The sequence below is a fragment of the Bufo bufo genome, chromosome 2 (assembly GCF_905171765.1).
Source record: "Bufo bufo chromosome 2, aBufBuf1.1, whole genome shotgun sequence".
Taxonomy (NCBI): domain Eukaryota; kingdom Metazoa; phylum Chordata; class Amphibia; order Anura; family Bufonidae; genus Bufo; species Bufo bufo.
In genome coordinates this window covers 346,277,915-346,350,003 of record NC_053390.1, presented here as the reverse complement: position 1 = coordinate 346,350,003, position 72,089 = coordinate 346,277,915, and the positions used below count along the sequence as shown (strand labels likewise).

General features: G+C 42.1%; 1 protein-coding gene across 1 annotated transcript; it reads left to right on the top strand.

Moving 5' to 3' along the window:
- The first annotated feature begins 25,293 nt into the window (after window positions 1-25,293).
- LOC120989152 (annexin A1-like) lies at window positions 25,294-55,305 on the top strand. Its single transcript, XM_040417073.1, has 9 exons — window positions 25,294-25,395; window positions 27,136-27,211; window positions 28,282-28,381; window positions 46,649-46,743; window positions 47,211-47,324; window positions 48,658-48,748; window positions 49,405-49,484; window positions 55,107-55,164; window positions 55,279-55,305. Exons 2-8 carry the CDS (start codon window positions 27,140-27,142, stop codon window positions 55,134-55,136), a joined length of 582 nt encoding a protein of 193 aa, XP_040273007.1. The 5' UTR covers window positions 25,294-25,395; window positions 27,136-27,139; the 3' UTR covers window positions 55,137-55,164; window positions 55,279-55,305.
- The last annotated feature ends 16,784 nt before the right edge of the window (window positions 55,306-72,089 follow it).

Here is a 72,089-nt window from a genome sequence, read left to right as displayed (position 1 = left end):
CCCCCCCCTCCCCTGTAGTTAACTCATTGGTGGCCAGTGGGCCCCCCCTCCCCTGTAGTTAACTCGTTGGTGGCCAGTGGGCCCCCCCTCCCTCCCCTGTAGTTAACTCGTTGGTGGCCAGTGGGCCCCCCCCTCCCTCCCCTGTAGTTAACTCGTTGGTGGCCAGTGGGCCTTCTCCCCTCCCTCCCCCTCCTAATTAAAATCTCCCCCCTATCATTGGTGGCAGCGGAGTGTACCGATCGGAGTCCCAGTTTAATCGCTGGGGCTCCGATCGGTAACCATGGCAACCAGGACGCTACTGCAGTCCCGGTTGCCATGGTTACTTAGCAATTTGTAGAACTATTATACTTACCTGCGAGCTGCGATGGTCTGCGTCCGGTCGGGAGCTCCTCCTACTGGTAAGTGACAGGTCCGGCCGAGAGCTCCTCCTACTGTTAAGTGACATGACCTGTCAGGCAGCAGGGGGCAGTCATGTACACAGTTCTTTTAGTATATTCTAACCCGAAGCGTCCCCATCACCATGGGAACGCCTCTGTGTTAGAATATACTGTCGGATTTGAGTTTCACGATGTAACTCAAATCCGACTGTATATTCTAACATAGAGGCGTTCCCATGGTGATGGGGACGCGTCAAGTTAAAATATACCATCGGATTGAAGAAAACTCCGATCCGATGGTATATTAACTCCTGACTTTACATTGAAAGTCAATGGGGGACGGATCCATTTGAAATTGCACCATATTGTGTCAACGTCAAACGGATCCGTCCCCATTGACTTGCATTGTAATTCAGGACGGATCCGTTTGGCTCCGCACGGCCAGGCGGACACCAAAACGACTTTTTTTTCATGTCCGTGGTTCCTCCAAAAATCAAGGAAGACCCACGGATGAAAAAACGTTCACGGATCACGGAAAAACGGGACCGCAAAAAAATACGTTCGTGTGCAGGAGGCCTTACAGTTAGATGTTAGCGTCAAGAAGAAGCGCACTCCTTTTACACCGTCGTCAGCTGATTCCACATAGATGTCTACAGAATTTATTAAGCGCTTATACAAGTAGAGCCGCCCGACAGAGTGGAGAGGGTGTCAGCAGTAAGTTTGTGTTGACGTCACTGATTCATTTTCCCCATTCTCTGATCTGTCAGAACAATTACCCAGAAAAAACTGATCCTGTCGTGGAGCATATGCCTTCGTCAGCATTTGCTCAATAATCCATCAGTATTGCTAAAGGCAAAATAAAACGGAGTGGATCTAAAACAGAGATGACACGTGAATGGAATATTTGCATGTATTCTGTGTTTTCTACCCAATCCTGCTTTTGGCTACAAAATCATAAGCCAATTCTGATGGGACCATACAGGATCCGTTGTGCATCTCATTTTTCCTTCCTTCTGACAGATCAGAAGAAGGGTCAAATAAATGATGTCAGCCAGGCTGAAAGCCAAAAGAGTGGCCCAGTCATGAAGTGGGGAGGGTGGAAACAGCATGAGAAGTCCACAGAGTGGACCTATGACATAGTGTTGAGGTGAAATCAGCATGAGGAGAACACAGAGTGGCCCAATGAGAGAGTCTGGAGATGGTGGCAGCATTAGTAGGCCACAGAGTGACACAATGACAGAGACTGGAGGTGGCAGCAGCATGAGGAGACCACAGAGCTGCACAATGACAGAGTCTGGAGGTGACGGCATCAGGAGTAGGCCACAGAGTGGCACAATGACAGAGTCTGGAGGTGCCGGCAGCATGAGTAGTCCGCAGAGTGGCACAATGACAGAGTCTGGAGTGGCATCAGCGTGAGGAGACCACAGAGTGGCACAATGACAGAGTCTGGAGGTGGCAGCAGCATGAGTAGACCACAGAGTGGCACAAACACAGAGTGTGGAGGTGGCGGCAGCATGAGTAGGTCACAGAGTGGCACAATGAACAAGTCTGGAGTTGGAAGCAGCATGAGGAGACCACAAAGCGGCACAATGACATAGTCTGGAGGTGGCAGCAGCATGAGTAGGCCACAGAGTGGCACAATGACAGAGTCTGGAGGTGGTGGCAGCAGCAGCATCAGGAGGAGGCCGCAGAGTGGCAAAATGAAAGAGTCTGGAGGTGGTGACAGCATGAGAAGGCCACAGAGTGGCACAATGACAGAGTCTGGAGGCGTTGGCAGCATGAGTAGGCCAAAGAGTGGCACAATGACAGAGTCTGGAGGTGGAAGCAGCATGAGGAGACCACAGAGCAGCACAATGACAGAGTCTGGAGGTGGCGGCAGCATCAGGAGGCCACAGAGTGACAAGGTGACATACTGTGGAGGTTGGTGGCAATACTAGTACCTGCTGAAGATGGTGGGTGAAAGAAGGAGCACTTGGCATCAGATGTGTGGCATCAGGCGGGTAACAGCATCAGAATAGTAGCTGAGGCAGATAGCCAGAAGAAACCGGTCTCTTTTGTCAAATTGTTGGTGTGGCACCATGGATGATCTAGTCTGATGCATCAGGCATTGGTGTATGGAAATCCTGGCTGATCCACGCCTGATTCATCTTGATGCAGTGTCCCACTATGTGTTATATGTGGGCACTTTAAACTGTTGCACAGCGAAGGGGCAAGGAAGAGGGCGTGGTTACCTTGACTTGAAGCAAGGAGGTCGCTGCCCCTGACTTCAAGCATGACTAGAAAATAGCACAGGCAGGGAATTAAAGAACATTTTCAGAGCTTTTACCACATCTGACTGCTGAACGAAAATGATCATTATAAACACACTGCGGGCTACTCTCAGGTACTGCTGGCGGCTTGGGATGGTTTTTGGAGGTGACAGGTTTCCTTTAAAGGTCCATTCACACGTCCGTGGTGTATTGCGGATTCGCAAATTGCGGATCCGCAATACATCCGGCTGGCACCCCCATAGAACTGCCTATTCTTGTCCGCAATTGCAGACAAGAATAGGACATGTTCTATTTTTTTCCGGAGCCGCAGTCCGGAAGTTCAAAGCCCGCGTTCTGGAAATGCGGATGCGGAGAGCACATAGTGTGCTCTCTGCATCCCATTCTGCCCCATTAAGAATGAATGGGTCCGCACCCGTTCCCGATATTGCGGAACAGATGCGGACCCATTTGCAGACGTCTGAATGGAGCCTAACAGGCTGGAAGTGTAATTTAACTTTATTCACCCCTAGGTGGTGCTGGCACCACTTACAGTGCTGCCCATAATTATTCATACCCCTGGCAAATTTTGACTTAAAGTTTTATTTAACCAACAAGTAATTTTTTGACGGGAAATGACATATGTGTCTCCTAAAAGATAATAAGACGATGTACAAGAGGCATTATTGTGGAAAAAAAACACATTTCTCAGCCTTTATTTACATTTGAGCAAAAAGTGTCCAGTTCAAAATTATTCATACCCTTCACAAACTCTCACAGTCTGTGGGAAAATCAAAAGTTCTATACCATTCCAAATCGTCCAAGCTGTTCTAAAGCATCCTAATTGCCCTGATTAATTGGGAACAACTGTTTTAATCAACTCAACAGGTGAAAAACAGCAGCTCTCTGCAGTTGGTTTGTGGACAGTCATGGCTAAGACAAAGGAGCTTAGTGAGGACCTGTGGCTACGCATTGTGGCTGCTCACAAGTCAGGAAAGGGCTACAAGGCCATTTATAAATGCTTTCAAGTTCCAGTGGTTACAGTGCAAAGTATTATTAAAAAATACAAGATGTTCCGCAATGTGGAAAATCTCAGAGGACATGGTAGGAAGCCAAAAGTGACGCCTGTGCTGGCCAGGAGGATAGTTAGAGAGGTGAAAAAGAATCCAAGGATCACCACCAAGGCCATCCTGGTGAATCTGGGCTCTGCTGGTGGCAATGTCTCAAGGCAGACAATCCAACGGACACTGCACACTGCTGGGTTCCACGGATGCAGACCAAGGAGGACGCCACTTCTCCAGATAAGGCACACAAAAGCTTGCTTGGCCTTTGCAAAAGCTCATCTGGACAAAGAAGAAGACTTCTGGTCTTCTGTGTTATGGTCAGATGAAACAAAAATTGAATGGTTTGGTCACAATGATGTTTCCTTCATTTGGCGTAAAAAAGGAGAATCCTTCAACCCAAAGAACATCATCCCCACTGTCAAACTTGGTGGTGGGAACCTAATGCTTTGGGGGTGTTTTTCAGCCAATGGACCAGGGAACCTAATCACAGTAAACGGCACCATGAAAAAAGAGCAAAACATTAGGATTCTCAACGACAACATCAGGCAGTCTGCAGAGAAACTTGGCCTTGGGCACCAGTGGACATTTCAGCATGACAATGGCCCAAAAGACACAGCAAAAGTGGTGAAGAAATGGTTAGCAGACAACAACATTAACGTTTTGGAGTGACCTAGCCAGAGTCCAGACTTGAATCCAATTGAGAATCTGTGGAGGGAGCTAAAGATCAGGGTGATGGCAAGAAGACCCTCCAACCTGAAAGATTTGGAGCTCATTGCTAAAGATGAATGGGCAAAAATACCTGTGGAGACATGCAAAAAGCTGGTCTACAATTATAGGAAGCGTTTGATTGCTGTAATAGCCAATAAAGGCTTTTCTATTGATTATTGAGAAGGGTATGAATAATTTTGGACTGGACACTTTTTGCTCAAATGTAAATAAAAGCTGAGAAATGTTTTTTTCCACAATAATTGCTCTTGTACATCGTCTTATTATCTTTTGGGAGACACATATGTCATTTCCCGTCAAAAAATTACTTGCTGGTTAAATAAAAGTAACTTTAAGTCAAAATTTGTCAGGGGTATGAATAATTATGGGCAGCACTATATATATAGCTGGGTGTGGTGTCAAGAAAGGGTGTGTGTTTTGGATGAGAATTAAGAGAGGAGGAAGTTAATGGAGGAGGTGGAAATTTGTTTTTCCACCAAAATAATTAGCAAACGATTTTACCACATATAACTGCAGTGCTGAACGCTGCCTAAAATTAGTTTTTTCAGCGAAATAAGTCACAAAAGATTTTACCACATATAAGTACAGCGCTTAAAGGAAGTCATTCACCAAATATGACCATTACAGACCACACAGATCAGGTTCTCCATTACTTTCCCCAGACTACTATGGTACCTTTAATATTGCAGTCCATCGCCGATTTGCTCCAAAATACAGTAAGTGCAGCGCTTAACGCTGAATAAAAAAAAATTTCCACCAAAATAAGTCACAAAAGATTTTACCGTATATAAGTGCAGCGCATAACGCTGAATAAATTTTTTTTTTCCACCGGAACAAGTCACAAAAGATTTTACCGCATATAAGTGCAGCAATTAAAGGAAGTCATTCACCAAATATGACCATTACAGACCACACAGATCAGGTTCTCCATTACTTTCCCCAGATTACTATGGTACCTTTAATATTGCAGTCCATCGCCGATTTGCTCCAAAAAACACTTTTATACCATATGGTAATTAGGTTCTGAAGGTGCCCAGGGGCGGCGTTCATGTGGCCGGTGCCCAGGTCCCTCTGCGCTTTGCTTACCAAACCCCTCCTCATTCACCCCTCTGGTCTGTCTTTGTTTAATCTGATTACCTCCTCCTCTCTGCCTGAAATCCCGTGCCTCCACTGGCTGGATCGGGTTGCACAGGCTGGCACATTAAAAGTCCCTGTTCCTTTGCCCATAATGGGGAATGCAGTGCGCACACACCGGGAATATGTGGAGAGGTGAGGGCACGGGATTTCAGACGGAGAGGAGGAGGTAATCAGATTAAATAAGGGCAGGCCAGAGGGGTGAAAGAGGAGGGATTTGGTAAGCAAGGCGCAGAGGGACCTGGGCACCGGCCACATGAATGCCTCCCTTGGGCACCTTCAGAACCTAATTACCATATGTTATAAAAGTGTTTTTTGGAGCGAATCGGCGATGGACTGCAATATGAAAGGTACTATAGTAATCTGGGGAAAGTAATGGAGAACCTGATCTGAGTGGTCTATAATGGTCATATTTGGTGAAAGACTTCCTTTAAGCGCTGCACTTATATGCAGTCAAATTTGGTGAAAGACTCCCTTTAACACTGAATACAATTTTTTTTTCACCGAAACAATTCACAAAAATTTTAACACATATAAGTGCAGCGCTGAACGCTAAATAAAATTAATTTTCCACCAAAATACTTCAATAAAGATTTTACAAAATATAACGGAGCACGGAGATGGAAAGGGTCTTCGGATTCCCCCGCACTATACGGACGTCTCAGAAATGAACCGCTGCTACCGACAGCAGCTCCTGGGAAGGTCATGGAGCGTCCCGGTCATCCGGCATCTATTCACTCTGCTTAAGGATTATTTTGAAAGTGTGTAGAAGCCACACGGGGCCCCCACGCTGCAGATTTATCATGGAGACATCATGGAGATTTAACCACATATAACCGCAGTGCTGACCGCTGAATAAATTTAGTTTTTCGACCAAAATACTTCAATAAAGATTTAACCACATATAACAGCCACACTGACTGACTGCTACCGCCGCTACTTTTGTGAGCCCCTGCACCACTACTTCCTGGGTAGGTAGGCTGCTGCAAAGTAGGTGCTCTACCCCGGGCACGTTTGGTTCCCGACCTCCCACTACTGCCACCCTGCTGAATCCCAGCCATGCTTTCACTTTCAACACATATAACTGCCGCCGACGTGAACTAAGAATGCACTTTTCTGTTTGTACTAAAATAGGCCACTAAATGCTTTCAACACATATAACCGGCGCCGACGTGAACTGAGAACGCACTTTTCTGTTTGTACTGAAATAGGCCACTAAACGCTTTCAACACATATAACCGCCGCCTACGTGAACTGAGAATGTATTTTTGTGTTTGTACTGAAATAGGCCACTAAACGCTTTTAACACATATAACTGCCGCCGATGTGAACTGAGAATGTATTTTTCTGATTGTACTGAAATAGGCCACTAAAAGCTTTCAACACATGTAACCGCCGTCAACGTGAACTGAAAATGTATTTTTCTGTTTGCACTGAAATATACCCCTATGCGCTTTCACCAGAAATACCTGCAACAGTGCAGTGCATATATATTTTTATTATTTTACTGAAATACGCCCCAAAACGCTTTCAACAGAAATAACTGCAGAAATGCACTGAGAATATATGTATATTTTCTTTTACTGCAATACGCCCCTATACGATTTTACCAGACATAACTGCAGCAGTGCAGTACATATATATATATTTCTTGTTGTACTGAAATATTATGCCCCTATACGCTTTCACCAGAAAATAGTGCAGTGCGCATATATTTTTATTTGTTACTGAAATACACCCCTATAGACTTTCAACAGAAATGACTGCAGAAGTGAAATGCATATATATTTTTCTTGTAGTACTGATATAAGATACTAAAGATACTAAGATATAAGCGACTAAGGCCCCTTTCACACGGGCGAGTTTTCAGCGCGGGTGCAATGCGTGAGGTTAACGCATTGCACCCGCACTGAATCCGGACCCATTCATTTCTATGGGGCTGTGCACATGAGCGGTGATTTTCACTTATCACTTGTGCGTTGTGTGAAAATTGCAGCATGCTCTATATTGTGCGTTTTTCACGCAACGCATACCCCATTGAAGTGAATGGGGCTGCGTGAAAATCGCAAGCATCTGCAAGCAAGTGCGGATGCGGTGCGATTTTCACGCATGTTTTCTGGGTGACGATCGGGATGGGGACCCGATCATTATTATTTTCCCTTATAACATGGTTATACAGGGAGTGCAGAATTATTAGGCAAGTTGTATTTTTGAGGATTAATTTTATTATTGAACAACAACCATGTTCTCAATGAACCCAAAAAACTCATTAATATCAAAGCTGAATATTTTTGGAAGTAGTTTTTAGTTTGTTTTTAGTTTTAGCTATTTTAGGGGGATATCTGTGTGTGCAGGTGACTATTACTGTGCATAATTATTAGGCAACTTAACAAAAAAACAAATATATACCCATTTCAATTATTTATTTTTACCAGTGAAACCAATATAACATCTCAACATTCACAAATATACGCTGTGGAGTACTTGGACGCGTGTGATGGAGCATTGTCCTGCATGAAAATCATGTTTTTCTTGAAGGATGCAGACTTCTTCCTGTACCACTGCTTGAAGAAGGTGTCTTCCAGAAACTGGCAGTAGGACTGGGAGTTGAGCTTGACTCCATCCTCAACCCGAAAAGGCCCCACAAGCTCATCTTTGATGATACCAGCCCAAACCAGTACTCCACCTCCACCTTGCTGGCGTCTGAGTCGGACTGGAGCTCTCTGCCCTTTACCAATCCAGCCACGGGCCCATCCATCTGGCCCATCAAGACTCACTCTCATTTCATCAGTCCATAAAACCTTAGAAAAATCAGTCTTGAGATATTTCTTGGCCCAGTCTTGACGTTTCAGCTTGTGTGTCTTGTTCAGTGGTGGTCATCTTTCAGCCTTTCTTACCTTGGCCATGTCTCTGAGTATTGCACACCTTGTGCTTTTGGGCACTCCAGTGATGTTGCAGCTCTGAAATATGGCCAAACTGGTGGCAAGTGGCATCTTGGCAGCTGCACGCTTGACTTTTCTCAGTTCATGGGCAGTTATTTTGCACCTTGGTTTTTCCACACGCTTCTTGCGACCCCGTTGACTATTTTGAATGAAACGCTTGATTGTTCGATGATCACGCTTTAGAAGCTTTGCAATTTTAAGAGTGCTGCATCCCTCTGCAAGATATCTCACTATTTTTGACTTTTCTGAGCCTGTCAAGTCCTTCTTTTGACCCATTTTTCCAAAGGAAAGGAAGTTGCCTAATAATTATGCACACCTAATATAGGGTGTTGATGTCATTAGACCACACCCCTTCTCATTACAGAGATGCACATCACCTAATATGCTTAATTGGTAGTAGGCTTTCGAGCCTATACAGCTTGGAGTAAGACAACATGCATAAAGAGGATGATATGGTCAAAATACTCATTTGCCTAATAATTCTGCACTCCCTGTAAGGGAAAATAATCGCATTCTTAATACAGAATGATAAGTAAATTAGGGATGGAGGGGTTCGAAAAACTAAAAATAATTAAATTCACCTCATCCACTTGTTCGCGCTGCCTGGCTTGTCTTCTTCTTTGATGACCTGGGAGGAAAAGGACCTTTGGTGACGTACGTCACTGCGCTCATCACATGGTCCATCACCATGGTGATGGACCATATGATGAGCGCAGTGACGTCACCAAAGGTCCTTTTCCTCCCAGGTCCTCAAAGAAGAAGAAACAAGACAAGCCGGGCTGCGCGAACAAGTGGATGAGGGAAGTTTAAATTATTTTATTTTTTTTAACCCCTCCATACCTTATGCTATTATTTACCATTTACATGGTTATAAGGGAAAATAATAAAATCTACACAACACTGTGAAGAAGTCCGGGTTCGGGTCTGGGTGCCAAACATGCCAATTTTTCTCATGTGCGTGCAAAACGCATTAAAACGCTTTGTACTCGCGCAGAAAAATCGCGCATTTTCCCACGACGCACCCGCACATCCTATCCGGCCCTCACACGCGACGTCCGTGTGAAAGAGGCCTAAAGGGTTTTCAATATAAGGCTTGACGCCCAATAACAAAAAGCTTGAATGACAGAGCTTTCTCATAACTATTTGGATCCCCAAATAATCATTCCATGCAGTTGTAAATCACTTTCCTATCAATGTCTGTACCGCTTTCTTGATGTCTCTCCCTGCACTAAGATGCTGTGAAATCATTCCTCCCTATCCTTTACCTGCACTTATAGTTTTTTCTGTCTTTTTTTTTTCCACAATCGTTTTTTTTTCCAATAGCTGTCCTTAGTTCCTTCACACATCTGTCCCTGCACTCAGAACGCTGGAAAATGTCTGACTGTAAGATGTCCGACGTATTTATAGGCTGTGACATTACAGGGCTGACTTGCTGCTGATTGGCTGCATGCAGGCATGTTAATCTGGGTGATCCCACCTTCCTTGCCCCATGTCCTCAGTCCTCAAACGTGTAGCTGCCATTTTAGGAAAAATGTGGTTAGTTACCACGAAGCGCGAGGAAATTCGCATTCGTTGTGAGTCAAATTTTTCCTGAACTTCTAAACGAATTCCACTTTGTCAGCTTCAATTCGCTCATCTCTAGTGCACATATTGGCCACTTAAGAGCTGAGGTGCATGCCTGTGCCCTATGGCCAGAGAGAGGCCTAGCTGGCAAGAAGCAGACCACAGCTTGCATGGAGAAACTGCTACTCTGTAGACAAGGACCCCTGGGAAGGGGAGGCCAGCAGAGTTTGTGTGAAAAATAGATAAAGATAGCACATGTTATATATTTCAAATACACACATATTATTCTGTACACCCTTCTGAAATGCTCCATAGATTAACCTTGGCTCTGCAATATGGACTATAAAAAAAAGACATAGGGCCACTTTAATATGATGCTCATTTGGTTAGTATTTTGGCTCTGCATTGTAAAGCTAAAACCAGTGGTGGTTACTAGACAGAAAAAAAACTAACCATAATCATTTTTTTACTTTTTAGTTTTAGAATCATGAAGGATCATGGCCCACATGTATACCAGTCATACTTTATTTTCTGGTACTTACTTGGAGTTTAATTTGAGCATCAAATGTGTGTTGCAATTGTGGTGCTGTTAGTTTTGTTTTCCTTCTTAGGGTACGGCTTAGGCTCTGATGCAGTTTTGGAATCCTTTTATGATCCACTCTTGATTTTGGCTTCCAAAACTGCATCCAGAAACCTGAGTGTGTGACCGTACACCTATATTTTATGACTGACTGCTAGTGGTATCCACATACAACTTTTATAAACACACTTAAATAAGTTGCACTTCATAAATATGTCAAACAAGCCCAAGAGTACCGGTAATTCATTTTGGTGCAATTATTAAATAAAGTGGACATCATACATAACATTAGGGTATGATCACATGGTCAGGTCTCTGCATGCAATAATGGAAGTCAAAGCAAGGAGTGAATTCTAAAAAGAGAAGTCATATCTGTCCTTTATACTCGCTCTCTTTTTATGATCAACTTCAGATTTTGGCTTCCAAAACTACATGAAGAAACCTGCCCATCCACCGTACCCTTATTTCTATGTAAAATGTGCAACCGAAAAATAATGTTCATGATTAGGTTATTGGGTCATTTACTGAGGGCCTTACCTTTAACACTCCAGATTTTCCTCCAACCCCAGCCTTCCAAATAAACACACACAGCCACTGTTCGGATTAAATCGGCCACAGCAGCCATTTTATTAATAAAATAAATACATAACATAAATAAAATAACATTAACCCTGACCAGGGAGATCGTAGAAGCCCCAAAATTTACCATCCATAAAAACCCAACATGGTACTTTCATCTTGCCTCCAGCCGTAAAACACCAGCTCGGAGACACCAACTGATGGACGCCTCTCCGAATCTACCAAGTGCCTCAACTATGAGAGTCCAGTCCCACCATTGAGGCCCTCCCATTTTCAATACCGTCCTATACCACCAGCTTCTAGGATCTCCCACCGCCTCGACTGCCGCGACAGCTGCTCAACCTTACAAACTCACGAACGTACCCAAAACCACACCACCATCACTCGATCCAACCCCTGTTGATGATTCAGTATCCTACAAACATTCTAACCCCTCAACATAAAAATATTTTTTATTTTTTTTTATATAACCCAACCTTAAGGGAGGGAGTGCCTGAGAATCCACACCAAAACCGCAGCACCTGCAACACAAAAAAAATCAGCGAATTAGTAATACCTCAACCAGTCAACGCCCCTCCAACCGAACATAAGACTTAAAACGAGAAAATTCCCACCTCCCAATCCTCTTAATCACTTCCTCGCTCACTCCGAGTCCCAACCTGGCCGCCTCCGTTGCCGCGCCAATCCGGAAGGAATGACCCGTAAAATCCCTATGGTCCATTCCCACAGCTAAACATTTCTTAAAAATTGCCACAAATTGAAAGCGGAACAGAAACGACCCGTCCTCATGCCTCAAAAGGGGGCCACCCCCCCCCCCCCCAAAGCTCACATACGACTTGTATTCTTGCAAACAACGAACCGGACATAACAAACACCCACGTCACACTACAACCCCTACCCTCCCTATCCATCTTAGACACCCGAAGGTGCACCACTACCCTGTCACCATACAAGTCCACATCGTCTCCAAACAATCCACCCTTACTACTCACACTACTACACACCAATTCCCCTAACCAAAACACTCCAAAAAAGTCTAGAGAAAACGCCAACCTAAACAACCTAACTTCACTCTCTGATCTGCAAACCGAGCCCACCTGAACCCCTATCTGTAACTACAACGCAAACGAAACCAGCCTCCTACTATCCTCCACGCGCCTCCCCCTTCTACACCCTTTCAATACCTGCCGAACCAAAAAATTTTTAGTAACATCCGTGAGGCCCCGCAATTTAAAACCGAAAGCCAAACCTGCCTTAAAAAGATTCACTTGCGCTACTGACCACCCTTTCTCCGCCGTATGCCCCAAAAATAATAACACAGGAATCTCACCCTCATCCACCCCCACTCCCAAATTCTCACACCATTGTTCCCAACTACGCCATGCCTTACCATAGGCCAACCATGTACCAGAGCTCAACGATTCCCTCAACAACCCCTCTACCGTACCTACAAAAGCTCCCAAAGAGACTCCGGACACACAAACCCTTCCACCTCCACTTCTTTTTTAAATATCGCTCCTACGCCTCGCTGTGCCCTCCTGTATTTTTCCCACTCAGTATGTTAATACAGAGTATCAGTACAGGGAGGAGGAGACGCCAGGGTTTCTCAATGGGCGTCTCCTTCTCCCTGGCTGTGCCTCAATCCAATCACAGCGGATAGCATCACAGCCAGGGAGAAAAAAAAGCTTGCAGCACAGCCAGGGAGATGGAGACACCCATTGAGAAAACCTGGCGTCTCCTCCTCCCTGTACTGATGCTCAGTATTAACATACTGAGCGGGAAAACTACAGGGGGGCACAGCGGGGCATAGGAGCAATATTTAAAAAAAAACAGGCAGGGTGGCAGCATCATCGGGGGGTACCCCGCAAGTAAAGGTATTTATCTAGAATTAGAATTAAAAAAAACATGATTGGTCCTCTTTAAGGCACATTCTTATCAGTAAGATGAGAGCTGAGCTATAATAAGCGTTTATAATGTCAGAGAGCAGAGATAAGGAGCTTGTCAGATTAGCTGGCTGATTTTGATCCCTCTATTAGAGCATCTCAGCTCTGTACAGAAACAAGGGTTCAATATTTGCAATAAAGACTAGTTAAAAAAATTATTTTTATTAAAATGAGTACAAGGCAATAATAATAAAAAAGCCCCCAAAGGTGTACTTTGCCTTTAAGGCTTGTTAGCAACAATCTGCCTGTGTAAAGGTGCCGCTAATTACCCAATGAAGGAGGGAAATGCTTGTTTATCTGGTAATAGGATTGTTGGTGTGGACAACTAAGTCATTGTTTGCCAGCAGCAGCTTGTGATGTGTAAAGAACGCTCTGCTGCTAGCAAACATTGATTCTGTATGGGGACAAGTGATAGTATTAGCGACTGGTCCTCCCCATACTGTGGAGGAGATGGCAGCATGTAATAGCAGCGATGACCTCCACTAACAAGCAGGGAATCCCTTCCATTCCTCCTCAACAATCGTCTGCTCCATCGGACCATGTAAAGGGACCTTTAGAAGCTAGAATGCCAATTACAGTTTTCATGTCCTCCAGGACTATGCAGTCTGTGAGAATCCTGATAACAATGCAGAAGCATTTACAGAACAATTCTAGAAATGCAGTAGCTGGAGTTACGAGCTGCTCTAGGTGTTTTCTTTATTGTTTCTTAGTTTCACCCATAATCCCACAACACTGAATAAATGCCATTGTTTCAGGGTTAGAATAGCATTTTCAAACTGCTTTTAAGCTGAATCAGCAATTAGAAAATTACAGGGTTAGTATGTACGCATCCTTATATTCTTTATTCATTGACATTTCTGGGAACTAGGGTTGTGTAAGGCTACTTTCACACTAGCGTTCAGAGCGGGTCCGTCTGATGTCTGCTCAGACGGATCCGCTCCTATAATGCAGACGTTTGTATCCGTTCAGAACGGATCCGTCTGCATTATAGTTTAAAAAAAATTCTAAGTCTGAAAGTAGCCTGAACGGATCCGTCCAGACTTTACATTGAAAGTCAATGGGGGACGGATCCATTTGAAGATTGAGCCATATGGTGTCATCTTCAAACGGATCCGCCCCCATTGACTTACATTGTAAGTCTGGATGGATCCGCTTGCCTCCGCACGGCCAGGCGGACACCCGAACGCTGCAAGCAGCGTTTAGGTGTCCGCTCGCTGAGCGGAGCGGAGGCTGAACGCTGCCAGACTGATGCATTCTCAGCGGATCCGCGTCCACTGAGAATGCATTAGGGCAGTATGGATGCGTTCGGGGCCGCTTGTGAGCCCCTTCAAACGGAGCTCACGAGAGGACACCCGAACGCAGGTGTGAAAGTAGCCTAAAGCGAGCTTCAGATTATCGATCTGAAGTCACTTCGGTCAAAACTTTGTTTAAGTGCTGTACGGAGAGCCGTCTCCATACAGCATTCAAATGTATGGCCTCCAGTGAGTCGAAATTTGTTATCAATGGAGTCTAGTGAGACCTCGGTGAACTTCCCCAATCGATTTTTAAACTTTTAAAACTTGATACAAAAGTCGGCTTTGGTACCTGCTGGTACCTCAGTACCGAAGCTGACTCTAGATTCAAGTTTTAAAATGTTTTTCAAGTTTAAAAATCGAAGTCTGAAGTTATTCACCAAAGTCTTGCCAGAGCACATACATTTGAATGCTGTACGGAGACGGATCCCCATGCAGCATTAAAAAGAAGTTTTAACCTAAGCGACTTTGGATCTATGTTCGAATCTTGCTTCACTCAACACTAGTGGGAACCATTACAAGAGTAATATGAGATTAGATTAAAAAAAAGTCTATATCACTCTTGTCCATGGGCTGGGTCTAGTATTGCCATTCAGCTTAAATCACTTAAATTCCAGACACTGTTTGCCTCATTCAACCTCCTTAGACACAAACCAGTTATATAGAATAAAAAAAAAATGCCTGCTTTCTTCCAAAGATTGCTGTCAGAATGTGTGTAGTATTGGAGGTCACAGGTCAGCCTTATTCACTTTAATGGTGCTAAGTTACAATACACAATTTATGGACTTTTGCATCACTTTTTATTTTGCTTTTTGGGAAGCAGAATAAAGAAGTGCAGCAATTATATCTTTGCCTTTTGGGTATGGTTGTTGCGGCATACACTGTGTAGGAACAATTACATGTTCTTTTTTATTTTGCTGGTCAGTACAATTACAGAGATACCAATTTAATTACATTTTTTAAATTTACCACTTTTTCACAAAGCAGTTTTATAAAAAAATAATCATGTTTTTGCATCAAATTTTCTGAAAGCTATAATTTTTTTATTTTTTGGGTGATTGTCCTATGTGGAGGGCTCATTTTTTGCGGGTACATATGACTTTTTGATCACTCAATATGAAGCATTTTGTAAGTTGAGGTGAAAAAAAATTACTGTTTTGGCACTGTATTTCTTAGGTGATTGTCTTAGGTAGGGGCTCATTTTTTGCAGGATTGTACCATTTTGCGGTACACATGACTTTTTGATCGTTTGGTGTTACACTTTTTGTGAGGCAAGATGACCAAAATATGGCTGTTTTGGCCCAGTTTTTATTTATTATTTCTTTTTACAGCGTTGACCTGACAAGGTGGATTATGTAATATTTTTATAGAGCCAGTCGATATGGATGTGGCGATGCCTAATATGTCCTTGGCATAAATTAGACAGCGCTAGGGGGAAACTAAGACCGGCATGAAAAGCTGGTCTTAGTAAATGTGCCCCAGTGTGTCTAACAACTGCCACTTTCTTCATGGCATTCTTCCCTTCTAGAAAAGGTGATGCTAAAACACCTAAACCCCTTCAGGACATGGCCATTTTTCACCTTAAAGACCAGGCTACGTTTTGGACACATTGTACTTCATGAGAGTGGTAAATTTGAGTCCATATATTTCACCCTTATTTATTTTAAAAAAATCTAAAATTTCCCCCAAATTTGGAAAAATTCGCAATTTTCAAAATTTCTATTTCTCTGCATTTAAAGCTACATTCACCGACCATAGTGTTTTGCAGTTCTGAAAAACACAGACACCGGCCCGTGTGCGTTTAGCAATTTGCTGTCTGCATCATTTGCAGCCCCATTGAAATGAATAGGTTGCACCCATTCTGCAAAATCAGATGCGTTTGCATTCATATGGTCGTGTGAAATGTAGCCTAAGGCCGACTCCACACGAACGTGTGTGATCCGTGGCCGTAATACACGGCCACAGTTCTGTGTGCATTCCGCATCACGGATGCGGACCCATTCACTTCAATGGGTCCGAAAATCCGGAATTGCCGCACGGAACGGGACCCCTCGGAAGCACTACGGAGTGCTTCCACGGGGTTGCGTCCTGTACTTCCGTTCCGCAAAAAGATAGAACATGTCCTATGTTTTGGCAGAACGGGCGGATCGCAGACCCATTAAAGTGAATGGGTCCGCGATCCGATGCGGCTGACCTACGGCCGGCAATCGTGCATTGGGGCCCGCAATTTGCGGTCCACTGCACGGGCACGGGTCACACACGTTCGTGTGAACTCGGCCTAAGACAGATAGTGACATCTCATAAAATAGTTATTACATAGGCCTCCTGCACACGACCGTTGTGTGCACCCGTGGCCGTTGTGCCGTTTTCAGTTTTTTTTCGCGGACCCATTGACTTTCAATGGGTCCGTGGAAAAAACGGGAAATGCACCGTTTTGCAGCCGCATCCGTGATCCGTGTTTCCTGGCCGTGAAAAAAATATGACCTGTCCTATTTTTTTCACGGCCAACGGTTCACGGACCCATTCAAGTCAATGGGTCCGTGAAAGAACACGGATGCACACAAGATTGGCATCCGTGTCCGTGATCCGTGGCCGCAGGTTAGTTTTTATACAGACGGATCCGAAGATCCGTCTGCATAAAAGCTTTTTCAAAGCTGAGTTTTCACTTCGTGAAAACTCAGAACCGACAGCATATTCTAACACAGAAGCGTTCCCATGGTGATGGGACGCTTCTAGTTAGAATACACTACAAACTGTGTACAAGACTGCCCCCTGCTGCCTGGCAGCACCCGATCTCTTACAGGGGTCCGTGATCAGCACAATTAACCCCTTTAGGTGCGGCACCTGAAGGGGTTAATTGTGCTGATCACGGCCCCCTGTAAGAGATCAGGGCTGCCAGGCAGCAGGGGGCAGACCCTCCCCCCCTCCCCAGTTTGAATATCATTGGTGGCCAGTGCGGCCCCCCCCCCTCTATTGTAATAATAGGTTGGTGGCCAGTGCGGCCCCCCCCCCTCCCTCTATTGTAAAAATTCGTTGGTGGCACAGTGTGCGCCCCCCATCGGCCCCCCCTCCCTCTATAGCATTAACAACATTGGTGGCCAGTGTGCGGCCTCCCATCTCCCCCCCCCCCATCATTGGAGGCAGCGGAGTTCCGATCGGAGTCCCAGTTTAATCGCTGGGGCTCTGATCGGTAACCATGGCAACCAGGACGCTATTACAGTCCTGGTTGCCATGGTTACTTAGCAATAGTACAATAGTAGAAGATTCATACTTACCGGCTGCTGCGATGTTCGTGTCCGGCCGGGAGCTCCACCTACTGGTAAGTGACAGGTCTATGCGGCGCATTGCTAAATGAACTGTCACTTCCCAGTAGGAGGAGCTCCCGGCCGGACACGAACATCGCAGCTCCCAGGTAAGTATGAATCTTTTACTATTGTACTATTGCTAGTAACCCGCTGCCACCAATGATCGGGGGGGGGGGGGGGGGGAGATGGGAGGCCGCACACTGGCCACCAATGTTGTTAATGCTATAGAGGGAGGGGGGGGGGGAATGGGGGGCGCACACTGTGCCACCAACGATTTATTACAATAGAGGGAGGAAGGGGGGGGGGGCGCACTGGCCACCAATGATATTCAAACTGGGGAGGGGGGGGGGGTCTGCCCCCTGCTGCCTGGCAGCCCTGATCTCTTACAGGGGGATATGATAGTACAATTAACCCCTTCAGGTGCGGCACCTGAGGGGTTAATTGTGCTGATCACGGCCCCCTGTAAGAGATCGGATGCTGCTAGGCAGCAGGGGGCAGTCATGTACACAGTTTGTAGTATATTCTAACTAGAAGCGTCCCCATCACCATGGGAACGCCTCTGTGTTAGAATATACTGTCGGAAATGAGGTTTCACGATTACTCATATCCGACAGTATATTCTAACATAGAGGCGTTCCCATGGTGATGGGGACGCTTCAAGTTAAAATATACCATCGGATTGGAGAAAACTCCGATCCGATGGTATAAAAGGGACTCCAGACTTTACATTGAAAGTCAATGGGGACGGATCCGTTTGAAATGGCACCATATTGTGTCAACGTCAAACGGATCCGTCCCCATTGACTTGCATTGTAATTCAGGACGGATCCGTTTGGCTCCGCACGGCCAGGCGGACACCAAAACGACTTTTTTTTCATGTCCGTGGATCCTCCAAAAATCAAGGAAGACCCACGGACGAAAAAACGGTCACGGATCACGGAAAAACGGGACCCGTTTTTGCGGACCGCAAAAAAATACGTTCGTGTGCAGGAGGCCTTACTTTTTCTCATTTCTCTACTTTATCTTGGCATCATTTTGTAACTGTTATTTTTTTGGGGGGAAGTTAGAGTAGAATTTTAGATGCAATTTTTAAAATTTGTTCGAAAATTTCCAAAACCCACTTTCTAAAGGACTAATTCAGTTATGAAGTCACTTTTTGGGGCTTTCATAATAGAAACCACCTATAAATGACACCATTTTAGAAACTGCAACCCTCAAGTTATTCAAATGTGATTTTACAAACTTTGTTAACCCTTTAGGTGTTCCACAAGAATTAGAAGGAAAATAGAGGAGAAACTTCAAAATGTCACTTCTTTTTGCAGATATTCTATTTTAATTCATTTTTTCCTGTAAGATAGCAAGAGTTAAAGGGCTTCTGTCTCCCCACTAAAGTGATTTTTTTTTTTGGGGCTAGTTAAATTAGTTATATAGCGATATATGAAAATATAATTGTGTTACTTACATTGATCCAGCAGTTTATTCAAAAAACGAAGTTTTATCATATGCAAATTCGGTCTCTACCAGCAAGTAGGGCGGCTACTTGCTGGTAGCTGCTGCAGAAATCCGCCCCCTCCTCTTGTTGATTGACAGGGCCAGCCGGGATCTCCTCCTCCGGCCAGCCCTGTCGGCATTTCAAAAATCGCACGCCTGTGTTGATTCGGCGCAGGCGCTCTGAGATGAGGAGGCTCGTCTCCTCAGAACTCCCTCAGTGCGCCTGCACCGATGACGTCTTCTATTTCGGTGATGTCATCGGCGCAGGCGCACTGAGGGAGTTCTGAGGAGACGAGCCTCCTCATCTCAGAGCGCCTGCGCCGAATCAACACAGGCGCGCGATTTTTGAAATGCCGACAGGGCTGGCCGGAGGAGGAGATCCCGGCTGGCCCTGTCAATCAACAAGAGGAGGGGGCGGATTTCTGCAGCAGCTACCAGCAAGTAGCCGCCCTACTTGCTGGTAGAGACCGAATTTGCATATGATAAAACTTCGTTTTTTGAATAAACTACTGGATCAATGTAAGTAACACAATTATATTTTCATATATCGCTATATAACTAATTTAACTAGCCCCAAAAAAAAAAAATCACTTTAGTGGGGTGACAGAAGCCCTTTAACAGCAAAACAAAACTCAATATTTATTACCCTGATTCTGCAGTTTGCAGAAACACCCCATATGAAGTCATAAACTGCTATATGGCAGGGCCGTTTTTTTTATGGCATTCATCTGACAAAAAAGATCATGTGTTATTTTTAAAGAGCAGGTTGTTATGGACGCAAATATACCAAATATGTCTATTTTTATTTTTTTGTTTCAGTTTTGTATAAAAGCATTTTTGAAAAAAAAAGTCATGTTTTTGAGTCTCCATTTTCTAAAATCCATATTTTTTATTTTTATGTCGATCATCTTGTATAAGGGCTATTTGATGTTTTATTTGTACCATTTATGGGTACATAACATTTTTTGATAGCTCCACATTAGACATTTTTGGTGCAATGTGACCAAAAATGGCTGTTTTGGCACAGTTTTTTTTTTTTTTACAACTTTCATCTGAGGGTGAAGGTCATGTGCTATTTTTATAGAGCCACTTGTAACAGATGCGGCAATATCTAATATGTCTATTTTTATTTTACTTATTTCATTTTTTTCAAAATAAAAAGCAATTTTGAGCCGAAAAAATATTTTCGTCTCAATTTTCTGAAAGCCATATTTTTTAAAATTTTCTGCTGATCGTATTGTTTAGGGACTTGTTTTTTGTGGGAAGAATGGACGTTTTTATTGGTACCATTTTTGGGTACATATAAGATACAGTCCTGATCAAAAGGCAAAAAATCATATTTTACATTGTTGGATCTTAACAAGGTTCCAAGTAGAGCTTCAACATGCACCAAGAAGAAATGAGAGTGAGACAAAACATTTTTTGAGCATTCAATTAATTGAAAATAACGATTAAACTGAAACAGGCTGTTTTTCAGCTCATCCAAATTTTAGGACCCCATGCCTTTAAAAGGCCAAATCTGTGCAAAGATGTGGATTCATTGTCATTTTCTGTCAGGTAGTCACATGTTGGGATGGCAAAGGCAAAAAAACTCTCCCTTTTTGAACGTGGTCAGGTTGTTGAACTGCATAAGCAGGGTCTCTCACAGCGCGCCATCGCTGCTGAGGTGGGACGCAGTAAGACAGTCATTTGGAATTTGTTAAATGATCCTGAGGGTTATGGAACAAAAAAGTAAAGTGGAAGACCCAAACAAATTTCATCAGCACTGAGCCGGAGGATCCAATTGGCTGTCCGTCAAGACACTGGACGATCCTCGACCCAGATTAAGGCCCTTACTTGTGCTGACTGCAGCCCCATAACCATCAGACGGCATCTGAGACTGAAGGGCTTCAAAAACAAAAAACTTCTTCAAAGACCTCGTCTCCTTGAACGCCACAGAACTGCTCGTTTGGACTTTGCAAGAGAGCACCAAACATGGGACATTCAAAGGTGGAAGAAAGTTTTATACTCTGATGAGAACAAATTTAACCTTGATGGTCCTTATGGTTTCCGTTACTGGCATGACAAGCAGATCCCACCTGAGATGTTTTCTATGCGCCACAGTGGAGGGGGCACCATAATGGTCTGGGGTGCTTTTTCCTTCAGTTGAACAATGGAGCTTCAGGAAGTGCAGGGGCATCAAACGGCCGCTGGCTATGTCCAGATGTTGCAGAGAGCATTCCTCATGACTGAGGGCCCTCGTCTGTGTGGTAATGACTGGGTTTTTCAACAGGACAACGCTACAGTACCCAATGCCCGCAGGACAAGGGACTTCTTCCAGGAGAATAATATTACTCTTTTGGCCCATCCTGCGTGTTCCCCTGATCTAAATCCAATTGAGAACCTTTGGGGATGGATGGCAAGGGAAGTTTACAAAAATGGACAACAGTTCCAGACAGTAGATGGCCTTCGTGTGGCCGTCTTCACCACTTGGAGAAATGTTCCCACTCACCTCATGGAAACGCTTGCATCAAGCATGCCGAAACAAATTTTTGAAGTGATAAACAATAACCGCGGAGCTACTCATTACTGAGTTCATGTTTGGAAGTTGGATTTCTGTTTTGGGAGGGCTTCGTTTTTTTGGGGAGGTGTGGTCCTAAACTTTTAATCAGCTGAAAAACAGCCTGTTTTCAGTTTATTCGTTGTTTTCATTAAATTGAATGCTCAAAAAATGTTTTGTCTCACTCCCATTTCTTCTTGTTGCATGTTGAATCTCTACTTGGAACCTTGTTAAGATCCAGCCATGCTAAATATGATTTTTTGCCATTTTTCAAGTGGTCTTAAAGTTTTGATCAGGACTGTAGTTTGGTGGTTCAGTATTACACTTTTTTGGGGCAAGGTGACAAAAAAAATGGCTGTTTTGGCACAGTTTTTAGATTTCTTCCAGTTTCGCAGCTTCTTCACCTACAGTGCTGCCCATAATTATTCATACCCCTGGCAAATTTTGACTGAAAGTTACCGTACTTTTATTCAACCAGCAAGTAATTTTTTGACGGAAAATGACATAGGTGTCTCCCAAAGGATAATAAGACGATGTACAAGAGGCATTATTGTGGAAAAAAAAACATTTCTCAGCTTTTATTTACATTTGAGCGAAAAGTGTCCAGTCCAAAATTATGCATACCCGTCTCAATAATCAATAGAAAAGCATTTATTTGCTATTACAGCAATCAAAGGCTTCCTATAATTGCAGGCCAGCTTTTTGCATGTCTCCACAGGTATTTTTGCCCATTCATCTTTAGCAATGAGCTCCAAATCTTTCAGGTTGGAGGGTCTTCTTGCCATCACCCTGATCTTTAGCTCCCTCCACAGATTCTCAATTGGATTCAAGTCTGGACTCTGGCTGGGTCACTCCAAAACATTAATGTTGTTGTCTGCTAACCATTTCTTCACCACTTTTGCTGTGTGTTTTGGGTCATTGTCTTGCTGAAATGTCCACTGGTGCTCAAGGCCAAGTTTCTCTGCAGACTGCCTGATGTTGTCGTTGAAAATCCTCATGTATTGCTCTTTTTTCATGGTGCCGTTTACTGTTATTAGGTTCCCTGGTCCATTGGCTGAAAACCCCCCCCAAAGCATTAGGTTCCCACCACCATGCTTGACAGTAGGGATGGTGTTCTTTGGGTTGAAGGCTTCTCCTTTTTTACGCCAAATGAAGGAAACATCATTGTGACCAAACAATTCCATTTTTGTTTCATCTGACCATAACACAGAAGACCAGAAGTCTTCTTCTTTGCCCAGATGAGCTTTTGCAAAGGGAAAGCAAGCTTTTGTGTGCCTTATCTGGAGAAGTCGAACCCAGCAGTATTCAGTGTCCGTTGGATTGTCTGCCTTGAGACATTGCCACCAGCAGAGCCCAGATTCACCAGGATGGCCTTGGTGGTGATCCTTGGATTCTTTTTCACCTCTCTAACTATCCTCCTGGCCAGCACAGGTGTCACTTTTGGCTTCCGACCACGTCCTCTGAGATTTTCCACAATGCGGAACATCTTGTATTTTTTTGCTCAAATGTAAATAAAAGCTGAAAATGGTTTTTTTTTCCACAATAATGCCTCTTGTACATCGTCTTATTATCTTTTGGGAGACACCTATGTCATTTCCCGTCAAAAAATTACTTGCTGGTTGAATAAAAGTAACTTTAAGTCAAAATTTGCCTGGGGTATGAATAATTATGGGCAGCACTGTACTTAGATTCAAAGCAAGACATTACATGATGCTGATTCATTTTGGACCACACCTGTTTCCCAGCGAGTTCAAATTGAATCACTCCAACTTAAACAATGTTATCTATTATCTGTTTCCATTTCCTGTATTTGCAAAGATAGTCTTTATCACTTCTGATATAGCAAACAAAATATTTTTATAAGAAAATGTAATTTAAAACACAGCCTTTAAAACACTGATGTACTATAGTTTTAATAAAGGTCCTCTGTATTAGATACTGTACCTTGTTTCAGAAGCACCTGGTTTCCCAAAATTAATTCCTATACAGTATAATGAATTACATAAACTTAGGGGCACATATATTAAGGCTGGCGTTTAAGACCCCGGTCTTCATAAAGACCCTGCACTGGTAGAGGATCCACCGGAATTATGTAAGACAGCTTCCTTGCTGTCTTACATTTAGACTATTTTCTACGCCTAAAGCAGGCATAGAAAATGGTAAATAAGAGGGGCCTGCCGGCCCGTCCCTTTCCCCGTCTATGCCCACCCATGCCCGCAATTTTAGAACTGGCGTCAGAGGTGAAAAGTTGCAGGTTGCAGCACAGCTAACCTTTGTGTTTCCATCTGCACCTGAAATACGCCTAATTTAGGTGTATTTCAGATTAATAAAATGACCCCCCTAAACTTGCAATAGAACACAAGTATTAATATTTATAGGGAACCTATCAGTAAATATTTGGAGTGTAAACCACTGCCATGATGCTATATTTGCTGCTGATGTCTGTTGCACTATACTAGATAATTTTTTTTTATATAAAACAGAGCATTCTATGTGTTCATTGCTCACCAAGAGTTCTCTGTTGGTGTGGTGATATCGTTGGGTCCTGGGTATTAACATGCCAATACTGCCTTCCTTGCCATTCTGCTTGGTACATGAAGTCATCTCTAGCTCGGCTTAAAACATTGTCAATCAATTTAGGCAAAATGGGTGTGTTAATAGCCAGAAGACAAGGATACTTTACCACACCAGCACTGCCCAGGCGACTATTTTTGGGTGATTTGCATATAGCCCATGATGTTTTATAGCTTCTTTGTATCTAACATGGCTTTGAGACTTTTCAATCTTTGTATCTGTGGGAAGACTCATTTTCTATCTGCTGTCATGAGCATGCATGAGGCACACTCTCCACCTGCTAACAGCCTCTACGGCTTCACTAGGTCAACCTAGCATTTCACAGGGGCACTGATTAACCATTAAATATGCTCCCTACTTCCATTGACAGGAAGGGTAGCCCATCTTATAAATGAGCACTGCAGCATCCCGTTGCCTATGCATTCTCAAACTCGACTAGGCCTAACTACAGCGCCCTCTCAACTAAATATAGCACCCAAGGCCATTCTTTCTTTCCACCATCCCAGACAGGGCATGAGGAAAACTACATGACCTCCAAGCGAGCCAACAGAATCAGCACAATAAAATATGTGAACATTACATTACTATATAACACTAGACTCAGCCCTGTATTATGCTGGGAAAACATGTTAAATATAGTTCTACCTGAAATGCACCATATAAACAAAAATTTTATCTCTGCAGAAAGAGTTAAATAATTGACTATAGTCTTGACTATGTCTGCAGCAGGATCTAATGGGAAAATCTGGTCTACATTTAAGGTGCCATTTATAAAGAAATGGTCTTTTGGTTAGGACTCACTGCATATACTATGCACAGCAGATGATATGAAACCATTTCAATGGATCTATTCTTTCAGTCAGTGTTACAACAAACAAGAATAGGAATGTTTGTGTTTGAACATGTTTTCTGTCAAAGGTAATTACTTTTCATCTTAGGTGTGGCTCATAAATGGTATAAAACAGAGTCATCTTCACATTATGCCAAAACATTTTTCCAGCTGCACCTAAAACAGAAGGCAGAAGTCTAGTTTTATAAAGGTATGTTTAATTAATGTATTTCCATTAGATTAGTTTGACATTTATTATGTTATACATAGCATTTTTGAGAAAAACACAGTTTTTGCATTTGTTTGTGTTTTTCAGCCCGATGTTTGCTGTAACTTAATTAGAAATTATAAAACATACTACAAACAGTTTTTTGAGTGTATTTTTGTTCAAAGAGCAGCTTGCTCTAGGTACGGCATTTGTACAGGTCGAGCATATACAGTATGCTTCTCCTGTATTCATTCTCCATGAGATTGCCAGAGATAGCAGAATTCACTCTCAGCTATCTCCAGCAGTCCCATTGAGAATGAATGGAGCAGTAGGATGCTTGAGCTACAATTCACATGGACCATTGTTCTTCTGATCGGTCAAGGTCAGACCCCAACTGATATCCACAGGATAGGTGATAAGTTGATCTTGTATTAACATTGTATATACTGTAGGTTACATTGCTGTATAGGACTGTGCTTCCCATACAACATGAATTTTCATGGAACCTTTTATAGGGGTTAGATGTTAGCAGCAAGAGTTGACACTTTTTGTATAGGGATGAGGCGGTTGCATGGATTCCCTTGGATCAGAGTCATTCTCAAAGGATCAAAAGGTTGAGGATTACTGGTGTATGGACTCATATCACTTTGTCAATTTTATTTCTATTCCTCCCTAACTAAATTTAGTATGCATGTTTTAATATAGATGTAATTGTAAATTATTGGTTATGTTAATGTAATTAATAAAGGATGTGGCAAAAAAAGTGAGAAATTAGTCTGGATTGGATTAATCAGGATTGATGTGACTAATGTTGGAAAGTAGAAGCGATTACATGTCATCTTTTACATCACAATACTTTTAATGGGCAGTGCATCAAAGAAAGCTTTCCTTATATAGGGAACAGTTTAGAGCTATATTTTCTTTAGCTGACAAGATTAGCTCATTAGGATGGCAATAAAAGCTGTAGAAGGCGCCATAGCAATCTGATGCATGTTGTTATTTCAAAGCAAGTTAAGATCTAACTAATGGGTGTTCCCTGGTTTCAGTTAAAGATCAAACAGATTAAGTACTGTTAAACCCTAGCATGGGGGTCAGGAACTAAAAAGACCTCACAGGCTACTTTGCGCTCCGAATCACCTCCAAGTCCGGCATTGACTGTAGCTGGGCTCCCGCTGTAACAGGCGGCATTCAAATTAGATCTGATGCCAGCTTCATCCGAAGTCAATTCGCTCATCCCTAATAATGAGACGTGCTATTACTGTGCAAAAGTAGAAAAATCAACGTAAAACAAATAAAAATACATATTCAGTATCACCATAATTGCACTGGCCCATAGAATAACAGCAACACTAGTATACCGCATGGTGAACATCGTAAATTTAAAGTGAAAAAAAAAGGCAATTGCGGAAATGCTTTTCCCCCCATTACCACACAAAAAAAGGTAATCACTAAAAATACAAAATGCCCTGAAAAAACAAGCCTCATATGGCAACATTGATAGAGAAATAAAAAAGGTATGACTAGAAAATAAACAGCCGCCGAATGTCTTATTTCGTACTCCGTGGTTGAAAATACTTTCTGTTATAGAAAAAATGTAGTCCAACCTCTGGTTCCTGTAAAAATGTAGATGAGGGTAATAAAACCGTCTGCTCTGCTTTTTGTCCTGTATCCACAACTGTATTGCATTCTTTCTTATTGTATTGTTTTATTATGTGACTATAACAATATTGATTGTTATTTTAGGAAAATGGAGGAACAACAGTGTTCTGTAGTTCAACAGATGCTACAAGCGGCCCAGCATACACAAGAGAGTTGTGCTGTAAGTATAATTTGCAGCAGAGTGCAATGTTACTACAATGATTAGAATAGTAACATAATAGCTAGAACATTAAAGGGGTTTTCATAGATGTTAATCAGCAGTATCTGATCGGTGGGGGCCCTGCTGATCAGCTATTCGAGAAGGCAACAGCACTCGCAGTAATGCTGCAGCCTTCTCTCAGCTTTTCCTAGGCCGGTGACGACACATTCATCGGTCACGTGGCCTAGAAGCAGCTCAGCTATGATACCAAGAACAGCCGCTATACCTAGTGCTTGGTAATCTGCGAGAAGGCTGCAGAGCTCACAGGAGAATCGGTGTCTTCTCAAACAGCTGATCGTCTGATGCTGGACCCCCACCAATCAGACATTGATGACATATACAAATCTTGGTCATACACTACGAATCCTCAGCAAATTCTGTAGGTTTGGATAATCATCTAAAATTAAAATAACAAAAAAAAACAAAAAACAGTATACGGTACTTACAATACTCTATCAATCCCCTGCCATTCCCATGCAGATGCTTCCCTGTGCCCCTGCCAATCCTTGTTTACTGGCTTCCAGAGATCACACAGCAAGTCAGCATGTGACTACTGCTGCTGCGTTGGTCATCCCTGGAATCCGGATACAGAGACTGGCAGAGGGCCAATCATCTGAATATGTAGAGGCTAATCCGCATGAAAATCTGCACAATTTGGTATGGATTGGTCTTGCAGCTTTTTAGCTGGAATTGCTGTGGAAATTTGCTGGGGGTCTGTGTTAAACTGCCCTAATAATAATGATTCGAAAATAAATAATGAAATAATAAAGGGAGAGTTATGCTTTATCTTTAAAGGCGATTTCCAGTAATACAGATTTTTAGCAAGTGCCCGCAGCCTGCCCCCTGAAACCTGCCTATGATGGCTGTTTTCACCTATGTGCATTTCAGCTTCCTTTGTAATCACATGGTGGCATGTAAATTTCATTATTAAAATATACGTTCATTTCCATGTACTTTTTACAAGAATGTACTTGTATTTTATTTAGCAAAAATGATATGTACATGTATGACTTGTATAAATGTATTTTTAGGAAGTCAAAGGAGTGCAGGGAGGATCAGATTTCAAACCTCGTCCCAGGTTTAACCCTACAGAAGATGTAAACGCTTTGGAAAAGGCTATCACTGGAAAGGGTAGGAGTATAATAATCATGATATTGTAACTATTGATTGATCACAGTCCATAAAAAGATGTTAGTATTGAATTTATGGTTGAATAAACAGTAAATACGTTTGCCACATAACGCAACAGCACTCTGCAATGCTATATTCACTTTATAAATAGCAAATATTTTGATCAAAATACCTGGGCCCATTGGCCCAAGCAAGGTGATCTCTTTTGAGAACCTACTTTAAAATTATATCTCCTGGACTTATGCCTCAAACTAATTCAGGGAAAGTAGGATTTAGCTATATGCTCTAAATGAGCCTTGGAAATAAGGGTGGTGGCATAGAAGCATTATGTACAATGCTAAAAGAGAAACAAAGTTAGTCAGAATGTTGTCATAAACGTACCTGTCTTCTGCTGAGCCACGTCACCCGGTGACACAACAGCATTCTTGGCAACATGATGCAATACTCTGTTTTTCCCTGCAGTGGGCATGTGCTGGAGGAGATTAGCAATAGGCTGATTGCTCAGCTGCTCTATTCCTGTGTACTAGTGCTTCTAACTAATGGAGCGCTTATCAGGTACTGATCCAGGGACTCGATGTTCTATTTAAGCCCTTTTCTGGCCATACACCAGTGCCAGTAATAGTCTTGTTTGGACTCACTAGCTAGTTTCCCGGTTCTTGTTTCTGTGCTGATTTGGATTGCCCGTGTGTTTGACCTCTGCTCGTCCTTTGACAACTCTCTCGTTTTTGTACTGCTTTGTCCTCCTGGTTCTGACCCATTTATGTATGACTCTGTCTTTGTATTATTTGTCTCTAGGTGGTTGTCTGTCTCTGCACCTTAGTAGCATAGGGACTGTCGACAAGTTGCGTTCTTGCTACCTAGGGTTTGCACTGCAAGTAGAAAGCGGGCTGGGTTCTAGGTTAGGGCTCACTGCCCAGGTCTGTCCCTACCAACGGGTGTTGCACACATACAGTAATAAAATAAATAAAGGTGGCACTGTTGTGGCTGAAATACAAAGGCAAGCTCACAATGCAACAGCACTCTGCAAAACTGAATACATGGATTATACATTTTGCTAATGTTATATTCATTATATAAAATTAACAAGGTACTTAGCAACTGTGGCTTGATGAAAATAAATGAGTCCATCCACTAAGACAAGGTGAACTTTTCATTTGTGTCAATAAAAGGGGTGTGAACTTCATATTATCCAAAATTTTATTAATTTACTGTTATATTTTAACCCCTTTTGGACTGGGAAAATTTTCATTTTTGCATCCAAGACCCATAACTTTATGTTCACAGACCCATAGGAGGGCTTATTTTTTGCGGGCAAAGTTGTGTTTTTTAATGGCACCATTTTATTTAACATAGCTTGCATTGGAAAATAATTTAGAAAAATCCTTTGTGAAATGAAAAAACACAATTCCTTAAATTCTATTTAGGGGCGGTAGGGGGGTTATGTTTACTGTGTGCTACAAATGACATGATAGGCACATTCTGAGGGTTTTCTATTATGTTTTACTACTTAAAAAATAAAAACCTAATATGTTTTAATTAGTTTCTATTGGTACCATTTTAACCACTTCACTACCGAGCCACTTTTCACCTTAAATCCCAGGCCGATTTTTGCAAATCTGACATGTGTCACTGTATGTGGTAATAACTTTAAAACACTTTTACTTATCCAGGCCATTCTGAGATTGTTTTCTCATCACATATTGTACTTCATGACAGTGGTAAAATTGAGTAAAAAAAATTTACTTTTATTTATTAAAAAAAATACCACTTTTACCAAATATTTGGAAAAACTAGCAAATTTCCAAATTTCCATTTCTCTACTTTTATAATAGATAGCAATAACTCCAAAAATAGTTATTACTTTACATTCCCCATATGTCTACTTCATGTTTGGATCATTTTGTGAATGCCATTTTATTTTTTGCAGACGTTAGAAGGCTAAGGCCTTTTTCAGACGGGCGTTGCGGGAAAAGATGCGGGTATGTTGCGGGAACATGCATGATTTTTCCGCTTAAGTGCAAAACATTGTAGAGTTGAGCGAACACCTGGATGTTCGGGTTCGAGAAGTCGGCCGAACTTCCGGGAAATGTTCGGGTTTGGGATCCGAACTCGACCCGAACTTCGCCCCGAACCCCATTGAAGTCAATGGGGACCCGAACTTTTCGGCACTAAAAAGGCTGTAAAACAGCCCAGAAAAGGGCTAGAGGGCTGCAAAAGGCATCAAAATGTAGGTAAATTCCCTGCAAACAAATGTGGATAGGGAAATGAATACAAATAAAAATAAAATAAATAAAAATGAACCAATATCAATTGGAGAGAGGTCCCATAGCAGAGAATCAGGCTTCACGTCACCCACCACTGGAACAGTTCACTGTCAGATATTTAGGCCCCGGCACCCAGACAGAGGAGAGAGGTCCCATAGCAGAGAATCAGGTTTCATGTCATAGCAGAGAATCAGGCTTCACGTCACCCACCACTGGAACAGGCCATTGTCAGATATTTAGGCCCTGGCACCCAGACAGAGGAGAGAGGTCCCATTGCAGATAATCAGGCTTCATGTCATAGCAGAGAATCAGGCTTCACGTCACCCACCACTGGAACAGGCCATTGTCAGATATTTAGACCCCGGCACCCAGACAGAGGAGAGAGGTCCCATTGCAGAGAATCAGGCATCATGTCACCCACCACTGGAACAGGCCACTGTCAGATATTTAGGCCCCGGCACCCAGACAGAGGAGAGAGGTCCCATTGCAGAGAATCAGGCTTCATGTCACCCACCACTGGAACAGGCCACTGTCAGATATTTAGGCCCCGGCACCCAGAGAGAGGAGAGAGGTCACATTGCAGAGAATCAGGCTTCATGTCACCCACCACTGGAACAGGCCACTGTCAGATATTTAGGCCCCGGCACCCAGACAGAGGAGAGAGGTCCCATTGCATAGAATCAGGCTGCATGTCACCCACCACTGGAACAGGCCACTGGCAGATATTTAGGCCCCGGCACCCAGACAGAGGAGAGAGGTCCCATAGCAGAGAATCAGGCTTCATGTCATAGCAGAGAATCAGGCTTCATGTCACCCACCACTGGAACAGGTCATTGTCAGATATTTAGGCCCCGGCACCCAGACAGAGGAGAGAGGTCCCATTGCAGAGAATCAGGCTTCATGTCACCCACCACTGGAACAGACCACTGTCAGATATTTAGGCCCCGGCACCCAGACAGAGGAGAGAGGTCCCATTGCAGAGAATCAGGCTGCATATCACCCACCACTGGAACAGGCCACTGGCAGATATTTAGGCCCCGACACCCAGACAGAGGAGAGAGGTCGCATAGCAGAGAATCAGGCTTCATGTCATAGCAGAGAATCAGGCTTCATGTCACCCACCACTGGAACAGGCCATTGTCAGATATTTAGGCCCCGGCACCCAGACAGAGGAGAGAGGTCCCATTGCAGAGAATCAGGCTTCATGTCACCCACCACTGGAACAGACCACTGTCAGATATTTAGGCCCCGGCACCCAGACAGAGGAGAGAGGTCCCATTGCAGAGAATCAGGCTGCATGTCACCCACCACTGGAACAGGCCACTGTCAGATATTTAGGCCCCGGCACCCAGACAGAGGAGAGAGGTGCCATTGCAGAGAATCAGGCTTCATGTCTCCCACCACTGGAACAGGCCACTGTCAGATATTTAGGCCCCGGCACCCAAACAGAGGAGAGAGGTCCCATTGCAGAGAATCAGGCTTCATGTCACCCACCACTGGAACAGGCCACTGTCAGATATTTTGGCCCCGGCACCCAGACAGAGGAGAGGTTCATTCAACTTTGGGTTGCCCCGCAATATAATGGTAAAATTTTAAAAAAAGGATTGAATGAAGTGCCCTGGAGTACAAGAATATATTGTTAAGGGGAGGTAGTTATAAATGTTTAATCTGCACAAGGGATGGACAGGTCCTGTGGGATCCATGCCTGGTTCATTTTTATGAACGTCAGCTTGTCCACATTGGCTGTGGATAGTCGGCTGCGTTTGTCTGTAATGACGCCCCCTTCCGTGCTGAATACACGTTCAGACAAAACGATGGCTGCCGGGCAGGCCAGCACCTCCAAGGCATAAAAGGCTAGCTCTGGCCACGTGGACAATTTGGAGACCCAGAAGTTGAATGGGCCCGAACCATCAGTCAGTACATTCCACCATGTTAGTGAAATGCTGCCTCCTGCTAACACGTTCCGTATCAGGTGGTGGTGCAGTTAGCTGTGGCGTGGTGACAAAACTTTTCTTCATCTCTGCCATGCTAACCCTGCCCTCAGAGGAGCTGGCCGTGACACAGCTGCGTTGGCGACCTCTGAATATAAATTGTAGGCCTAGTATTTAGGCCCTGGATGGATGACAGGTATCCCTTTACGGACAGAATTACACTTGGAGATGCACGGTAGCGTGTGAAGTTATTGAGAATGACCCTATCAGCACTTTCAATGTAATATACCCTTTTATGGATAGATTTAAACTTGGCCTGATACAGCAGAAACCACTGATTTAGGGAATTGCTAATTTGGGAATTGTATTTCAACCCAGAAAAAAATATATCCTTTGCCAGACAGCAGACAGTATTACAATTGGCTAGCCACAGCTGAAACACCAGATTTAGGGTACTGCTATTTTGCCAATTGTATTTCACCCCTCAATAAAATAGCAAGCACAGCCAAGCCCCTGATGTAGGATATAGCAAAAAAAAAAACACACTATTGATGGTTAAATGGACTTGGTGGCAGCTTGTGCTGGCGCACCACAAGACACAAAATGGCCGCCGATCACCCCAGAAAAAAGTGACAGAAAAACGCTCTGGGCAGCCTAAAAACAGTGAGCAATTAACTAGCAGAAGTTGAATGATACACAGCTGTAGATCGATAACTTCAGTAAGTCTTTTTGATGAGTAAATCCTTGCCTAATCTGGCCCTAACAGCAGCAGCTGCATCCTATCCCTACACTGATCAGAGCAGAGTGACATGCGGCGCTACGTGACTCCAGTTTAAATAGAGGCTGGGTCACATGCTGCACTGGCCAATCACAGCCATGCCAATAGTAGGCATGGCTGTGATGGCCTCTTGGGGCAAGTAGTATGACGCTTGTTTTGCCAGCCTTTCAAAAAGCGCCAAGAAAGCGCCGACACCGAACCCGAACTTTTACGTAAATGTTCGGGTCCGTGTCATGAACACCCCAAAATTCGGTACGAACCCAAACTATACAGTTTGGTTTCGCTCATCCCTAATTGTAATGCGTTGTGCACGCGCGTGAGAAAAATCGCGCATGTTTGGTACCCAAACCCGAACTTCTTCACAGAAGTTCGGGCTTGGGATCGGTGTTCTGTAGATTGTATTATTTTCCCTTATAACATGGTTATAAGGGAAAATAATAGCATTCTGAATACAGAATGCATAGTAAAATAGCGCTGGAGGGGTTAAAAATTATTTAACTCACCTTAGTCCACTTGCTCGCGCAGCCGGCATCGCTTCTGTCTTCTTTCTTTGCTGTGTGGAGGAACAGGACCTGTGATGACGTCACTCCGGTCATCACATGGTCCATCACATGATCCATCACCATGGTAAAAGATCATGTGATGGATCATGTGATGACCGGAGTGACGTCACCACAGGTCCTTTTCCTCCACACAGCAAAGAAGGAGACAGAAGAGATGCCGGGCTGCGCGAGCCAGTGGACTAAGGTGAGTTAAATAAATTTTTTATTTTTTTTTAACCCCTCCAGCACTATTTTACTATGCATTCTGTATTCAGAATGTTATTATTTTCCCTTATAGCCATGTTATAAGGGAAAATAATAATGATCGGGTCTCCATCCCGATCGTCTCCTAGCAACCGTGCGTGAAAATCGCACCGCATCCGCACTTTCATGCAACCCCATTCATTTCTATGGGGCCTGCGTTACGTGAAAAACGCACAAAATAGAGCTTGCTGCGATTTTCACGCAACGCACAAGTGATGCGTGAAAATCACCGCTCATGTGAACAGCCCCATAGAAATGAATGGGTCGGGATTCAGTGCGGGTGCAATGCGTTCAACTCACGCATCGCATCCGCGCAGAATACTCGCCCATGTGAAAGGGGCCTTAGAAGTTTAGAAGCAAATCTTGAAATTTTTCAGAAAATTTTAAAAACCCACTTATTAAGGACCAGTTCAGGTCTGAAGTCACTTTGTAAAACTTACATAATAGAAACCACCCAAAAATGACCCCATTTTATAAACTACACCCCTCAAGGTATTCAAAACTGATTTTACAAACTTCGTTAATCCTTTAGGTGTTCCACAAGAATTAATGGTAAATGGAGAGGAAATTTCAGAATTTCACTTTTTTGGTAGATTTTCCATTTTAATTAATTTATTTCCGCTATCAAAGCAAGGGTTAACAGGCAAACAAAACTCAATATTTTTTGCCCTGATTCTGTAGTTTGCAGAAGCACCCCACATGTGGTCGTAAACTGCTGTATGGGCACACGGCAGGGCGCAGAAGGAAAGGAACGCCATATGGTTTTTGGAAGGCAGATTTTGCTGGACTGTTTTTTTTACACCATGTCCCATTTTTTTTTACACCATGTCCCATTTTGGAAAATACACATCACATGGTATTCAAAACTGATTTTTACAAATGTTGTTAACCCTTTAGCTGTTTCACAAGAATAAATGGAAAATGGAGATTAAATTTCAAAATTTCACTTTTTGGCAGATTTTCCATTTTAATAAATTTTTTCCCCGTAACAAACCAAGGGTCAACAGCCAAACAAAACTCAATATTTTTTGCCCTGATTCTGTCGTTTGCAGAAACACCCCATATGTGGTCGTAAACTGCTGTATGGGCACACAACAGGGCGCAGAAGGAAAAGAACGCCATAAGGTTTTTGGAAGGCAGATTTTACTGGACTAGTTTTTTTTAAATCATGTTCCATTTGAAGACCCCCTGGAGTAGAAACTTCAAAAAAATTACCACATTTTGGAAACTACGTGATAAGGTGGTAGTTTTCTTGGTATTATTTTAGGGTACATATAATTTTTGGTTGCTGTATACTACACTTTTTGTGAGGCAAAGTAACAAAAATAGCTGTTTTGGCACCGTTTAAATTTTTTGTTATTTACAGTGTTCATCTCACAGGTTAGATCATGTGTTTTTTTTTAGAGCAGGTTGTTACGGACGCGACAATACCAAATATGATACATTTTTTTGTTTGTTTGTTACAATCTTAGTATCTCCATATTCTGAAAGCCATATTTATTTTTTACATTTTGGGCGACTGTCTTATACAGGGGCTCATTTTCTTCATTATGCTGGTTTGATTGGTACTATTTTAGGGTGTATATGACATTTTGATTGCTTGCTATTACACTTTTTGTGATGTAAGGTGACAAAATGGCTTTTTGACACAGTTTTTATAATATAATTTTTTTACAGTGTTGGCCTGAGGGTTTAAATCATGTGATATTTTTATAGAGCAGGTCGTTTTATTTTTTTTTGGGCGATTGTCTTAGGTAGGGTAAAATTTTTGCGGGATGAGATGATGGTTTGATTGGCACTATTTTTGGGTGCATATGACTTTTTGATCGCTTGCTATCACACTTTTTGTGATCATGTAAGGTGACAAAAATAACTTTTTTTACAGCATTTTAACTTTTTTATTTTTTACGGTGTTCATCTGAGGGGTTTGGTCATGTGGTTATTTTATAGAGCAGGTTGTTACGGACGCGGCAATACTTAATATCTCTACTTTTTTTTTTTTTTACATTTAACACAATAAAAGCATTTTTGAAACAAAAAAAAAATCATGTTTTAGTGTCTCCATAGTCTGAGAGCCATAGTTATTTTCATTTTTTGGGTGATTGTCTTAGGTAGGGGCTCATTTTTTGTGGGATGAGTTAGGCTGGGTTCACACGGGCGTCACGTTTTGGCTCCGGATGTGTCCCGGGTGCATTGCGGCTGATGGACCATGTGATTGGACCATGTGATGTGATGTCACCACAGGTCTTTTAGCCGGCAGCTCATGATTAAAGAAGTAAGACGAGATCGGCAACTACGCGATCAAAAGGAGGAGGTGAGTTAATTTTTATTTATTTTTTTAACCCTCAATTGACCTTCTACTCAGCATTCTGTATTAAAGAATGCTATTATTTTCCCTTATAACCATGTTATAAGGGAAAATAATTCAGTGAATAGACTGTCATCTTAGCAACCATGCGTGAAAATCGCACCGCATCCGCACTTGCTTGCGGATGCTTGCGATTTTCCCTCAGCCCCATTCACTTCTATGGGGCCTGCGTTGTGTGATAAACACACAATATAGAGCATGCTGCGATTTTCACGCAACGCATAAGTGATGCGTGAAAATCACCGCTCATGTGCACAGTCCCATAGAAATGAATGGGTCCGGATTCAGTGCGGGTGCAATGCGCTCACCTCATGCATTGCACCCGCGTGGAAATCTCGCCCGTGTGAACTCAGCCTTAGACTGTTACTATTTTGGAGGGCATACGCCTTTTTGGTCGCTTGGTGTTGCACTTTTAGTGTTGTAAGGTGCCAAAAGTTGTTGTTTTTTTAACACAGTTTATATATATTTTTTTTTATGGTGTTCACCTGAGGGATTAGGTCATGTGATATTTTTATAGTGATGGTCAATACGAATGCGGCAATCCCTAATATGTCAAATTTTCTTTTTTTCCCTATTTTTTTCAAATTTTTTTAACTTTTTTGGAAAAGGACGCTTTTTTTAAAACTTGAAACTTAATTTTTTTTGTAAAACTTAATTTTTTAAATTTTTTTCACTTTATTTATTGTCCCACTCTAGTACTTCAACTTTTGGGGGACTGATCCCCTTTAAAATGCATCACAATACCTCTGTATTGTAATGCATTGGCTGTAAGTGTATTACCACTGTAATACGCTTACAGCCTGCTTGCCTATGAGATCTCACAGGCTCTCCCGTAAGGCAGCCACAATGCCTAAGGAAGGCATCGGGTTACCTTCCCTTCCATGGGGTCCACCTCACAGCAGCGCGAGGACCCCATGGACACCGTCACCTGTGAGGATACCGCACGTGCCGCAGTTAGTGCTGACCGCGGCCATGCAAGGGTTAATGCGCCGGCAACAGTGATATCACCAATGCCGGCACATACAGCAGGGGTTAGTGACAGCTGGACCCCTGCCTCTGATTGGGCGGGCGCAGCTTCTGCACCCACCCTATCAGCGCGCCATACCTGTACAGTGCTGGGATTCCTGTCCCGCATTTCTGCACCGTACATGTACGGCGCTGGTATCCTAAGGGTTAAGGTACATCACTTTTGGGGTGGGGTGGTGGGCACTGTGATTAAAAAAAAATAAGAACTTTTTTTCCATCATGGCATTCACTGCGCATGATAAATTGCTATATTTTAACAGTTAGTACATTTTTGGATGCTTCAATACCAGTGATGTTTATTATTTTTTTAGATGTAAAACTGGGAAAGGGGGTGATTAGAACTTTTATTATTTTTGTATTTTTTATTTTTAAAAACTTTTTTCACTTTTTTTACTGTACTTTTTATCCTCCCTAATGAACTTAATCATGTGATTTTCTGATCGCTTGTGGGATTTTCACTGACTGTCAGGCCATGTCTCAGGATCAGCTTCAAAGGCAGCTTGTTATTACAGGCCTGGAAGCATTCACAAGGCTCTAGACTGTCATAGCCACTGATCAGACCTCCACAAATTTGCCATAGGGGCTCCAGTCAGAGGGCAAAAGGGAATATTTTGTAGAATATTTGTTGAATATTCGCAAGTTCGAATATTCGTTATATTCTACAAATTTTTTTACTTGAAAAATCGGCAAGGTAGTTATTGCGTAATATTACGCGATCAATACAGGTGTGGGTCAAAAACGAATATATAGCACTATAGAATTTAGTGCTATACATTCATTTTTTAGAATATTCGCCTTTTTTTTCCAACTTAAGCAGGGAGGAATCATGACTTCAGATGGAAAAAGAAGACGAATATTCTAAAAAATGTATATATTCGATATAGTCATATATATTTGTTTTTTAGAATACTCATAATATTCTAAAACAAGAATATGTAGCAATAGAGCGAATATTTGAAAAAAAACCGAATGTAGAGCAATTTAGCTAATATAGTGCTATAATCTTTTTTTTTTATAGTTTATGAACTATATTAGCTCAATTGCTCTATATTCCTTTTTTTCTAATATTCGCTATATTGCTATATAATCGTGATTTAGAATATTACGAATATTCGAAAAAACTAATATATTCGATATAGTGCTATATTAGTTTTTTAAAATATTCATAATTTTTCCCATCTAAAGTCATGATTCCTCCCTGCTTAAGTTGCTTGTGGGCCAATGACTCATTGGCCCACAAGCAAGAAGCAGGGAGGAATCATGTTTTTAGTAGTGATGAGCAGCAGGGGCAATATTCAAATCTGTGATATTTCGCAAATATTTGGGTGAATATTCAACATATATTTACGAATTCGAGAATTTGTTATCTCCAGTGATTATTTTCTTGATTGTGGAAATCGGCAATTGAAAAATTTGCAATGAAAATTTGCATTACGAAAATTCGCAATTAACACTACTCCTAAAGTCAAAGATACTGCAGCCTTCTCATTGGCCCACAAGCTAGAAGCAGGGAGGGATCATGTGTACTGAGTAAAAATAAATCTCGAATATTCTAAATATTCGCAAATTCTCGAAGTGCCGATATTCGCAATAAAAATTTGCAATTCGAATATTCGTGATCAACACTGTTATACAGCTGTCTTGTATGGAGTGAGCTCAATGCGTGTTCCCACTCCAAACTTACTCTTAAGTTACGCTTAGGACGCATACTTTTAAATCATATATCATTAAAGAGGAGCTGTCACCATGAAATGCAATGTAATCTGCTGGCATCATGTTACAGAATTTGAGAAGCTGAGCAGATTGATATACAGTTGTGTGGAAAAGGATTCAGTTAACATTGTAATTTATACATTTAAGGCTCTGCTCATTCAGAACTTAAGTTCACCCCTGTGTACAACTATCAGTGACTGACAGCTATCTATGTATACACACTTACACAGAGAATGCTATCAATCACTGATAATACCTCCCCTGTGTACAACTATCAGTGACTGACAGCTATCTATGTATACACACTTACACAGAGAATGCATCAATCACTGATAACACCTCCCCGTGTGCAACTATAAGTGACTGACAGCCAGGGATGTTGCTAGGGTCTCAAAAGATCTGGGGCCCAAGCCTCAATGAATATGGTCCAGTTCTCTAAATTGACCCTCCCCCTGCACTTTCCTGTACTTGCTATATAGCAGCACATACCTGTCCCATCCAGAGCCTCCCAGGTGACGTCTCCGATGTAGATCTTCTCTGTCATCATCTTCTCCATTCGGTCTGGACAACTTCTTTCAGCTGCACCTCGTCTCTGCAGAGTGTGACACACAGACATCTTAGCTTCCTCACTTTTCTATCATCATCTCCCAACCTGGAGTCCCCACAGTGTTAGGCTACATTCACATGAACGTATTTTGTTTCCGTGTCTGTTCCGTTTTTTTGTTTTTTTTCGGATTGGATGAGAACCCATTAATTTCAATGAATCCGCAAAAAATGCGGACAGCACACCGTGTGCTATGACATCCATATGTCCATTCGGTAGCCCCACAAAAATAACAGAACATGTCCTATTCTAGTCCGTTTTGCAGACAAAGATAGGCATTGTTAAAATGGAGCCGCAAAAAAAAATGGATGCCATATGGACGTCATCCGTTTTTTTTTGCAGATCCGTAATTTGCAGACGGCATAACACATACGGTCGTGTGAGTGTAGCCTTATCCTGCTGCTCGCTGTTTTTGTGCCCCCATAGTAACAGTGCTCCTCATAGTCCCACCAATAGTAATTCCCTTCTAGAATGCCCCCATTAGTAATACTGCCCGCTACAGTACCCCCAACCATGATAACGCTCCCCAAGAGTGCCACCATTAGTAGAGGAGCCCTCCAGTATTAACAATGCCCTCACAGAGCCCCCAGTAGAAATAAGGCCCCCTATTGTTCCTCCAGTGGTAATATAAGTCCCTCCTATAGAGCCCCTCCGTAGTAATAAGAATGCCTATAATGTCCCCTGGATTTATAATACCCCTACAGTGCCACCAGTATTTATACTGCCCCTACTCTTATAATGCTCACCTTACAGTGCCCCCAGTATTTATACTGCCCCCTACTGTTGTAATGCTCACCCTGAAGTGTCCCCAGTATTTATAATGCCCCCTGCAGTGCCCCCTGTAGTTATATTCCTCCCTCCTTCATACAGTCCCATGTAAATAACAGCACACCATCTCTCCTGCCCCCTCCAATATACAGCCCCATGTAAATAACACTATTTCCCTCCCTCTGCCATAGAGTCCCATGTAAATAACATGACACCATCTCTCAAGCCCTCTCCAATATACAGTCCCATGTAAGTAAAATCACCTCCTCCTCAGCCGCCTTCAACATACAGTCCCAAGTAAATAATATCACCCCCTCCCCAGCCACCTCCAACATGCAATCCCATGTAAACATCCCCCCCTCAACACTCAGTCCCATGTTAATAACATGACTCCCTCCCCCAACCTCCTTCAACATACAGCCCGATGTAAGTAACATCACTCCCTCCCCCAGCTGCCTTCAACATGCAATCCCATGTAAATAACATCACTCCCTCCCACAGCTGCCATCAACATACGTCATGTAGAAAAAACCACAGCACTCTCCTGTCTTCAATTCAGTGGAATTTATTTCACCAGCAAAAAATGCGACGTTTCGACGTAAAGGTTTTTCTCAAGCAACATACAGAGTGAATAGTAACAGACATATATACCCATTAAACCCCTCCCAGTAAGTCACATGCCCCAATTAAACATGTAAATGAAGTGAATTACACCAATATTGTGGATCCTCTATCATCCACCCACCTGTCATTTAAACTAATAATATATTCCTCCTCTCTATCCACACAGTGACAAAATCATATACCATTAACATGGTGTTTACTCACAAAAATCATTGTAAAGTCTGGCTGGCACATCATGGGGTGGACTTGTCTCTTCTTCCTGTGTAGTGTGAAAAGGCGTGCTTCCCAGCGTCTCCATGTCAGAGCTGCGCATGCGCCATGAACACGTGCAGGTCTTCCATGAACCAATTCCCACAATGTTGCGCAGAAAGATAGTGGAGCAATATCAGAAAGGTGTTACCCAGCGAAAAATTGCAAAGACTTTGCATCTATCATCATCAACTGTGCATAACATCATCCGAAGATTCAGAGAATCTGGAACAATCTCTGTGCGTAAGGGTCAAGGCCGTAAAACCATACTGGATGCCCGTGATCTCCGGGCCCTTAAACGACACTGCACCACAAACAGGAATGCTACTGTAAAGGAAATCACAGAATGGGCTCAGGAATACTTCCAGAAACCATTGTCAGTGAACACAATCCACCGTGCCATCCGCCGTTGCCAGCTGAAACTCTACAGTGCAAAGAAGAAGCCATTTCTAAGCAAGATCCACAAGCTCAGGCGTTTTCACTGGGCCAGGGATCATTTAAAATGGAGTGTGGCAAAATGGAAGACTGTTCTGTGGTCAGACGAGTCACGATTTGAAGTTCTTTTTGGAAATCTGGGACGCCATGTCATCCGGACCAAAGAGGACAAGGACAACCCAAGTTGTTATCAACGCTCAGTTCAGAAGCCTGCATCTCTGATGGTATGGGGTTGCATGAGTGAGTGTGGCATGGGCAGCTTGCATGTCTGGAAAGGCACCATCAATGCAGAAAAATATATTCAGGTTCTAGAACAACATATGCTCCCATCCAGACGTCATCTCTTTAAGGGAAGACCCTGCATTTTTCAACAAGATAATGCCAGACCACATTCTGCATCAATCACAACATCATGGCTGCGTAGGAGAAGGATCCGGGTACTGAAATGGCCAGTCTGCAGTCCAGATCTTTCACCTATAGAGAACATTTGGCGCATCAAAAAGAGGAAGGTGCAACAAAGAAGGCCCAAGACGATTGAACAGTTAGAGGCCTGTATTAGACAAGAATGGGAGAGCATTCCTATTTCTAAACTTGAGAAACTGGTCTCCTCGGTCCCCAGACGTCTGTTGAGTGTTGTAAGAAGAAGGGGAGATGCCACACAGTGGTGAAAATGGCCTTGTCCCAACTTTATGGGGATTTGTTGACACCATGAAATTCTGATTCAACATATTTTTCCCTTAAAATGGTACATTTTCTCAGTTTAAACTTTTGTTCTGTGATTTATGTTCTATTCTGAATAAAATATTAGTAGTTGGCACCTCCACATCATTGCATTCAGTTTTTATTCACGATTTGTATAGTGTCCCAACTTTTTGGAATCCGGTTTGTATACACACTTACACAGAGAATGCTACTAATCGCTGAGAACCCCTCCCCCGTGTACAACTATCAGTGCCTGACAGCTATCTATGTATATATATATACTTACACACACACACATATATATACACTGCTCAAAAAAATAAAGGGAACACAAAAATAACACATCCTAGATCTGAATTAATTAAATATTCTTCTGAAATACTTTGTTCTTTACATAGTTGAATGTGCTGACAACAAAATCACACAAAAAAAAAAAAAATGGAAATCACATTTTTTAACCCATGGAGGTCTGGATTTGGAGTCACCCTCAAAATTAAAGTGTAAAAACACACTACAGGCTGATCCAACTTTGATGTAATGTCCTTAAAACAAGTCAAAATGAGGCTCAGAAGTGTGTGTGGCCTCCACGTGCCTGTATGACCTCCCTACAACGCCTGTGCATGCTCCTGATGAGGTGGCGGACGGTCTCCTGAGGGATCTCCTCCCAGACCTGGACTAAAGCATCTGCCAACTCCTGGACAGTCTGTGGTGCAAAGTGACGTTGGTGGATAGAGCGAGACGTGATGTCCCAGATGTGCTCTATTGGATTCAGGTCTGGGGAACGGGCGGGCCAGTTCATAGCATCAATGCCTTCGTCTTCCAGGAACTGCTGACACACTCCAGCCACATGAGGTCTAGCATTGTCTTGCATTAGGAGGAACCCAGGGCCAACCGCACCAGCATATGGTCTCACAAGGGGTCTGAGGATCTTATCTCGGTACCTAATGGCAGTCAGGCTACCTCTGGCGAGCACATGGAGGGCTGTGCGGCCCTCCAAAGAAATGCCTCCCCACACCATTACTGACCTAATGACAAACCGGTCATGCTAGAGGATGTTGCAGGCAGCAGAACGTTCTCCACGGTGTCTCCAGACTCTGTCACGTCTGTCACATGTGCTCAGTGTGAACCTGCTTTCATCTGTGAAGATCACAGGGCGCCAGTGGCGAATTTGCCAATCTTGGTGTTTTCTGGCAAATGCCAAACGTCCTGCACAGTGTTGGGCTGTAAGCACAACCCCCACCTGTGGATGTCGGGCCCTCATATCACCCTCATGGAGTCTGTTTCTGACCGTTTGAGCAGACACATGCACATTTGTGGCCTGCTGGAGGTCATTTTGCAGGGCTCTGGCAGTGCTCCTCCTGTTCCTCCTTGCACAAAGGCGGAGGTAGCGGCCCTGCTGCTGGGTTGTTGCCCTCCTACGGCCTCCTCAACGTCTCCTGATGTACTGACCTGTCTCCTGGTAGCGCCTCCATGCTCTGAACACTACGCTGACAGACACAGCAAACCTTCTTGCCACAGCTCGCATTGATGTGCCAACCTGGATAAGCTGCACTACCTGAGCCACTTGTGTGGGTTGTAGACTCCGTCTCATGCTACCACTAGAGTGAAAGCACCGCCAGCATTCAAAAGTGACCAAAACATCAGCCAGGAAGCATAGGAACTGAGAAGTGGTCAGGTCACCACCTGCAGAACCACTCCTTTATTGGGGGTGTCTTGCTAATTGCCTATAATTTCCACCTGTTGTCTATCCCATTTGCACAACAGCATGTGAAATTGATTGTCACTCAGTGTTGCTTTATAAGTGGACAGTTTGATTTCACAGAAGTGTGATTGACTTGGAGTTACATTGTGTTGTTTAAGTGTTCCCTTTATTTTTTTGAGCAGTGTATATATATATATATATATATATATATATATATATATAAATCTGCTAGCTTTTCCTGCTCTATAACTTGCAGCCTGTTGATTACACTGTATTTTGTTTTTAAAGAGTAACTGTTTTTTGCCCCACAATTTAATAGTACAGGTAAATATGTATAATCAGTTTTTATTAACATTTTAATAGCTTGGCAGAAGCAATAGTCAAGTATAAAAGTATATACCAAGCGCACAGGCTCGGTTATTTATACTTACATATCCATCATACATTAGTCCCAAAGGGGTAAAATAGAAAAGTAACAGAATCCTTGATTTGGAATTATACATCCAATACAGATATAATAGAACATCATAACAGTATATAATGAGAAAAAAAGGAAAAAGCTGAGAATCAAACAAGGGGAGATAGTAGGAGGAAGAAGGGAAGGACAAGGGAAGGTATAAGATGAACAAGCCACAAGCAGCCTATTCAATCCTTCTGTTCTAGTCTCATATGATAAGAAAATTGAATCCTGGGGCTGATTGGAATACAACCCAATATTGCCACAAAGTAAAGAATCTTGCAGGGTCTCCATGGACCTCCGCAGAGACTCCCTCTATCCTCTAAATGCGTAACATCTCTTTGTACCACTCTAGAATGGAAGGCAAGTACAGGTAACTATAAAAAAAAAAACGTAATTTATTTCATCAGAGAAAGATGCTTCCTTCTTCTTTTATCAGACTACTGTCATGTTCTACCTCCTCTTCACTAACTCTCAATACACTGTTCAGATATATCTTTTTAGTGGAGACTGGCTGCCTGCTCACTGAGGCATCAGATTACCTAGAAGTCTATCGAGAGGGGGGAGGAGAAGAGCAAGGGAGGGACTGCTCTGATCTACTGTCTAACTTCACTGATGGATCTACATGTAAACTGCTGTACTCCTTTACTTCTGACAATGTGCTACAGAAAATTAGGGAGGAGATGATGCTGTTTATCTGTGTCCTTTGAATAGGTAGACATTATGATCAACTAGTCTCCACCTACTATCTCAGGAAACAAGAGAATTACAGATTGCAGAGAGTAAAACTGCTAAAGATGCCAGACATAAGTCATATAATGGCCAGAATTAGTGTTATTCCTGATGTACACACACATTGGAACTTTTTCTGAAAAATTACTTGAAACCACAGTTGCACTTTAACTGTTACACTAAGGAATAGAAGATAAAGCTGGGCATTGCTTAGTAAGGTGGACTGTATTCCATAATATGTACAGTATGTGCTATGGTAATAGGGAATACAGTGTGTTCTATGCTGCATCATACCAGTCTTCATACATGACCCACTCTGTGTTTACATATGCTTTTGGATACAGGTCATATAACAATGTTACACACATCAGTTTGAATCAAATTAATCATCTGTATGAAATTGTGTATCAACTATCATAGACAAGATAGACTTTATATTTTATATCCACAAAGAGACAGCAATATAAGTTATAGTCATACACAGGTTTTTTTTCTGAGGAGCCCGATTGCCCTTATGCCGCAGTGTTTCAAATTGCACATGATATTTTGAAGGCCTTGTTATTGATTTTTTTTTTAGTCACAGTAGCATCTTTACAGTATTTGGGATTTGAATATTATGTATAATCACAGCAATAACTCTTTAATATACCTTTAATTTGGGTGAGATTTCAAGTAGAAAAAATAAAAAGAGGATTACGGGTGCTACTAGCAGGAAAATAATTTACTAAAAGTGAGTAAAAAGCATAAAAAGCAACGTGTTTGGGAGGGTAAAAATTGGGTGAACTCTGAGATCTGTTCCCACCTGAACATTGACAATATATTAAAACTACATGAAAACAACATCAATATTAGAGAAAAAGGATCAAAAGGTGCAGTGTTCTTCCTGTGGAATCTCTCTGATAATTCTCCTGAGTAAATGCATTTCCCATAGCTAAAAAAAAGTCGAAAAATGTTATCCAAAAAATAACTCAAAATAGAAATCTGCTTCTTGAAAATACGCATGTTTTTCCTGGTGTTTATTTTTAACAAATACAACAGATTAATGAATATTGGTGTTATATTGATTAAAATAAAATAACATGTTTATTTTACTAATTTTAATATTCAGAAGTCGATAAAGGATCTATTATCGATATCTTGACTAAGAGAAGCAATGAACAGCGTCAAGAGATTAAAGCAGCTTACCTAAAGAAAACAGGAAAGGTATGGACACAATAAGACACATGTAATGCAGAATATAATTTTTTGGGGAAATTGCAGAATTTTATTAAATTATATCAGTGATGTTACAATATATTTAAAGGAGGTTGTCTCATTACAACAACTAGCTATAATAGCTATAAAAGGAAAGACCCTTAGGCTCTGAGCCAGATAAGAGGGATCCAATATTTTAAGTGGCACAATGTAATTGGGGGCCCTGTTACAAATTTTGCCTTGGAGCTACAGAGCGTCAACTTATACCTCTGTTATAACTTCCTATAACATGTATAAGGCTACATACAACCATATTATGTATTGGCATCGGTACTGTGCTATGGTATAGAAGTTTCTGTATATCCATCTAACTCCATATTGGATCAATGTATACAAATGTGGGAGTAACCTGTATACAAGTACCATTTAAGTATTTCTCTGGATCAAAAATGAACCAATTTTTGTTTATTTTCTAGACTTTAGAAGAAGCTATGAAGAAGGCTCTCAGTGGTCAACTAGAATCTGTGATATTGGATATGTTGAAAACTCCAGAGGAGTTTGATGCTAGCAAACTAAAAGCAGCAACAAAGGTATCATAATGTTGAGTTGTATCTCATGCGAGGTATATAAGTTTGTTCCGCTTTATTAGGATTTTTCTATAGTAAATTAGTCTTGTGTGTTTTACCCTAGTATTTTATTCCAGGAATGATAGGCTACCACGTTCCAAAGCTCTATTTACACCATAGTTTTCATTTTAACTGTTTGGCAATTAGAAATAATACACTAGCCACGTGTAACCAATGCAGCAAATCAGGTAAACCAATGCAATAAAACATAACTTTTAATGATTCCTTAAAATCAAACCCACATGATGTCTGGTATCTACAGACACGTAAAAAGTATGTACAGTACACCATTAAACTTGCCTTAAAACATAGTCATGCAGATCAAATCAGCAATATATACAGGGTCTTGTAAACCAATTGCCCTGAAAGTGAATGTACAGTATCTTTGGTCAGACACACAAAATTGCATGTGTCAGGACAAAAAAAAAACAAATGGTGGTCCTGGTGAAGGTGAGTCAGTTGGTCTTTTTGTAGCCAGCATTTTGACCGAACTGTAAACTGTTGCTGGGCTGGCACATACAATGTACACTCTATTTTGCCCTATCAGGGCTTGTATACCCCAAGTGTCCTCCTAATATCGAGTTACTGGATTGAAAAGTGCAGCCCCATCTGGACCCTGTCCCTATTTACCAGGCTCAGGGGAAGAATAAACTGCCATCCCAGTAGAGGAGTAGTCAAGATTTGTAGCCCCTACGCATAGTTCCACGTGTTAGACATCTTAACTAATAAACTATGTTTGTTACTATGTCTTGAACCTGTCATATGTGGCCTTCCTGTGGATACAATGTGCTTACCTTACTATAACCCTTCCTCCATTCACTGATGAGTCTGGGGGATATTTACAGATGAAACACATAGAGATTATGAGTTGCTACTATTTGTCTACTGGGGTGCTGGTTTATTTTACCTCAAGTGTATGCTTTCAGGACCTGGTTAATAGGGACAGATTCTGGACTCTGTATTAGGAGATCACTTAGGGTGTACTAGCCCTGGTAGGGCACAGTAGGGTGAACATTTTATACCCTAGCTCCACTACAGTTTACAGTTCACGAGAACTCTGGCTACAGGGACACCAGCAGATCCATCTTTAATGACTCTTTAATGAATCATTAAAAGTTACCTTTTTTTGCATAATTTTTCCACCATCATTTTTTATGCATATATTTGACAATTAGCTAAAGTGTTAAAAAGAACAGTGTACATTTTTCAGTTACAAGGATGTCTTAAAATGAAACCAGATATAGAATTACTAATACGTTTTGCACTAATAGTAACTGTGTATGTAAATCTGTTAAAGGGTCTTGGGACAGATGAAGATACACTCATTGAAATTTTGGTAACAAGACCTAATCAACAAATCAAAAAGATTAAGGAAGTCTACAAAGCAGGTATCTAGCCAGTGAACCATGCGGTAACAGTTCTAGTATCTGCTTGATGAATAAAGTAGAAAAAAAGTTTATATTGCTAAATCACAGCCAGCTTACATTTATACCTGGATGTTTAAGGCAGTTTTTATGTGTGTGTTTTATTGTTTTAGCCAGAACTAAAAGTAGACTTTAAGGTGGGGAAATTAAAAATTATACTTCTTTTTGTATCTGCATCTATTCTTTGTTTGTGGTTTAAATGCATCAAAAGCTGCTCTCTGTGTCTCATAATTACTTTCAGACTATTTGGTGTTTAGTTATGGTATGTTGACTACTGTCAACTGATGGCAGAACATTGTGTGACCAAAGCTCTTAAAAAAAATTTAAAACTGTAAAATAGCATTTATTGAAAAGGTTCCTTATTTCTATGGATGACATATTCTGCTGAAGCTGTGTTTTTTCGTTACCATTCAAGTTTATGGACACTAAAACCTAAAGTCTATTAATCAACCAACTGCTAAGTAAGAACTTTCAATGTAGAAGAAGGCAGCTGTGAGATTATGATTTGGTATATCTAGAACTCTTCAAGCTGAGAAAAACACTTTTTTAATGTGTAATGATTCTATTTAATCATCCAATGACATAACTGATATACGTATACAATGTTGTTTGCTTTTCAGCTTATAAAACTGATCTTGAAAAGGATATCACTGATGATACATCTGGAGATTTTCAGAAAGCGTTGTTGGCCCTCTTGAAGGTATAGTCCAATAGTGGAGTTATCTTCATAAGAGCAGATCAAGCCTGGGCTCCTCTTTTGTTATCCAAGATGGTTGCACTGCATCTCAGACTACCTGATGTAAACTGTGCATTGGTAACTCAATACATTTGCTAGGCCCAGCTGTTAGATTCTACAACACTACTCATTGACTTACAATGGATTTAGTGACGGATCCGTCTTGTTCATTTGGGATATAATTCAACCCGATCTGTTCTGAACGGATGCAGACAGTTGTATTATATACCCGATGCGTTTTTATTGAACCCATCCAGCAAAAAAAGAAGATGTCAAAGTAGCCTAATACGTTTTTCAGACATGTTAAGTTTTTGCTGCAGGGCCCTATCGTATCTGTGTTTCCTGATGTTAATGGACCACTAAGTCAGATTAATACTTTTGCTACTGTTATCATACATCTACTGTACTTGTAAGGCACAACCGTTGTAATATATGAACACAAGAGTAAGACAGGCAGTATATTTTGCACAAATTTATTTTAGCAATGAAATGGATCACTCAGGGTTGTACAATGACACAAGATCAGCCTGTAGATCTGTACAAACCCCTGACACAGGTCACCATCATCTCTCAACTGCCACACAGCAGTGATAACAGTCCCAGTCACTCTCCTGTAGCTGTCTTGTTAACTCTTCTCTCAGTTTTAATGTCTCTTTCTCTCTAGATAACTGCTCTCCTTCTCAACTGTCCTCTCAGGGGTTTCTCTCCAGTCTCTCCTCTCATAAGTCCTCCAGAACAGGCCCTCACAGCCCTGCTCTCTATAAACATAGAGCTCAAGCCCCTTCCTCCTAGCGTTTTCTACAGTGTTTAATACTGGGCTGACTGAGCATGTTCTACATATACAGTATAAGCAGACAGACAGATAAATGTGAAAGACAACCTCAGTTTTACATCTTAAACTTAGCACAGTGGAATAGAGGTAATACACTGATTGACAAAAAAAGACACATCAAGAAGGAGTTGTTGGAATTGAATGAAACTTTATATGAGTGAATTACAGTATTAGAGAGAAAGGATAATGTTCTGAATGAGCAAGTGTGAACCCCCGCAGATGAGTTCATTAGGGAAAACTGTACAATTGAAAGGAGGCTCTAGTACCCTTCTGGGCCGCCTCTAGCCTGGATACAAGATGAGATATGGTTGGTCATGGAGGCATACAGGTTTCATATAGTATTCTGCAGGGGCGTAACTAGAAGTGACTGGGCCCCACAGCAAATATTTGTAAGGGCCCCCCCAGCGCGCTTCGCACTTCCCTCCTCCTGTGTAAACCCCACTCCTTTGGCACAGTGTAGCGGTATACTGTATATTGTGGGGCACAGTGTAGGCTATATGTGTATAACATAAACATATTTCATATGAAAACTTACTGTTACTTGGCTTGGCCCTTGGGGATCTCGTACACCACTTCAACACTTTGGCCGGGGGCTCGGCGGAGCTGATGTTGTGTTTTATCCTAATGAGAAAGATTTCATAATAAGGATTTGGGGAAGGGGCTGAGGGATACCAGAGCAGGGAGAGGCTGGTGCTGTTACTAGGGGGTCATACCATGGGGGAGTAATAAAGCCCACCATAATGCCCCCCCAGTAGAAATAATTCTCCTTATAATGTGACAGTGCAAAAATACCCCCTTGTAATGCCCCCAGTTGAGCTAATGTCCCCATAGTGCCCCCATAGTATCCCCATAATGTCCCAGTATAGAATACCCCTATATAGTGCCCCCAGTAAATTTCCCCATAGTGCTCTTCTCTCCCCTTCCTGCTAGTGCCCCCCATAATGTACCAGTATAAAATGCCCCATATATAGTGCCCCAGTAGATGCCCCTCAGTGTCCGGCCTCTAATAGGCTGCCGACCTAGTGTCCCCCATAATGCCCCCCAATAATGTGCTAGTAAGTGTCCCCATAGATGCCCCCCCCATCATGTGCCAGTATCAAGTGCCTCTCTCCTCCCCCCACATGTCCCAGTATCATAGTGCCATCTCCCCCCCAATGTGCCAGTATCAAGTGCCTCTCTCCTTCCCACCCCCCATGTGCCAGTATCATAGTGCCAAACCCCTCCATGTGCCAGTATCAAGTGCCTCTCTCTTCCCCCCATGTCTCAGTATCATATTGCCATCTCCCCCCCTAAAAAAGTGGCAGTATCAAGTGCCTCCCCCCACCATGTGCCAGTATCATAGTGCCAAACCCACCCATGTGCCAGTATCAAGTGCCAAACCCCCCACGTGCCAGTATCAAGTGCCTCTCTCCTCCCCCCCATGTGCCTGTATCATAGTGCCATCTCCCCCCCCCAAAAAAAAGTTGCAGCATCAAGTGCCTCTCCCCCCCATGTCCCAGTATCATAGTGTCATCTCCCCTCCCAAAAAAGTGGCAGTATCAAGTGCCTCTCCCCCCCATGTGCCAGTATCATAGTGTCAAACCCACCCATGTGCCAGTATCAAGTGCCAACCCCCCCCCCCACGTGCCAGTATCAAGTGCCTCTCTCTTCCCCCCCATGTCCCAGTATCATAGTGCCATCTCCCCCCAAAAAAGTGCCAGTATCAAGTGCCTCTCTCCCCCCCATATGCCAGTATCAGGTGCCAACCCCTCCCCCCATGTGCCAGTATCAGGTGCCAACCCCCCTCCCCCCATGTGCCAGTATCAGGTGCCAACCCCCCTCCCCTCATGTGCCAGTATCAAGTGCCTCCCGCTCCCCCCATGGCAGTAACAGTTGAATATTTAAAAAAAAATAAACACTTCTACTTACCTCCATGTCAGCGATGCAATGCAGCCTCTTCCTGGGTCCCACCCTGTATGTCCATATATGGAGTCAGTGCTTGTATTTCAGAAAAGTTTCTGCTGGGATTCAAACCCACAACCTTCTGTATCAGAGGTAAAGCACTTAACCACACAGCCATAAGAGCTGCCTTGCCAATGATTGAAAAAATATGAGACTTCTACTGTTATAGCTGGCTAAGTGTACATCTATACACATGACAGCTGCCTCAACACACCCAGCACTGCTATATCTCTATATGACAGCTGTCCCAGAACACTCAGCTCTGCTATATCTCTATATATGATAGCTTCCCCAGCACACCCAGCTCTGCTACATCTAATACACATGACAGCTGCACCAGCACACTCAGCTCTACTATATCTCTATATATGACAGCTGCCCAAGCACACCTAGCACTGCTACATCTATATATCTCTAAGTATTGCTATACAGTAGATAGATATATAGAGATATAGCAAAGCTGAGTGTGCTGGGGCAACTGTCATGTGTATAGATGTAGCAGAGCTGGGTGTGTTTGGGCAGCTGTCATGTGTATAGATGTAGCAGAGCTGGGTTTGCTGGGGCAGCTGTCATATATAGAGATATAGTAGAGCTGAGTGTGCTGGTGCAGCTGTCATGTGTATTAGATGTAGCAGAGCTGGGTGTGCTGGGGCAGCTATCATATATAGAGATATAGCAGTGCTGGGTGTGTTGGGGCAGCTGTCATGTGTATAGATGTACACTTAGCCAGCTACAACAGTAGAAGTCTCATATTTTTTCAATCAGTGGCAATGCAGCCCTTATGGCTGTGTGGGTAAATGCTTTGCCTCTGATACATGAAGGTTGTGGGTTCGAATCCCAGACACATCAGGAGACTTCAGGAGACAGTAAGATTAAGATCACATTAGCGAGGGGGCCTGGTCCACCACCTCTGCTGCTGTGAAGGGGCTCTGAACAACAAGAATCGATCATATTTAACTAACTTGAAAATAAACTGTCACACACGCTGCCGGGGCGCCGGGCCCCTTGGCACCCCGGGCCCCGAAGCAGCCGCTTCCCCGGTAGTTACGCCACTGGTATTCTGCAGCACATATGCCCACAGATGTTGCAGCTGGGCCTGTAGATCCTGTAAACTCATTGGTTGCTGAAGCTGACATCCCAGCTGGTCCCATAAGTGCTTGATAGACGATAAAGCTTGTGACCAGGCAGTCCAAGGAAATGTTGCAATCGGATAGAAACATTCCTGGGAAATCTTTGCATTGTGAGCATTATCTTTAGTGTGGAGCGAATCGAACCATTCGAAGCAGAATTCAATCAGAATTTTAGGAAAAATTTGTCACAAAGCAAAATTTCTTTGCGCTTTGTGGTAGGGAATACATTTTTCCTAAAATGGTGGCTGAAAACCCAAAAAAATTATACTCACCTCATCCACTGCTCCTGTCAGTGATCACATCACCGCGCGTAGCCAGTGTGAACATATGGTGATGTCATCCCGCTCGCCACAGGTCCTTTGTTGGGTTTTCTTCAATAAAGATAGGAGTGGATGGCCTCTCCACGATCAAGTGGATGAGGTGAGTATATATAAACCCGGATTAACCTGAGCACATGAATGTAAGTCTCAGGTGCTGCAATCAGCATTGAATGCGACATCTGAGGGGTTAAAGACAGGGGGCAGCGCAATCACCATTCCCTATAATTGCGCGCACTTTTTACAATGAAAAGTGAATAGTGACAAAGTAATTCATAACAAATCGAATTTCTTGATGAAGTTTGGCGAAACTGGCAAAACTTCGCTCATCGCTTATTATCTTGGCTGAAAAATGCCAGTTTGACACTTTGCCATGAGAGGCAACACATGTGGCATAAGGATGTCCTGTACATATTGCTTAGCTGTTAATGTCCCTTATATCACTACTAGGGGTGACCAACTGTCATATGCAATGGCTCTCCAGATCATCACACCAGCAATTGGGGCAGTGTGTCACATCATAGCAAAAGCAGGATTAAAGCTCTCACCATGGGGTATCCATGCTCAAACTCGACCTTCCGTTATTGGATCACAAATTTAACCTGGATTCATTGCTAACGACAAAAAGGTTCCATTCTGTAGCAGTCCAGGTTTATTCAGGGCACCACTGCAAATTAAGGAAAGGTGCCTCCTTGTCTGGATGTTTGGAAATTAAACCGTGGGAGCTCCCTCATGCTTGTTGGGGGATCAAACGATTCTCCAATGGTGGCTGTCTGGGCCTGTTCACAATGGGTGCATGCCCTTATGTAACCACTGCTCAAAATACTATCCAACAGCTAGTCAGAACAACCTAGATGGCAGGGAATTTGTCTAAGTGATCATCCTGGTTCTCTCAGTACAATGATGCGCCCCTCTTAAAGTCTGTTAACTGGGCAAAATGTCTTTGAGTGTATCGTAGAGACATGTCAACGATCTCTCATCAAGAGGTACACTACCCAAAAGTAGTTTTGAGAGACTTTTTATATATGGCAGTAGGGGTTAACACTTTTACACCCTCTCATGGCAAGACCCAGTAATCATTTAACACGTGTAATCATTTTCCATTCTGCCTGAGACATAACTGCATGCCGAGTCAATGTCAATGAGTGTACAAATACTAGAACAGGCTGCAATATATACTACAGGCATGTTTACCCCTCTTACATACATGTTCATTACAAAACCATATGAGAAATCTTGATTCTTTTATTAAATTAGATATAACATAATGTCTTCTATTTCAGTATGAATTAGATTTGTATAATATTTTACATATTAATTGAAGCCAAACCAAAGCCTATAAGTATAAAACTTAACTTTGTTTCAGGGGGTACGCAGTGAAGGACTGCTTTGTTAATGAAGATCTGGCTGATAAAGATGCAAAGGAAAATTATGTAGTCAATACAATTCATAGCAAATATATTTTTGTGGTATACTTTTTATATTCTTTGATTAATAATAGGCCATATTATACAGAAATATGTCCTGTATTTTACTAGGCACTATTTGAAGCAGGAGAAAATAAGGAAAAAGGCTGATGCGTATCTAAATCATAGAAATTTTGACTGAGAGAAGCTTTCCACATTTACATCAAGGTAATGATTAATAATAATTATATTGAGAGATGATAAATTTGTATAAATCAAATTTGTCTTGAGACAAATCCGATTATTTGGGGATTTGATTCGGACTAAATTGGTGGTCACCATTTTATAGGTCTGAAGAAAGAGAATAAGCATCTACCACCAAAAAGAGATCATTTGTGTGTTTTAATTTAAAAATAAACTTTTACAGCGTAGTGTATTTTTAAGTAGGCTGTTTGTTACCACCAGCTACCATAACCATATATGTTATTGTCACTTTGGCATTATTAATGGTGTTTTGGCATTGAATACAGTTGAAAACGGTTGGATATAGTCCTAGAAGACCTTAGAATGTCATCCATGAGTGTTGAGAGCAATCTGGGTACTTTCAATTTGGGTCAAATTTATATATATATCCCGAACAAATCTGCCAACTACTTAATAAGTACTCGACCTGAATTGAATTTCAACTAAATTTGATCATCTGTAGTAAAAACTGCTGTGCAGTTATGCAGTTCTAAATTGAATAGGCACTGCCACTCAGGACAACCAAGGTTCCTTGACCCTCATCTGGCATTGTAAGGTTGCTGCAATGGAGAGTGCTAGTTGCCAGCTCCTTTCCATTACTCCCATTGATTTCAAAAGTGAGAGAGAGCCCCATAAGAGTGTGGTCAGATATCCAATGCAGGCAATGCCACAAGATAACACTGACAAGGCTGTTGTTCTCCTAGGTGAATATGTCATAAACATGGAATTTTGGGGTAGATTTACTATTGCAAATGCAACAGAATTGTGGCGCAGAGGCCGCATGTCACATAAGTTTTGTGTTGCAGACACTTTTTCTGCCTTGACCAACAAAGGTGGAGAAAGTGGCATGATTTGGCGGGGATGGGGCCATGGCTTTAGATGCAACCCAAAAGACTAAACAATTCAAAGGTTCACCAGTTTTCACTTTAAATTAATGCCATTATGACAAATTCTTAAAAAATAATAATATGTTATATTGTGGTCCTTATTTTGATTGAATTATTTTTTGCAGTGTTTAAAAACTATGCAAAGTACAGCAAACATGACCTAAACACGGCACTGGATTTGCAGCTGAAAGGAGATATTGAGAATTGTTTGGTGGCTATTGGTATGTAACCCTTCATTTTTACTGTTGACTTCACTTGAAAAAGATGCAAAAACAAAAAATGCATGTAAAAATGAATGTACACTTTTTAAGTAGTAGTTTTGCAAACACATTATTCTATGTAAATGCAATTTAAGGACATTTCCTTTAAAAGAAAACACTCAGGACAGTACTATTTAAGTGTAGCCTCTGTTAAAATGAAAATTACAGACTAATGTAATATAGGATCTGCAAGTTGTATAGAATCATAGTCCTCTCATTAATAGATTTATGTGGGGCTCTACTGTAACCTCATGTCTCTGATTTCGTATAGAGACATGAAAGGGGTCATTTAGCAAACTGGTGTAAAGTAGAACTAGCTTCATCATCAAATTCCACCTTTTATTTTCCAAAGAAGCTTGTGAAAAATGAAAGGTGGAATATGATTGGTTGCTATGGGCAACTAAGCCAGTTCTACTTTACACCAGTTTGATAAATGACCCCCAAAGAGTTTTTTTCTGGTGGATATATATGCATTTGTCTCCATTGAATGTAATATTACAGTTATTCTAGTCTTTATTTAAATGGTCTGTGCAGTGCAAAGATATTAATAAACTATACTCAGAATAGGTCATCAATATCAGATAGGTGGGGTCTGATTCCCAGCATCCCCGACAATCAGCTGTTTGAAGAGCCAGCTAGGCAAGTGCTGCTTCCATTTAAAATTACCTGCGCGTCATGCCGCCATCCCATTTGCAGTGGCTGCGCAGTGCAATTACAACTGCTCGTCCTATTTACTTGAATGTAACGAGCAGTTGTATTTACACAGCGCCACCTCTACAAGTGAGATAACATGCATGTAACTTTGAAGCACAGTGCCCTTACTTCTTCGAACAACTGAGCAGCAGGGGTGCCAGCAGTCGGACCCCTGCCAATCTGAAATTTATCAATATCTTTTTAATCTCAATTTGTATTTGAAACTGTTGCTTTGAGATGATCATATATAAGAGAATCATTCTTATTGTTCACATATAGTGAAAGTGCTGTGAGGCAAACCAGCATACTTTGCTGAAAAGTTGAGCCATGCATTGAAGGTGAGTCATGTGCATATTTTTTTCATTTTGATAGTGTAATACTTCATCAACAGTAGGGATGAACAAATAGATTTGTATGAATCGATTCATTCATCAGAGTTCTTCAGCTATGGGGGGTTGTCTCTGCTGCGGAAGAATCTCCACCTGCTGCTTGATTGATATGGCTGGAGTAACAGCGCAAGCGCAGAAGTTCTATCAGAACAGGAACTGTTCATGCAACGCTACCCGGAAATAGATTGACTTAACAATCCAGGCCAAATATATCCCAGACCAGAAATAAAGAAGTGTATCTCAGACAGATGGCTGACTTTAAATCAGGGGATGGGACCTATCATTCTGCAATCCTATCATGCTGATAAATACTATGTTAGAACTCTTCAATCTTCATATCATCCTCTTTAACCCCTTAAGGACTCAGCCCTATTTCACCTTAAGGACTTAGCATTTTTTGCAAATCTGACCAGTGTCACTTTATGTGGTGATAACTTTAAAACGCTTTTTACTTATCCAGGCCATTCTGAGATGTATTTTTTTTTTTGTCACTATTGTACTTCATAACACTGGTTAAAATGGAGTAAAAAAATATTTTTTTATTATAAAAAGATACCAAATTTACCAAAATTTTGGGATAAATTAGCAAATTTCCAAGTTTCAATTTCTCTACTTCTATAATACATAGTAATACCTCCAAAATAGCTATTAGTTAACATTCCCCATATGTCTACTTCATGTTTGGATAATTTTGGGATTGCCATTTTATTTTTTAGGGACGTTACAAGGCTTAGAAGTTTAGATGCAAATCCTTGAAAATTATCTGAAACTTTTTAAGGGACCAGTTCAGGTCTGAAGTCACTTTGTGAGGCTTACATAATAGAAACCACCCAAAAGTGACCCCATTCTAGAAACTAAACCCGTCAAGGTATTCAAAACTGATTTTACAAACATTATTAACCCTTTAGGTGTTCCCCAAGAGTTAATGGCAAATGGAGATTAAATTTCTGAATTTAAATTTTTTGCCAAATTTTCCATTTTAATCCATTTTTTTCCACTAACAAAGCAAGGGTTAACAGCCAAACAAAACTCTATATTTATTGCCCTGACTCTGCGGTTTACAGAAACACCCGACATGTGGTCGTACACCACTCTACGGCCCCCACGTCAGGGCGTAGAGGGAAAGGAACGCCGTGTGGTTTTTGGAAGGCAGATTTCGCTGTGACTGGTTTATTTACACCATGTCCCATTTGAAGCCCCCTGATGCCACCCCTAGAGTAGAAAACTCCAAAAACGTGACCCCATTTTGGAAACTACGGGATAAGGTGGCAGTTCTTTTGTACTATTTTAGGGTACATATGATTTTTGATTTCTCTATATTACACTTTTTGTGAAGCAAAGTAACAAAAAATAGAAATTCTGAAATTTCATCTCCTTTTGCCATTGACTCTTGTGGAACACTTAAAGGGTTAACAAAGTTTGTAAAATCCGTTTTGAATACCGTGAGGGGTGTAGTTTCTTAAATGGGGTCACTTTTTGGAGTTTCTACTCTAGGGGTGCATCAGGGGGGCTTTCAAAATGGGACTTGGTGTCAAAAACAAGTCAGCAAAAACTGCCTTCCAAAATCCATATGGCATTCCTTTCCCTTTCTGCGCCTGCTGTGTGCCCGTACAGAGGTTTAGGGACCACTTATGGGGTGTTTCTGTAAACTAAAGAATCAGGGCAATAAATATTGAGTTTTGTTTGGCTGTTAACCTTGCTTTGTTACAGGGAAAAAATGGATTTAAAATGGAAATTTTGCCCAAAAATACCTGTTTGGGCACCCGTTTTTATTTTTTATTATTTACAAAGGTTCATCTGACAGATTAGATCTTGATACTATTTTTATAGAGCAGGTTGTTACGGACACAGGGATACCTAATATGTTTTTTTGTCTGAGAGAGCCATTAGTTTTTTTAATTTTTGGCCGATTGTCTTAGTTAGGGTCTCATCTTTTGCAGGATGAGATGATTTAATGGTATGATTTTGGGGTACATATGACATTTTTGATCACTTTTATAACTTTTTTGGAAGTAGGGTGACAAATTATGGCTTTTTTTACACAATTTTTTATTTTTTATTTTTACGTTGTTCACTGAGGGGTTAGATCATGTGATATTTTTATAGAGCAGGTTCTTATGGACACGGAAATACCTATATGTGTACCTTTTTTTATTTAGTATAGGTTTTACACAATAATATCATTTTTTAAACCCAAAAAACTTGTTATAGTGTCTCCATAGTCTGAGAGCCATATTTTTTTTATTTTTTGGGCCAATTGTCTCATGTAGGGGCTCATTTTTTTCGGGATGAGACAACGGTTTGAATGGTACTATTTTGGCATACATACGACTTTTTTGATCACTTTTATTACCTTTTTTTGGAAGTAAGGTGAGCAAAATTTCAATTTCATCCTAGTTTTTTTTATGGCGTTCAGCGTGCGGGGAATGTAGCATGACCGTTTTATAGATCGGGTCGTTACGGAGGCGGTAATATATAACATGTGTAGGGAATTAAATTTTTTTTAATTTTTAATCAGGGAATAAATGTTTTTTTTTAATTTTTTTTTTATTTTTTATTCACTTTTTTAACATTTTTTTTTACCCAGACCCACTTGGTTCTTGAAGATCCAGTGGGTCTGATGTCTGTATAATACAGTACAGTGCACTATATAGTGTACTGCACTGTATTTTACTCACAGTTTGTCTGAACAGATCTCTGCCTTTAGCACAGATCTGTTCAGCACCACGGACAGCAGGATGCCTGAGAAGGCATCCTGTTGCCATGGGAACCTTCCCTGCCACAACTGAGCAGACGGGGAAGGGGAGGGAGGAGGGCTCCCTCCCTCTGTCACCCCATCCTGTCCGGGGGCTGCAAAGGCACAGCAGCCCCCGATGGGAGAGGGAGGGAGCTCCCTCCCTCCCTCTTCACCTCTTCCATACAGCGGTCCCTACGGACCGCGGCATGGAAGAGGTTAAAACGACGGACATCTGCACAGATGTCAGCCGTTTGAATCGAAGTGTCAGCAATGAGCTGACACTCTGATTCAACCGCTCGGCCATCCTGAAAATAAACGGGGGGCTGGCGGAAGATCACGCTCCCGCCCGCCTCCCGCACCGCCCGCAATCCTCCCCGCCACTGCGCCCGCAGGCACAAAAACACAGAGGGCTGCAGGGGGGGGGGTTAACACAGAGGGCTGCAGGGGGGGGGGTTAACTTTCAAAAATATGGGCACTTTGAGGTTTCTGATCCCTGCGGTCACGAACTTGCATAAGCGCTAAAAACCGCAGGTCTGAATTGACCTGTGGTTTGTAGCGATCGGAAATGCGGGGGGGGTCACAGGACCCCCCTAGGCATTGTCACAGGGTGCCTGCTGAATGATTTCAACAGGCACCCTGTTCCGATCACTTCCGGCCATGCGGCAGTGATCAAAACTACACAGGTACGTCCTGGGTCCTTAAGGACTCGGGAAACAGGGCGTACCGGTACGTCCTAAGTCCTTAAGGGGTTAAGGGCAATCTATGGGGAGTCTGCATTGTTGCAATTTACTTCAAATTTTTTAAATATGACATTTTGTTTGAAAATTTAGCACATCTTTAAACATAACACTTTTGCCCAGAGATGTTACTCCAATTTTTTACACCCTCCCCAAATGTAGTAAGGTTGTGCATTTTTTGTCATTTTTTTTTTAAAAAGTTGCACTCGATGAATCTGGTGTAGACCTAGTTTTTTTTTGTCTTTTTTTCAAGAAATCCTAAATTTATTCATGGCCTATTAGCTACAATCAGATTTTCCGTATTGATTACAAATTAAATCCAGACTAAACCTGGATTTAATCTGTTCTTTTTTGTCCACTGTATCATTAATGTATGATAACTAGAGAAGTGGAATTCGATCCGAATTTCAGGAAAAATTTGATTCGCACCGAATCTGAATTTCCTCATGCTTCGTGATAACGAATCAAATTTTTTCCTAAAATGGCTGCTGCATGTGTTAGGACATGGAGCAAGGAACTCTGGGAATGAGGGATCACCCATAATGCCATGCATGCAGCCAATCAGCAGCCAGCCAGCCCCTATGATGTCACAGCCCTACAAATAGCCTCAGCCATCTTGGAATCTGCCATTTTCCAGTGTACTTAGTGCAGGGAGAGACGTCAGCAGGCACTAGGGACATTTCTAGGAAAGACTTGAAAACTTTTATTTTGCTGAATAGAAGTTCAGGGAAAGAGCATTAGAAGTATAGGGTAAGGATAGGGAGGAATTATTCCACAGGAGAACAGGGTTTAATAGGGGTGAGTACAGCCTGGGTAATAGGAACAATCCTATTACACTTTGCTGCACTGACTGGGGATCCAAATTGCCATTTTACTGCTGCTTTCAGGTTTACAATAGATGATACCTCTGTAATTCCAGCAAACAGTTCTTTTTATTGGGGTGCAAGTGCTGTGTGATACAGCCATTAACACAGTGTATTACTACAGTATGAAATATTTCTATGTCTTATTAGCCACTGTGCGGTGCAGTTATATGTTCTAAAGCCTTTTTTGGCGTGTATAAGTGGGGAAAAATGCTTAATAGCCGTTGTGTGGTGAAGTGAATAGGCTTTAGCAATACTAATGAATTACTGACCAAATGCTGACTGCGTGAAGGCAGATGCTCAACAGACAGGATCCGTTTTTTGGGGGTTATTGTTCTGACGGATCAGAGGAAGGGCAAAATAATCAGTGATGTCAACACAAACTGACTGCTGACACCCTCTCCACTCTGTCGGGGGGCTCTACTTGTGTATGCATTTAATAGAACAGGTTCTGTAGACATCTATGTGGAATCAGCTGACGACGGTGTAAAAGGAGAGCGCTCTTTCATGCTACAGTAGGATCTTGGGCCTCTGCACAATTCTTTATACCTGCCGCTAACATCGACCTGTAAGGCTGAGTTCACACTTGAGTTATTTGGTCAGTTTTGATTCCGTAACTGCCCAAATAAGTGAAGTGTGCAGTGATTCTAAGTGCGACACCTGTCATCTGCATGTCATACTGACTCACAGTATTGTTTCACTACCACAGCAGACTCCCTATGCGTGTTACTGCAAGGCACACTGTTCTACTCCACTATAAAGGCTCTCTGCAGCCAGGAAATAGCAGTTTTTAACGTGATGCGTGCCGGAAAAAAATCTGATCGAATCTTTTTGGAAAATTCTGCGAACCGGCCGAATCGAATTTTTTTGAAATTCGCTCATCTCTAATGATAACGTGTAATATGTGACTGTGTAAGGAATTAGATAGCAGTATAGTAATTCTCTGGGTTAGATGGCACTCCACAGCAGGCACACAAGAAGAAGGTTGGGGAGATTTTGGTGCAACTGACCTTGACAGTTTTATATCACAGGTTGCATACAAAAAGCTCAAAACAAAATCATAAAAAACTTCTATCCTTGTCCTGGCTTTACCTAACAACAGTATGTCCTGACTATCCTTGTTCAGGCCTACTGTCTAGCACAATAACAAACATAACGATACGACCTATGTCCATTAGGGTCATGCACACGGCCGTTGCCTAGCAATTCTGTGCATTGGAGACTGCAATTTGCAGTCCCCAATGCATGGCACCATCAGTGCAGCTTCTGCAGATGGATCCAGACCCATTCAACTTGAATGGATCCATGATCTGTCTGCACTACTCTGTAGTGCTTCCGTGGGGTCCGTGCCTTTGTTTCGCACCACACTTACGGATTGCGGACCCATTCAAGTGATTGGGTCCACATCCGTGATGCGGTTCACAAACGGCCGGTGTCCCGCAATTTGGCATGGCCAGGGCAACGACCATGTGCATGAGCCTTAGTCAGAAGTCTGACAGGCTGGTAATGTCTGTTCTTCTTCTATTGAGCTTCCCCAGGTGGCTCCTATTGAGCTTCCGCAAGTTGCTCCTAATGAGCCTAATCAGCCCAAAACATGGGTGAAGTAGATGCTGGTGGAGTTTTGAATCCATCCTTCTCTCTGCCAACTCAGGCAAACCAGGCCCTTTTTCAGGTTTTGTACCAAACTACAAGTAGAGAAAATCTCCAGAGTTGCCAGTGTGACAATGTGCAATGTGCTACTCCAACTTTTTATATTCTTTGAAATAATAACTTAAGAACAATAATTTCTTAACCATATCAATATCTTCTTCTCATAGAGCTGGAATACAAAAGATGAAATAGTCAACAGGATAATAGTTTCACGGAATGAAATCGACTTTAAAGCTATTAAAACTCAGTTCAAGAAGCTCACTGGCAATTCCCTTCGTGCAACTATTATGGTATGCATTCTATGTTTTGTTTTTTTTATGGTAGATTCAGTGAACATAAAGATGCCCATAGACTTGCTTTTAAAGAGTAAAGTTACTTATGAAGATGACATTTTTTAGGCTTGTTTCACACTAGCATCAGAGCTCTATGAATCTGGCATAGCCAAATGTTACCAAATGCCCGCTGGCCCTGTTCACTATAATGGGATCCAGTTGAGATTGAGTCTCTATTATACCAGGATTTGGCCTGACAAAAAAACAATGCACACAACAGTTTTTGTCTAGCTGAATCCTGCCATATTTGCCGGGTAGTGGCTGAATCTCCCCCAGATCCTATTAAAGTCAATTAGGCTGGCGGGCATGTAGTAACATGTGGAAGAATAAAATGTGCACATGTTAGCCCTTAAAGAATCAGCGAGAGCGCGCTCTCTCTCATGCCCTACAGGCAGTAAGCAGTAGGGCTGGCTGGAAACAGGTCTAAGACTGAATGGGGAGGACAGAGCAGAGCTCCCTCCTAGGTACTACCTAAAGGGAAGGCGCAGAGGGAGCTCTAAGGAAGCAGAGCAGACAACTAAATGAGTTTTCTGATGGCAGTGCTCAAAAGGGATATGGCAGTGGAGGGTTTGGTTCAGCAACATTTTTGCCTGCAAATTCCACCAATTTTAGTAGGATTTGGATATATATATATATATATATATATATACTGTATATATACAGTTGCAAGAAAAAGTATGTGAACCCTTTGGAATGATATGGATTTCTGCTGTGCTCTTGCAGTCATCTTTAGAGGACGGCCACTCCTAGGGAGAGTAGCAGCAGTGCTGAACTTTTTCCATTTATAGACAATTTGTCTTACCGTGGACTAATGAACAGCAAGGCTTTTGGAGATACTTTTATAATCCTTTCCAGCTTTATGCATGTCAACAACTCTTAATCGTAGGTCTTCTGAGAGCTCTGTTGTGTGAGGCATCATTCACATCAGGCAATGCTTCTTGTGAAAAGCAAACCCAGAACTGGTGTGTGTTTTTTATATGGCAGGGCAGCTGTAACGAACACCTACAATCTCATCTCATTGATTGGACTCCAGTTGGCTGACACCTCACTCCAATTAGCTCTTGGAGATGTCATTAGTCTAGGGGTTCACATACTTTTTCCATCTGCACTGTGAATGTTTACATGATGTTCAATAAAAACATGGTAACATTTAATTCTTTGTGTGTTATTAGTTTAATCAGACTGTTATTGTCTATTGTTGTAACTTAGATGAAGATCAGATCACATTTTATGACCAATTTGTGCAGAAATCCATATCATTCCAATGGGTTCACATACTTTTTCTTGCAACTGTATATATATATATATATATATATATATATAAATTAATTATAACTTTTTTTTCTTCCCTTCATTGTAGATTCATATTAAGGAAATGAAAACTACTAAGGAACAGTGATGGCCAGTTCGCCGTGTTCGCCCGCGAACACATGCGAGCTGCCATCTTAACTGACAAGTCCGGCGATGCACAGGTAAGTCCTTACCTGTGCCTGTGCATGAGCCGGTCTGAAATGAAATGCGGTCTCCGGGTGCAGGCAGTTCCGAGAACAGCCCGATGAAGGCCCCCGGCGACTGTTCTCGGAACTGCCTGCTCCCGGTGATCGCATTTCATTTCAGACCGGCTCGCACACAGTCAAAGGTAAGGACTTGCCATCACTGCTAAGGAACACATATGGAATGAGTAGTAAACAATAAAGTGTTAAACCAGAATATGTTTTATATTTTAGATTCTTCAAAGTATTTCCTTTTGTTTTAATGACAGTGATGCACACTCGTGGCATTCTCTCAATCAAGCTTCATGAGGTAGTCGCCTACAATGGTTTTACAATAGTTTTTAAGGAGTTCTCAGAGGTGCTAAGCTTTTCTTCACTCTGCTGCCCAATTGATCTCAATGGTGTTGATCACGAATATTCGAATTGCGAATTTTAATCGCGAATATCGGCATTTCGAGAATTCGCGAATATTTAGAATATCGCTAAATATATTCGTAATCGTGAATATTCGATTTTTTTAAAAATACCAGTTCATGGGAATTGTTATGTGAATATTTTATGCGAATTTCATGCGAATTTTATGCGAATTTTCGCATTCAAGAAAATAATGCCTGGAGATCATGAATTCGCGAATTCTCGAATATATGGCGAATATTCGCCCAAATATTTGTGAAATATCGCAAATTCGAATATTGCCCCTGCCGCTCATCACTAGATCTCAAACCATGTCAGTACTGTTAAGATTGTGATTGTGGGAGGTCATGTCATCTGACACAGTACTCCATCACTCTATTTATTGATCAAATAGCCCTTACATAGCCTGCAAGTGTGTTCAGGTCATTGTCCTGTTGAAAAACAAATGCTGATCCCACTAACTACAAACCTTGTGGTTTGGCATGTTGTTGCAGAACGCTCTGGTAGCCATGCTGGTTTCCATGTCCCTTGAATTTTGAATAAATCACCAACAATGTCACTTGCTCACCATCACATCTCCTCCTCCATACTTTATGGTAGGAATTACACATGTAGAAGCCATCCGTTCATCCTTTCTGCATCTTACAAAGACATAGAGGTTGGAACAAAAAAATGATACATTTTGACTCATCAGACTAAGGCCTCATGCACACGACCGTGTGCTGTCCGCATCCGTTGCTCCATTCCGTGGCCCCGCAAAAAAAAATATAACATGTCCTATTCTTGTCCGTTTTGCGGACAAGAATAGGCATTTCTACAATGGGCCGCTTGTTCTGTTCCGCAAATAGCGGAAGGCACACGGGTGGCTTCCGTGTTTTGCGGACCGCAAAAAACGTAACGGTCATGTGCATGAGGCCTAAAGTACAGTTTTTTCACTGAAGCCCCATTCACTACTATGGGACCAGGGCTGCGTGAAAAATACAGAATATAGAACATGCTGAGAATCTCACGCAACAGAGAAATGATGGTGCACAGACCCATTGAAATGAATGGGTCAGGATTCAATGCGGGTGCTATGCGTTCACTTCACGCATTGCACCCACATTAAAAATGTGCTCGTGTGAAAGGGGCCTAAAGCATTTATGTAGGCTCTAACTTGAGGTGCTGTTAATTTGGGGCTTTTGAGGTTGGTAACTTGGCTTTAACGTAATCTTCCTTTCCTCATGACATCCAGTTTCAGCATACCATTTGGTTTTCATTAGAAATAAGCGAATATTTTAAAAAATTTATTTGCCAGCTTCACCTAAATTGGTCAAGCACATGGAGCAGGTGCAAAGACGGGGAGTGGCGATCATGCATCCCGTCCTTTACCCCTCAGATGCTACATTCAAACTCACATTCAGGGGCTAAGCGGTTAATCCAGGGTTAAAAAGCCATCCTCTCTAATCTTGATTGAAGAAGACCCACCAAAGGACCTGTGGAGAGCATGAAGATGTCACCACGCTGGCCACATGCGGTGACTTCATCACTGATTACATCACCGCACACAGCCAGCGTGATCACATGGTGACATCTTCACGCTCGTTGCAGGTCCTTTGGTGAGTATTCTTCAATCAAGACGAGAGCAGACGGCCTCTCCACAATAAAGTAGATAAGGTGAGTATAATTATTTTTTACTTTTAGCCACCATTTTAGGAAAAATTGATTCATTACCATGAAGAGCGAGGAAATTTGGCTTTGTGGCAAATCAGATTTTTCCTGAAATTTGAATCAAAGTCCACAAGGGATACTTTGCTTCCCTTCCACCCTAGTTTTCATGACTGCACTTTAGGATAATTTTAAACTTCTGGAAATTTTCCAGTTTGACTGCCTTCCATATCTTTAAGTAGTGGTGCAGTGCTGTTTCTCTTTACTTAGTTGAGTGGTTTTTGCCATTATGTGGATAAGAATAGTAGTGGAATAGGGCTAAATACTGTCTGGAACTGTATACCAATCCTACCCTTGCACAACACAAATGGGGGTCTCAAACACATTATCAAGGCAAGATACTCCACAAATTACCTCTTGACAAGGCATACTGTACCTGTTAATTGAAAGCTTTTTCAGATGACTACCTCATGAAGCGAAATGAGAAAATGTCATGAGTGTGTGAAGTTGTCATTAAAGCAAAATGGGGGCTACTTTGAAGAATCTACAATATAATAGATATTCTGGTTTGTTTAATACATTTTTGTTTACTACTTAATTCCATATGTGTTCCTTCATCATTTTCATGTCCACAATATGAATCTGCAATATAGAAATATTCTATTTCATACAATGTTGAAAAGTGTATTCAAACTTTTGACTGGTACTGTACCAGACAGGATGGGCCCCCCCCCCCCTTTCTTTGGCCTAGAGATAAACAGTACCCTAAACTGCTCCAATGAAATAAAATGCACATTCAGCATAATGGGAATGGGAAAGAGGGGGCTGACAACTGTGTGTTGAACAATTGTTTCCTATGTGTAGGATGCCCATACACTGTGCAGTCCTGCCATTGGATCCATATGTGATCCATATGCAGCCCGGTCACACTATGTAAGGATACCCGCACAAGGGATGGAACAGAGACAAGATCATGAACATAATTGCTATATTTTAGTAAGAACGATATTTGGTAATTGAACATATCCTTTTTATTTTAGGATAAATCAAGCGGGGACTATGAGACTGTATTGGCTGCACTCTGTGGCTATGATGACGAGTAATCACATTATATAAATGGATGACAAAGGACATACAGAAATATAGTAATGTGAAAAAAACTATTCATAAATAAATGTATGTTAATAATCTTGACTAACTAGTCTATATCAACAAAAAGTACTAAATGAAAATTATAATGGCTACTTGCAAGTTTTTTATGTATAATAAAGTTTATACTTCAGAAACACATCTGTTTTTAAGTCTATGAACATCTCTAGCACTAGAGAATTTTCTGTCCATTGATCTACCGTATTAAAAGTATAAAGCTGGGAAAAAAAAAAAAAGGATTTAGAAATGTCGCAGTGCTGTAACTCTGCTAGTTAACTTTTTAAAATAACATCTGGCTTTTGCTAATATGGTCTTGTAGGCAGTGGGCACAGTCTTTCTATAAGAAGCTATGTTCATTCAGTAGCAGAGGAATCTTTACCCTGCAGATACAGCGATTCCCTGAGGGAGCCGGTACAGAGGATGGGAGTCAGTGTTGGACTGGGGTGCCATACATTGCCTCCACTCTATATTGCTACAGTGGCCACTACCTGCTTCTCAGATATCGCGCCCTCTTGGAACTCCGAACCAGCTCCCAGGTCCTGTCCACACGCAATCATCATCAAAGTCATCTTCTACCCTGTGACTTTTATCAGACTGTGAGATATCATGGTGGGTTCCTTGCCCCTTTCCTCATTCCCTGCTCTGTATTTACCCTGTCACTGTAGCTGCCCCCACCACCAATATCGTGGCTACAGGTGCCAATATTACCACCAACAACACAGCTATGCATGGGGTCCCCAGCCTCCTCCTGAACCTCCTCTTCAGGGCAGTCCAAATGGTGACTGCACTCACATAAGTCCTCAATAAGGAAACTCTCTCTTTTTTTATTTTTTTTATTAATTATCTTTATTAATATATCAAAACAGATTACAGTAAACAAGAAATTTGAGTAAACACTCTGCATATTTAATAACTTTTTTTTCCCCTTATCCCTATAGTTCCCGGCGAACATCGCTTGTTCGCTTTCGCCACGGCGGGCGAACATATGCGATGTTCGGTCCACCCCTATTCGTCATTATTGAAGTAAACTTTGACCCTGTACCTCACAGTCAGCAGACACATTCCAGCCAATCAGCATCATACCCTCCCTCCCAGACCCTCCCACCTCCTGGACAGCATCCATCTTAGATTCATTCGGAAGCTGCAGTGTCACAAATTTGACTAAGTTGTAATCGCAATGCGATTAATACAGGGATATATTAATCGCATTGCAAATTCAACTTAGAGCTGGGTTCCTAATGACCCTGTACCTCACAGTCAGCAGACACATTACAGCCAATCAGCATACCCTCCCTCCCAGACCCTCCCACCTCCTATCAAAAAGCAAGGACAGCATCCATCTTAGATTCATTCTGAAGCTGCAGTGTCACAAATTTGACTAAGTTGTAATCGCAATGCGATTAATACAGGATATATTAATCGCATTGCGATTTCAACTTAGAGCTGGGTTCCTAATGACCCTGTACCTCACAGTCAGCAGACACATTCCAGCCAATCAGCAGCAGACCCTCCCTCCCAGACCCTCCCACCTCCTGGACAGCATCCATTTTAGATTCATTCGGAAGCTGCATTCTTAGTGAGAGGAGGGACAGTGTAGCTGCTGCTGATTTAATAGGGAAATCGATAGCTAGGCCAGTGTATTCAGTGTCCACTACAGTCCTGAAGGACTCATCTGATCTCTGCTGTAAGGACAGCACCCCAAAAAGCCCTTTTTAGGGCTAGAACATCAGTCTGCTTTTTTTTTTTTTTCCTGTGTAATCTAATTGCAGTTGCCTGCCTGCCAGCGTGTGTGTCAGGCTCACAGCGTATACTTTGCCCACTTGCCCAGTGTCACATTTGATTCCATAAAAAAAAATATATATAAACTTTTTGGACTGTAATATAATAGCAGTCAGTTGCCGGCACGCGCGTGTGTTTCATGCCCTGCAAGTGCACAGTGTCACCAGTGCAACTCATATCTGGTGTCACATTCGATTCCATTAAAAAAAATAATAATAATTTTGACTGAATAAATAGCAGTCAGTTGCACACACGTGTTTGTGTGTTTAAGGCCCAGCTGCAAGCGCATAGTGTCACTTCAGCGCCATTCATATCTGGTGTCACATTCATAGTAACATAGTACATAAGGCCGAAAAAAGACATTTGTCCATCCAGTTCGGCCTGTTATCCTGCAAGTTGATCCAGAGGAAGGCAAAAAAAACCTGGAGGTAGAAGCCAATTTTCCTCACTTTAGGGAATAAAAAATTCCTTCCCGACTCCAATCAGGCAATCAGAATAACTCCCTGGATCAACGACCCTTCTAGTAGCTATAGCCTGTAATATTATTACGCTCCAGAAATACATCCAGGCCCCTCTTGAATTCCTTTATTGTACTCACCATCACCCACCTCCTCAGGCAGAGAGTTCCATAGTCCTCACTGCTCTTACCCGTAAAGAATCCTTTTCTATGTTTGTGTACAAACCTTCTTTCCTCCAAACGCAGAGGATGTCCCCTCGTCACAGTCACAGTCCTGGGGATAAATAGCTGATGGGATAGATCTCTGTACTGCCCCCTGATATATTTATACATAGTAATTAGATCTCCCCTCAGTCGTCTTTTTTCTAACGTGAATAACCCTAATTTTGATAATCTTTCAGGGTACTGTAGTTGCCCCATTCCAGTTATTACTTTAGTTGCCCTCCTCTGGACCCTCTCCAGCTCTGCTATGTCTGCCTTGTTCACTGGAGCCCAGAACTGTACACAGTACTCCATGTGTGGTCTGACTAATGATTTGTAAAGTAGTAGGAATATGTTCTTATCACGGGCATCTATGCCCCTTTTGATGCAACCCATTATCTTATTGGCCTTGGCAGCAGCTGCCTGACACTGGTTTTTGCAGCTTAGTTTGCTGTTTATTAAAATTCCTAGATCCTTTCCATGTCAGTGTTACCGAGTGTTTTACCATTTAGTATGTACGGGTGACTTGCATTATTCCTTCCCATGTGCATAACTTTACATTTGTCAGTGTTAAACCTCATCTGCCACTTATCTGCCCAAGCCTGCAATCTATCCAGATCCCTCTGTAGTAGTATACTGTCCTCTTCAGTGTAAATTACTTTGCACAGTTTAGTGTCACCTGCGAAAATTGATATTTTACTAATCAAGCCTTCTACAAGATCATTAATAAATATATTGAAGAGAATAGGGCCCAATACTGACCCCTGAGGTACCCCACTAGTGACGGTGACCCAATCTGAGTATGTACCGTTAATAACCACCCTCTGTTTTCTATCATTGAGCCAGTTACTTACCCACTTACAGACATTTTCTCCCAGTCCAAGCATTCTCATTTTATATACTAACCTTTTATGTGGTACAGTGTCAAATGCTTTGGAGAAGTCCAGATATACAACATCCATTGATTCGCCGCTGTCAAGTCTAGAACTTACCTCCTCATAGAAACTGATTA

Coding starts and splice junctions, on each gene's coding strand:
- LOC120989152 (XM_040417073.1), top strand. CDS start 27,140: ATGGAGGAACAACAGTGTTCTGTAGTTCAACAGATGCTACAAGCGGCC. Junction 27,212..28,281: donor ATACACAAGAGAGTTGTGCT/GTAAGTATAATT, acceptor ATGTATTTTTAG/GAAGTCAAAGGAGTGCAGGG. Junction 49,485..55,106: donor CGTTGTTGGCCCTCTTGAAG/GTATAGTCCAAT, acceptor ACTTTGTTTCAG/GGGGTACGCAGTGAAGGACT.